Source organism: Strix aluco, chromosome 22, assembly GCF_031877795.1.
Source record: "Strix aluco isolate bStrAlu1 chromosome 22, bStrAlu1.hap1, whole genome shotgun sequence".
NCBI classification, from domain to species: Eukaryota; Metazoa; Chordata; class Aves; order Strigiformes; family Strigidae; genus Strix; species Strix aluco.
The window spans coordinates 8,987,030-9,047,977 of record NC_133952.1 but is presented as its reverse complement, the minus strand read 5'-3'; the positions used below and the strand labels follow the sequence as shown (position 1 = coordinate 9,047,977).

At 54.0% G+C, this 60,948-nt stretch overlaps 6 protein-coding genes across 12 annotated transcripts; 3 read left to right on the top strand and 3 right to left on the bottom strand.

Moving 5' to 3' along the window:
* Positions 1 to 919: 919 nt before the first annotated feature.
* Positions 920 to 4,623, bottom strand: C22H1orf50 (chromosome 22 C1orf50 homolog). Its single transcript, XM_074848154.1, has 4 exons — positions 4,471 to 4,623; positions 3,435 to 3,521; positions 2,109 to 2,240; positions 920 to 1,441 (listed from the first exon to the last, which is right to left on the bottom strand). Exons 1-4 carry the CDS (start codon positions 4,621 to 4,623, stop codon positions 1,259 to 1,261), a joined length of 555 nt encoding a protein of 184 aa, XP_074704255.1. The 3' UTR covers positions 920 to 1,258.
* A 173-nt stretch (positions 4,624 to 4,796) lies between these two features.
* P3H1 (prolyl 3-hydroxylase 1) lies at positions 4,797 to 12,550 on the top strand. Its single transcript, XM_074848152.1, has 15 exons — positions 4,797 to 5,275; positions 5,757 to 5,909; positions 6,139 to 6,328; positions 6,793 to 6,924; positions 8,450 to 8,589; positions 9,311 to 9,400; positions 9,510 to 9,562; positions 9,910 to 10,031; positions 10,203 to 10,330; positions 10,436 to 10,531; positions 10,659 to 10,809; positions 11,317 to 11,434; positions 11,646 to 11,721; positions 11,845 to 11,985; positions 12,066 to 12,550. The coding sequence occupies exons 1-15, from the start codon at positions 4,820 to 4,822 to the stop codon at positions 12,189 to 12,191; spliced, it is 2,172 nt and encodes a 723-aa protein (XP_074704253.1). The 5' UTR covers positions 4,797 to 4,819; the 3' UTR covers positions 12,192 to 12,550.
* Positions 12,551 to 14,923: 2,373 nt separating this feature from the next.
* On the top strand, positions 14,924 to 19,772 carry CLDN19 (claudin 19). Of its 3 annotated transcripts, XR_012626132.1 has the most exons (6): positions 14,924 to 15,146; positions 16,292 to 16,456; positions 17,388 to 17,475; positions 17,909 to 18,055; positions 18,926 to 19,045; positions 19,391 to 19,405. XR_012626132.1 is itself a non-coding variant. In XM_074848348.1 (5 exons), the coding sequence occupies exons 1-5, from the start codon at positions 14,924 to 14,926 to the stop codon at positions 19,440 to 19,442; spliced, it is 675 nt and encodes a 224-aa protein (XP_074704449.1). In that variant the 3' UTR covers positions 19,443 to 19,772. The 3 variants fall into 3 exon arrangements, 2 of the variants coding, with proteins under 2 accessions (XP_074704449.1, XP_074704450.1); XM_074848348.1 differs by lacking the exon at positions 18,926 to 19,045 and having other exon boundaries at positions 19,391 to 19,772; XM_074848349.1 differs by having other exon boundaries at positions 18,926 to 19,531.
* A 5,252-nt stretch (positions 19,773 to 25,024) lies between these two features.
* LOC141933562 (claudin-16-like) lies at positions 25,025 to 28,163 on the top strand. The gene is made up of 5 exons (XM_074848322.1): positions 25,025 to 25,138; positions 25,443 to 25,545; positions 27,012 to 27,176; positions 27,328 to 27,519; positions 28,072 to 28,163. Exons 1-5 carry the CDS (start codon positions 25,025 to 25,027, stop codon positions 28,161 to 28,163), a joined length of 666 nt encoding a protein of 221 aa, XP_074704423.1.
* A 2,567-nt stretch (positions 28,164 to 30,730) lies between these two features.
* Positions 30,731 to 40,690, bottom strand: YBX1 (Y-box binding protein 1). 2 transcript variants are annotated; one of them, XM_074847941.1, is made up of 8 exons: positions 40,380 to 40,690; positions 39,942 to 40,005; positions 36,307 to 36,340; positions 34,123 to 34,212; positions 33,598 to 33,900; positions 33,155 to 33,237; positions 32,783 to 33,060; positions 30,731 to 31,114 (listed from the first exon to the last, which is right to left on the bottom strand). In XM_074847941.1, the coding sequence occupies exons 1-7, from the start codon at positions 40,534 to 40,536 to the stop codon at positions 32,814 to 32,816; spliced, it is 978 nt and encodes a 325-aa protein (XP_074704042.1). In that variant the 5' UTR covers positions 40,537 to 40,690; the 3' UTR covers positions 30,731 to 31,114; positions 32,783 to 32,813. The 2 variants fall into 2 exon arrangements, with proteins under 2 accessions (XP_074704042.1, XP_074704043.1); XM_074847942.1 differs by having other exon boundaries at positions 32,783 to 33,048; positions 40,380 to 40,688.
* Positions 40,691 to 41,826: 1,136 nt separating this feature from the next.
* On the bottom strand, positions 41,827 to 58,695 carry LOC141933379 (peptidyl-prolyl cis-trans isomerase H). 4 transcript variants are annotated; one of them, XM_074847997.1, is made up of 10 exons: positions 57,496 to 57,823; positions 56,964 to 57,028; positions 55,459 to 55,482; positions 54,908 to 54,952; positions 54,427 to 54,469; positions 51,746 to 51,838; positions 50,099 to 50,186; positions 49,293 to 49,333; positions 47,219 to 47,307; positions 41,827 to 45,216 (listed from the first exon to the last, which is right to left on the bottom strand). In XM_074847997.1, exons 1-9 carry the CDS (start codon positions 57,733 to 57,735, stop codon positions 47,239 to 47,241), a joined length of 708 nt encoding a protein of 235 aa, XP_074704098.1. In that variant the 5' UTR covers positions 57,736 to 57,823; the 3' UTR covers positions 41,827 to 45,216; positions 47,219 to 47,238. The 4 variants fall into 4 exon arrangements, 3 of the variants coding, with proteins under 3 accessions (XP_074704098.1, XP_074704097.1, XP_074704096.1); XM_074847996.1 differs by having other exon boundaries at positions 41,827 to 45,213; XM_074847995.1 differs by lacking the exon at positions 41,827 to 45,216 and adding an exon at positions 45,425 to 45,626.
* Between the last annotated feature and the right edge of the window lie 2,253 nt (positions 58,696 to 60,948).

The window sequence follows — 60,948 nt, the reverse complement described above, 5'->3', positions numbered from 1 at the left end:
GCCAAAGGGATGCTTGCCATGCAGAGAGGACACGGGGCCTGTTCCGGAGGTAATTTGAGCTCAAAATGGATTTATTTTACTTTTTCCACTGCTCTGGCACAGAGGCATTCAGTGTGCCTGCACATTTCTGTCTCACCCTGGCAACTCATCTGCTCAAATCCAAGGGGAACACATGAGGACTGGGAAACACCTTCTGAAGAGCCCCTGAAGCCTGCATGGCACTTTGCACAGAATGACAGAATCATTCAGGTTGGAAAAGACCCTTGGGGTCATCAAGTCCAACCATCAGCCCTACTCTACAAAGTTCTCCCCTACACCACATCCCCCAACAGCTCATCCAAACGACCCTTAAACACACCCAGAGATGGGGACTCCACCCCTTCCCTGGGCAGCCTATTCCACTCTCTGACCACTCTTGCTGTGAAACATTTTTTCCTCATGTCCAGCCTGAACCTCCCCTGTTGCAGTTTAAAGCCGTTCCCTCTCGTTCTGTCACTAATCCCCTGTGAGAAGAGACCAGCACCAACCTCTCTACAACGTCCTTTCAGGGAGCTGTAGAGAGTGATGAGGTCTCCCCTCACCTTCTCCTCCTCACACTGAACAGTCCCAGCTCCTTCAATTGCTCCTCACATGATTTATTCTCCAGGCCCTTCCCCAGCTTCATTGCCCTCCTCTGCACTCGCTCCAGGATTTGAGGATGCTCTTCCCAGAGAAGAGAGCTCCGGGTCACCTCATGTGCCAGACTCAGGGGTTCGGACCAGCTGGGACAGAGACCAACAGACTCAGGTCACAACAGACCCTTCCACACACGGTTTCAACTGCTCTTCCCAGGCCACAGAGCTTCCTAAATATGTGCATTTTAACGAGGGGCAAAATCCAGCCCTGAAATCATTACCTGCCACAGGTAGTCACAGGGAGGTACACCAGAGCCGGACAGGTAGGATGTATTTTATGGCATTATCACATCTGCCCCAAGCATTTTTGCTTTTTGCCCCAAGCCCTATTGGAATTGATTCCACCTGATATTATCTGCCTCTCGCTACAGCTTGGCCTAAGTCAAAGAAATAAATTACTCAATTACTAGAAAATCCAGTAAGACTGAATGCAGAATAAGACTCGTTAAAGCACAGAGAAGTACTGGTGGCATGAGCATTTTTTGCTCCTTGGTCTCTTTCCTTGCCCTGCCTTTGGCAGCATGCAGGCTCTGTGTGTCCTCACGCAGGGACTCTGCGCAGGGGGTCCCATATAGTCACTCGTGTCACTTGGTCAGGCCCTGGAAGTTGGGCTCTGTACATGGAGGCAGTGCTGCCTGACGGCTCAGCAGCTTGTCCAGGATGTTTATTTCAGCATCTCGTCTCTCAATGTCCTCAAACGGAGTCCAGGACATGTCGTGCTGGAGCTTATAGGCACCGAGAAATTCATGAGGACTGGTACCCCATTCCTGGAGGAGAAAGGAGATATTCACATCACTGCTCAGCTTCCCTCGGAGCTGGGCTGTGCTGTCCCTCAGCCCAGCCCCTGCCCATGCTGGATAGCCCTACCACCTTTGAACTAGTCCCAGTTATGTGACCATCCCATTTTCTAACCTAAAAATAGCCTCATGCAAAGAGGCTTGGGGATACAAGATCTCCCTGACCTGCACAGAGCTCAGTGCTTTGCTCTGAAGCCTTCACCCTGCACTTAAGAACATGGGTGGCCTGGAAGAAGGATACCTCCAAGATCACCCCTACCAAGCTGTAGACAAACTCACTCCCTGGGCTGACACCCCTGAGAAAACCACACTGCCAGACAGCCACGCTGGACAGGGAAGGCCCAGGGCACATTTGCAGCTCTTTATTTCCAGAGAAAGAACTGCAGGGACTGAAAGGCAAAATTCGGGTCCACACACCAAAGGTTTTCTTGCCCAACATCCACCAAAATCCAAGAGAACTTCATCGTATGGCTCTTACACGAGCAGAGTAACTCAGACTAAGGACAAACACCAACTGAGCAGGGGCCAACAAATGTCCCCAGCAAGCTGGTGCTGTTGTCTGAGGTCCAGAAGTGCCCAAGCACCAGAAACGTGTTTTTTTGCCCTCCCTGCTCCCGTAAGGGCGGTAACCACTCACCTTAGGAGACAGGATGGAGAAGTATCGCTGGCCACTCTCCCGCCTGTACATGTAGTAAATGTTTCCTGGCTTCTTCACGAGGTTGCAGGCCACATGGTGCAGATCAGCATCTCTGTTAGCTTCATCCAAGACCTAAAACACAAATTTAAAATTTCCACACTTGAAATAAAATGACAACATGCTATTGCCTCTCAGCCAGAGATACATCGCTTGACACACCACTCACGAGGCCTTGTCCTCCTCGGTGCACATCTGGCTTCACACAGCACATCTTTACTCGCCCCAGGAAGGAGATGCTTTCCAAAGAAATAAAGTTTTCTCCAAGTTTCCCCTGTCAGCTGGACCTCAGAGCTCCTGCACCCCTCCACAGAGGTGGAGATACCTCCAAGCATCAAGGATCTCTTCACCACAGCCCCAGGTTCACCTCTGTGCCTGACCCCACCACGTGCTGGTCTCATTCCTTGTCTCTGTACACAGCTGCCGGACCCTGTGGGCTCCCCTGCTGCAGTCCCCGCGTGAAGGAACAGCAAACAAAGGGGAATTCATCTCCCCAGCTCCACCAGCTGACTGCTCCACAGCTCCAGCTCCACCAGTTAACGATTATATGACGTAGCGGCCTTGATGGCAGCGGGCCAGTCGCAGTGACTGGCAGATCCTTTCCCACTCAGGCTCTGAGATTTCACCCCCAAGGGTGGAGTCTGAACTGAAGACGACAGTCGAGCCCTGCTGGGCTTGCTGCCGTGGCCACCTGCTCCAGCAAATGAGCTGGGACAAACTGGAAAGTCAAGTCAGGTAACAGCTCGTCTCTCCCAGGGGCTCAGATCCAGCCAGAGCCACGTTGCACCCCGCTGCACCAAGTCCTCCCGGGAGCACAGCACACCCGCTACGGTGACAGGAGTCATCTGTCCCAAAATCAGCCATCTCTCTGTCCTTCCTGACACCTGAGCTGCTTTTCACTACCTGCCCTCGTTCCTCCGCCTTAAAAGAGGACTTGGGAACGCACCAAAAACAACCCTCCCCTGTCCCCAGATGATACCAGACAAAAAACCCTCCTTATTTTCCCACTGAATCTTCTCTGCTTGGCTCCTGGCCACGATTCACATACAGGCCACAGCTCTTCCCAAATGTCTGGCAGTTAGGAGAGATGCTAATCTCCCTCCCTCACAGAATCATTCAGGTTGGAAAAGCCCCTCGGGATCATCAAGTCCAACCCTCAGCCTGACTCTACAAAGTTCTCCCCTACACCACATCCCCCAACAGCTCATCCAAAGCATCCTCTGTAAGCACAAGGCAACAAGCCTGCCCACCTCACAGGTGCATCCTCACCTTCCGAGCCTGCTCCTGCAAGTACCGGATCTGCTCAGCAATGACGGTCAATTTATTGCAGGCGTTCGCTCGGATGAAGTCGTCCGCCTGTGAGGAAGAAGGAGGCTTGGTCAGGGCAGGGAAGAGCTGCGGCCCTTCGGACCTTGCCATGCTGGGTGTGTGCTGGAGAAGTGACGGTCGTGGCCTCGCTCAAGGCTTTAATGAGGCTGTGGGTGGTGCAGGAGCTGCCCCGTGTGCGGCCGTGGCATCCCCGGGCAGTGAGGTGACAGCCGTGGGACCGGGCCAGGCGCTGGGAGCTGCCTGCTCATGCTGGAAGGGAGGGGAAGGGAGCAGCAGGACATACTGGGAGGCACTAGTGGGTAGTGGGATACACTGGGAGCAGGCAGTAGGACTTCCAGGGAAGCGCTGAAGTGGACTGAGAAGCTCTGAGGGACACACACAACTAGGACGCATTACTGGAAGGCAGTGAGAAGTACTAGGAGGCACTGGGATGGACTAGGAAGGGCAGAAAGACGTATCAGGAGGAACTGGGGTGGACTGAGAGGCACTGGGATGGCCTGGGAGTGACTGAAAGGGGAATAGGACATATCAGGTGCTGGGATGGACTGGGAGCACGGGCAGTCGGACACACGGGGTGGGCTAAAGGCAGTGGGATGTATTGGGAGGCAGTAGAGCATACTGGGGTGGATTGGGAGCTTATTGGTGTGTTCTGGGAGTCACTGGAGGCAGCGAGGCACAGCGGGAGGCACTGAGGTGCCATGAGAGGTACTGGAGGCACAGTGTGGCGTACTGGGGAACACGCCGGGTACTGGGGCGTACTGGGAGGAGACAGTGGGATACGGCGGGAGGCACCACGGGACACACCGGGAGGCCGCCGGTGACACCGGAGAGCAGCGGGACGTACTAGGAGACACCAGGGCCACCGCCGCCGGCTGAGGAGGCCCTGGAGACGGCCGGGAGGGAGCGGGGCACCGGGTACCCGCGCGGGCCCGGCCCTGCCTCCGCCATCCCGCCGCCGCCGGGGCCCGGCCCTCACCTGCTCCACCTGCCGGGCCAGGGCCACCAGGTCCCCGGGGTCCCCGACACGGGCGGCGCGGCCTACGCTACCCTCCACCAGGGCGAGGCCCGCGCCGCCACCGCCGCCGCCGCCGCCGCCACCGCCGTGCTCCGCGCCGCCCTCCGCCGCCATTCCCGGCCCGCCCAGCCCCGCCCCTTCCGCCTCACGGCGCGGCGCTTCCGGCGCGGGGCTACCGGGTGGAGGGGGCGTGGCGAGGCGGAGGGGGCGTGGTCGGTCGGGGGCGTGGTCAGGCGGAGGGGGCGTGGCGCGGCGCTCCGGTGCCCGGTTGTGGGCGGGGCCTCGGCGGGCGCGGCCCCCAGGCTCGGCCATGGCGCTGCTGCTGCCGCCGCTGCTGGCGCTGCTGGCGCGGGCGGCCACGCCGCCAGAGCCGGGGCCGGGGTCGGTACCGGCCGAGTTCCCGCTGCCGGCCCAGCCCCCGGACGCTCTGTTCGCCGCCGGTGCCGAGGCGTACGCGCGGGGCGATTGGCCCGCCGTGGTGCTGCAGATGGAGCGGGCGCTGCGGGCCCGCGCGGCCGTGCGCTCCCGGTTAGCGCGGTGCCGCCTGCGCTGCGCCAACGCCACGGCCGGGCCGGCGGAGGGCGCCGAGCCCCAGCCCGACCCGGTGCTCCGCGACCTGCTCTTCTTCCGGGGGCTGCTGCGCCGCGCCGCCTGCCTGCGGGGCTGCGGGCCCGCCGCGCCCTCCCGGTACCGGCTGGGCGACGAGCTGGACCGCGAGTTCAGCAAGCGCAGCCCCTACAACTACCTCCAGGTCGCCTATTTCAAAGTACGGCACCGGCGGCGGGACCGGGAAGGGCGGGGGGCGAGTCTGGGGATGGCGGGACCGGCAGCGACCCCGGGAAGGGAAGGGGGTGTCCCGGTGCGGCGGGGTTCAGGCTGGGCGGGATGCCCGGAGGGGTCCCGGAATCGGGGGTATGGTGGGGTGGGACCAAAAGAACCGGGCGGGGGCGATCCTGGGCGGGGGGGGTTGTCCCGGGACCCGGGAGGGGTCCGGCTGTCTGCCCCGGCGGCGTGGGGGGTCTCAGACGGCGGCCCCGGGCCCTGCCCGTCCCTCCCCGGCCCCCCCCGCAGTGCCACGTCGGAGCTCGCTGGAGCCGCCCCCCCCCCCCCAGTCACCGCCCTCCATCCCGGCTGCGGGACCCCCCCGGGCCACCGTGCTTCCCCCGGGGGCGGGGGTCCCCTCCACACCCCACGGGGGGTCCGCAGCGGGGGGCGGCCGCTGTCTCACCCCATCGCACCCCTCCCAGATGAACCGGCCGGCGCAGGCGGCAGCGGCAGCGCACACCTTCTTCGTGGCCAACCCGGGGCACCAGGAGATGAGGCAGAACCTGGAGTATTACCAAGCCATGGCGGGTGTCCGCGAGGACGACTTCACTGACCTGGAGGCCAAACCCCACATGGTGAGACACCCCCCCACACACACACCTTAGGCAACCCCTCCCGGAACACCCATCCGCTGCTGGACCCGGGCAGATCGCTTGAGTCTGTTGGCTCAGCAAGCTCATGAGATGCCACCTTGGTGCTGTGAGGCTCTGCCCTGCGAGGACAAGGTGCCCCAGCTGCTCTGTCGCAGCAAAAGGGGCACTGAGCCCCGCCCCGCCCCCGCCATCATTTCTCATCCCTCCACAGAGCGAGTTCCGGCTGGGCGTCCGGTCTTACACGGAGGAGCAACCAGCTGCTGCCATCCTGCACCTGGAGAAGGCGCTGGAAGAGTATTTTGTGGCGGACGCGGAGTGCCGCGCGCTCTGCGAGGGACCCTACGACTACGAGGGCTACAACTACCTGGAGTACAACGCGGACCTTTTCCAGGCCATCACAGGTGGGAGCCGTGCGTGCTGCGTCTCATCTCAAGAGCTGGGGACAATCCCGGGGGGGGGGGGGGGTCCCCAAAGACATGGGGTGGGGGGGGGAGGGTCCCCCCAAAGAGGGCAAACCCCATCCTGGGTTTCACTAGGAGGAGTGTGCGTTTGCCTGTGCTCAGCACTGGGGGTGATGCCCAGGAATCCCCCAAATTCCAGAGGGATATGGCAAAACAGGAGAAGGGCCAGCAGAGGGTCACCAGGACACAAGGGTGGGAGGCTGAGGGTGGCCACTCTGTCTCCAGAGAGCAGCACAGCCCCACGCAGAGGTGGGCAACCACCATCCTTGAGGGTTTCCACCACCAAAAAGCTGGCAGCAGCCCCACTGCAAGCAGGAGGTTGGAGTGGAGACCCCTCAAGGTCCTGTCCACCAGCCCTTGGCTGACCACAAGCATGTTTTGGTTTGGTTTTTTTTTTCCACCAGATCACTACATGCAGGTGCTGAGCTGCAAGCAGGGCTGCGTTACGGAGTTGGCCTCCCAGCCTGGCCGGGAGAAGCCCGTGGAGGATTTCCTGCCCTCACACTTCAACTACCTGCAGTTTGCCTACTACAACAGTAAGCAGCTTGTTGCCCCGTCCTCCGTTGGCCGTCGGCACTGAACATCGTGCTCTGCACGGGCTGTTCTTCACAGACTCCCAGAATGGTGTGGGTTGGGAAGGGACCTTCAGAGATCATGTTGTCCAACCCAAAATGCAGGGACATCTTGCACAAGATCACGTTGCTCAAAGCCCCCTTTGACCTGACCTTGAACACTCCCAGTGACGGGGCATCCACAACTTCTCTGGGCAACCTGTGCCAGCGTCTCACCACCCTCATCATAAAAAATTTCCTTCTTATGGCCAGCCTAAACCTACGCTTTTTCAGCTTAAAACCATTGCCCCTTGTCCTGTCACTACAAGCCTTGGTAAAATGTTGTCTCCAGCTTTCTTATAAGCCCCCTGGCTGCAAGAATGTGTCCCTGGAGCCTCCTTGTCTCCACACTCAACAACCCCAACTGTCCCAGCATTTCTTCATAGAGGTGTTCAATCCCTCTGACCATTTCTGTGGCCTCCTCTGGACCTGCTCCAACAAGTCCATGTCCTTCTTGTGCTGTGGACCCCAGAGCTGGGCACAGCGCTGCAGGTGGGGTCTCCTGAGAGTGGAGTAGAGGGGGAACATCACCTCCCTGGACCTGCTGGCCACACTTCTCTTGATGCAGCCCAGGATACGGTTGGCTTTCTGGGCTGTGAGTGCATGTTGCCAGCTCATGTCCATTTTTTCATCCACCAGTATCTCCAAGTCCCTCTCCCCAGGGCTGCTCTAAACCCATCCAGTCCCATCTTTACTGATACTGGCAGAGGACCTTTCACTTGACCTTGGTGAGCTTCACAAGGTTCACACAAGCCAGCCTGAAATGTTCTGCAGCAGATCTGGATCTCGCTGCGCCTGGCTGCAGTAACCCTCCACGTCACTTTAGATGCTCGATTCCTGGGCAGCTTCTCTTTCCGAGTGAAATAACAGCCTAGAGAGGCATTTTTTTTTTTTCCTCCTGCCAGCTATCCACTTCTTGCTCCAAACCACAGAGGCACCCTCCCCCTCTAGAACAGTTAGTTATAACCCAGGCAAATATACCCAATTTTATTTTATTTTTTTATTCACCTCCTTAGAAAAATCTAAACTGTTTCTGCGCAAATTTCTCCAAAAGGAGGGAAAAAAAAAAATGTTCAAGAAAATTGAAAGGCTGCAATCCTGTAGATGAAAGTGGGTCAGGGTGCTTAAGTGGCTGAAAATTGCAGGTTAGCCTGGAAATGGTTGGGTCTTGCTGCCTGAAAATAGGCTTTGAGATGTTTTCCAAGCAAGAAAACTACCCAAGCAATGGCCCTGATTTCTGGTGAGGTGATTTCTGGAGGCAGGAAAGTGCCTTGGACTCTTAATTTTGCCTTTGTGGCAGGAGTAATCTTTGCTCCAGGGTATCATCTGCCCTACTTAGGAGACCTTTTGGAGAACAAGCCCTTTCTCTCTTGTTTCTTCCCCATATCTGTGTTTGTTCTGTCTCTGATGCTCTCGGACATGCCGTTAACAGCCCCGTTTCTCTTTGCAGATGGGAATTACGAAAAAGCCATTGAATGCACCAAAACCTATTTGCTGTTCTTCCCAAACGACGAGGTGATGAACCAGAATTTGGCCTATTACACCGCTGTCCTGGGAGAAAACCTGGCAGGACCCATCCAACCCCGAGAGGTGAGTGAGCCATTCCAGGGACATCTTCTCCCCTCCTTGGGGAACTTTGTGGAGGTTTTGGGGTCTGCTCTGGATGGGTTTTCTCTGGTCCAGCCACCCTTCCATGGCAAGGTGGAGAGGAATGAGTGGATGCAAGACCCAACAAGCTGGAAAATGGCTGAGAGACTGAAAAACATCCCTGGCAAAATATCTTTGGCCAAGTGAAGGCTTGATGGCTTGCGCAAACCGACCGACTCTTGTGGGAGAGGTCTGCGAGAGGCAGACAGACTCTTTAGGAGGATCTGAGCCTGCCTCTGCTACACACTTCCACAACTGAAGTGAAATTGCTTGAAAAGGAGAGGATTTGGCTTTAAAATAGCTGGATCTGGATGCTCGGGTGCTGCCTGGGAGGTGGTAGGCAGGGATGGAGGTCTCTGCCCCACATCAGCTGGAGCATGGAAGGGAATCTGCTTCTGAAGAGCTTCCTGCAGGAGGGACACACATGTGCCTGTGTCTCCCCCGTCCTCTCCTCAGGGCTCGTTCACACAGGACAGGGAAGTTCATGCAGGATGGGGAAAGCCACTTGCTTCCCGGCTGCCAGAGGGACCGGGAAACCAGGGCTGTGGGTCTGGAGCAAGGACCATGGGAATGATGTAAACCCTGCACCCTCCTGCCCTCGCTCGGGGTCTTTTCAGAGCCCTTGTGCCATGCCCTCACCTCTTCTCTCTGCCCCTCGCCACAGGAGATCCAGGCTTACCGCCAGCGAAGCCTGATGGAGAAGGAGCTGCTCTTCTTCAGTTACGATGTCTTCGGCATCCCCTTTGTGGACCCAGTGAGTGCTGCTGGACCAGGCTGGATGCAGCGGCCACATGGAAAGGGGATGAGGGGTCTGTGTCCCAGCCAGATCCTCACCCAGCTCCTGATGTTCTTCTTGGCTGCAGGACACATGGACACCCGAAGAGGTGATACCAAAAAGGCTGCGAGAGAAACAAAAGTGAGTGCTCTCCCAAGCCACTGGCCAAGCCTACCCAATACCAGTGGGACATACCCCTCTTCCTCCGTGGGGTTTGGACCAAAGGCCGTGGCCGTGGAGCTGTTGCCAGGGAGTTTTTTTTCACGTTGGGGCTGGGAGATGTTGCTGGAGAGCAGAAGTTTGCTCCATATCAGCCTTCGGGGTGATGGGGATGCGTACGTCATCCCAAGCAGCTCGAGGTGAGGGATGTGTTGAGATGAGACTCTCCAGCCTTGGGCTTTGTCACCATCCCCTGGAGACAACTGGTGCCTCTCGTTCCCAAGATGGGGACAGTGGGGCAGTGGAGTTGATGGCTGCTGTGTCCCCAGGGTGGAGCGGGAGACGGCAGCACGCATCTCGGAGGAGATTGGCAACCTCATGAAGGAGATCGAGACGCTGGTGGAGGAGAAGGCCAAGGAGTCTGCGGATATGAGCAAGTTCATCCGAGAAGGTGTGGAGGGCCAGGAGGGGAGGTGGGATGGGGACCTCCATGTCCCCTGCTGCCAGCTCATGGTCCCTCCGCGTGGGAGGTGGCAGGAGCAGGTGGCAGGATCACAGCTTTCCCCAGTGCCGTACCCCAGCGTTGGTGGCACCCATCTCTGTGTCCTCCTTTGTGCCACAGGTGGCCCTTTGGTGTATGAAGGAGCCAGTGTCACCATGAACTCCAAGACCCTGAACGGCTCCCAGCGTGTTGTGGTGGACGGAGTCCTTTCTGCCGAGGAGTGCCAGGAGCTTCAGAGACTCACCAACGTGAGCGTGGGGATGGGAGGAGCGGGCAGGGGTGGGGCAGGGGATGATGAAGAGTTCCATCCTGCAGCTCAGAAGTCAGACTGGTAACGCTGATTGGTTTTGCAGGCAGCTGCCTCGGCTGGAGATGGCTATCGTGGGAAGACATCTCCTCACACCCCCAGTGAGACCTTCTACGGCGTGACTGTCCTCAAGGCCCTCAAGGTTATGGTGCCTGTGGGGAGGGGGGAGAAACAGGCTGTGGAGATCAGGGAGGGAGGGTCTGAAGGCAGCTGCCTGTGCTTGCCCAAGCTGCCTGGGGCTGAGGCCGTGTCCTGTCCATCCCCTACAGCTGGGCCAGGAGGGCAAGGTGCCCCTGCAGAGCGCCTACCTCTACTACAACGTGACGGAGAAGGTGCGGCACATGATGGAGTCCTACTTCCGTCTGGAGGTCCCGCTCCACTTCTCCTACTCCCACCTGGTGTGCCGCACGGCCATCGACGGTGAGCGTGGCCTCGGAGGAGCACAGTCTGAGGAGAAGCAAGTCTCCTTCAGCCTCTTGTCCTGTCTGGGTCCTCTCCAACAGCTGGGGTGGTGTGGTCTTGGAGCTTTCTTTGAAGACCACTTTGCTGCTCCCTAACCTGCTCCTTTTCCCAAAAGGAAGGTGTGGGGAGCTTGTCCCTAAGGCTGGTTTGGGAAGATGAGCAGCTCTCTTGGTTGCCTCCAACGGGGCAGGTGGCTTCATGCCATACAAGATTTCAGCACTCAGAGGCTTTTGGGATCGGGTGCTGGGAGAGGCTGTGTCTGGAGGGCCATGGAGATGCCATGGGACAAGTCAACCGAGGCTTGCACCACCCAAATGGCCTCTCATGGTCCATACCCCAGCAAGTGGAAGGGCTTTAGGCTACAGGAGACTTTCTTGTCACCTCCAAGCATGTGACATATGGAGACAGACCCTGGTCCTGCAGGGTCAAAGGGGTCCTGACGTGCCAGGTCTCGTTCCACCCTAGAGAAGCAAGAAGGCCGGAGTGACAACAGTCACGAGGTGCACGTGGACAACTGCATCCTCAATGCGGAGGCCCTGGTGTGTGTGAAGGAACCTCCAGCCTACACCTTCCGGGATTACAGGTACGGGTGGTGTCTGTCAGCCAGAGCTTCCCCACCTGAGGGCACCATGGCTTGGTGGCACCTGGGTTGGGAGGAGTGTGGTGGGAGGACAACCCAACCTGGGCTCTCCTGCCTCTGGCTCTTGCCATGGTGTTGGGGGAGCTCCAGACTCGTCCACTTGCTGGAGCTCTGGTGATGGTTGTCACCTTTGCTTGTCCCTTGCTTACTTTAGTGCCATCCTCTACCTCAACGGGGACTTTGAAGGAGGAGCTTTCTACTTCACTGAGCTGGATGCCAAGACCGAGACTGTAAGTAGCTCAGCTCCTTGAGGAACTGTGTGCAGCACCAAACCCACCACCATCCCCTATGCCACCACGAGGGATGAGGTTGGGTTGGGGGGGACCAACTCATCGCCTCACCCACCATCACAGGCGGAGGTTCAGCCACAGTGTGGCCGTGCCGTGGGCTTCTCCTCCGGTTCCGAGAACCCCCACGGGGTGAAAGCTGTGACCAAGGGCCAACGCTGCGCCATCGCCCTCTGGTTCACGCTGGACCCTCGACACAGTGAGCGGGTAAGCTCCCTCCCCAGCATCGGGTGGGGTTTTTGGGGGGGGGTAATGGCCATGCTTATCCCCATGGGTCTGCCCCACAGGAGCGAGTGCAGGCAGATGACCTGGTGAAGATGCTTTTTGGGGCAGAAGATGGGGATTTGCTGCAGGAGATGGAGCCAGAGCAGGAACCACCGGCTGCTGTCGCAGTGGGGAAGGATGAGCTGTGATGTCCCACGGCGACCAGGATGTCCCTGCTGGGACCAGTGACGCCAGCGTTGTGGCTTCAGGCTGCTCAGCTGTGGGGCTGCCAGACAGGCCCCCCCTCTGCCCCAGCTGCCATGGGACGGGGAATTGGAGGAGGCCCTGCACCATCCCTGTGGTACCCAGTGTCCCCCCCTGCGGGGCTGACCTGGGGGTATCCCAGAGACTCTGGGGGGGTGATATGGGGGACGGGGGGGAATGCTCTTTTAGGGGTGAGGACCCGGTGCCATGGTAGCAGACACGTGCCTTTCCGCTCAGCTGAACCGGCGGCTGTTTAAGTGCCTTCTGCAGAAAATGGGTGAATAAAGACGTTTTGGTTTTTTTTTTAAGCTGTCGCTTACTGAGCAGGGGCCTGGAGGCTGCTGCACCCCCTGCCCTTAACTGTCATCCCGTGTCGGGACACATCCTTCCCTCCTTGCCAACATTCACCCGGAGGGTTTTGCAGCCCTGCAACCCCGGGAAGGTGTTCTCTGGGGACAAGGGGGACTTTTTGGGGGGCAAGCAGGTCCCGGGAGCACTACAACCTCTACGTAAGCTGCGTAGCATCCCCTGGACTGTGCTGCGGCGTGGGAAGGGACCAAGGCTTCCAGGGAGGAGGGAACCGTCCTTGAACAAGAAGGACATTGAGCACCGTGGCACCCCCCAAACAGGCCCTCGAATTGTTCCCGCGTGTGTCTGGCCCCGGTCATTACCATAACCATCTGGGGAATGTGAGTAAATAAATCCTGCCCCACGCCTCCGGAGCCAGAAACTCCCATAATATTTGGAGAGGGCGTAGGGCAGGTCCCGTTCAGCATCGGGGAGGGAGAGGGGGGGTCCTGGGCCATGGTTCCTCCAGGATGAAGGGATGGTCCCACTGGTGGTTGCCCACCATCCCGGTGTCCGACCCCGGCCGGCTGCGCGCGTGAGCAGACTGCTGATGAGGCCGGGGTGGTTAACGATTGCCAGGTCCTGGGGCTGCCGCTTGCTCCGTGTCACCGGGGTGGTGGCATGTGTCCCCCCTCCACCCTGTGTCCCCCTCCTGCGGGGGGAATGCCACCGTCAATGGTGGCTCTTGTTAACGCCGCAGGAGGTGCCTGGATTCCCCCCCCGCTGCCCCATGGAGAGGCGAGGGTCAGGCCTGGCGGCGTGGGGGGCACGATCAGCTTCCCTGCTCCCCTGCCAAATTCCTGGAGCCACCCCCGGGGCCTCTGTGGCTGGAGGCGGGGTCCTGGCCCCCAGCAGGGGTGCAAGGGGTCGGGGATGGGGTGGGGGTTCAACCTCTCCCAGTCCCCCCTTCCTGCCTCTCTTGGGGGCCCCCATTTTCCCCAGCTCCCTTCACTGTCATTGGAGGGGTCCCCATCTCCCTCATGACTGAAATGTCCCCCCTAGGACCCAAGTAGCCCCCACACCCCAAATCTTCTCCCCCCGACCCCCGCCCTGACCCCCGTCTTCCCCCAAGGACTCAGATCTCCCTCCCCAGCCCCAAATGCCCCACCCTCGGCCTCAAATCCCCCCCTCCAGGCTCCAAATCTCCCCCTTCCAGGACTCATATCTCCTCCTCCAGACCCAAATCCTGCCCCCCCCCCCCCAATCTTCCACCTTTGACCCAAATTTTGCCCCCAGGCCCCAAATCTCCACCTGAACCCAAATCTCGCCCCTACCCGTAGTACCCCAGTCCCCCCCAGGACCCAAATCTCCCTCCCAACCCAAATCTTCCCCCTCCCGGTACCCCAATTCCCAGGACCCAAATCTTGTCCCCCTCCCCCCCCCCCCCCCCCGTACCCAAATTCCCCCAGGACCCAAATCTCCCCCTGAACCAAAATCTCATCCCCCCAGGACCAAAATCTCCCTCCACCACCACCACCACTACCCTCATCTCCCCAGGCCCCAAATCTCCCCCTGAACCAAAATCTGCCCCCCCCCCCAGTATCCCAGTCCCCCCAGGACCCAAAGCTCCACCCCAACCAGTACCCCAGGCCCCAAATATCTCCCCCCCACAATATCTTGCCCCCCCCCCACTCCCCCCCAGGACCAAAATCTCTCCTCCAACTCAAATCTCCCCCCCCAGTACCCCAATCCCCCCCCAAGCCCCAGATGTCCCCCCACAGACCCCACTCTCCCCCTCCTGCACCCACTGTCCCCCCCCCCCCCGGCCGACTCCTCCACAGCCCCCTCCCCCCAGGACCCAGGTCTCCCCCCCCCAACCCGGATCTCCCCCCCCCCCCCCCAATCCCCCAATCCCCCCAGGACCCAAATCTCTCCCCCCACCCCAAGTTTCCCCCTCCCCCTCAGTATCCTGATCCCCCCAGGCCCAAATCTCCCCCTGAACGAAAATCTTATCCCCCCAGTACCCCAATCCCCAGGCCCCAAATCTCCCCCCAAACCAAAATCTCCCCACACAGTCTCCCCAGGCCCCAAATCTTCCCCCCCCAACCAATATCTCGCCCCCCCCACTCCCCTCCAGGACCAAAATCTCTCCCCCCACCCAAATCTCCCCCCCCAGTACCCCAATCCCCTCCCCCAAGCCCCAGGTATCCCCCCACAGACCCCACTCTCCCCCTGCTGCACCCACTCCCCTCCCCTCCACAGCCCCCTCAGCCCCCCCCCGCCCCATCTCCCCGGGGGCGTGTCCGGGGGCGTGGCCTCGACGGGGGGGCGTGGCCTCTGGGGGCGTGCCGGCGGCAGCGGCGGCGCGGGGCAGGGCGAGGCGGCGGCGATGGGCGGCGGGGCGCGGGAGCTGGCCGGGTACCTGGCGGCGCTGGGCGGGTGGGTGGCGGCGCTGGCGGCGGCCGCGCTGCCGCAGTGGAGGCAGAGCTCGTACGCCGGGGACGCCATCATCACGGCCGTGGGGCTGCACGAGGGGCTGTGGATGAGCTGCGCCGCGCAGAGCACCGGGCAGGTCCAGTGCCGCCTGCACGACTCGCTGCTCTCCCTCGACGGTGGGTACGGGGAAAGGGGGGGGGGGGCCGGGCCGGGCCGGGGCCCCGTGGGGATCAGCCCCGCTTCCCTCCGTGGGGCTGAGCTGCCCTTGCGCCCCTGCACGGCTGAGCCCCTCCGTGGGTTCGGACCCCCACCTCGATGGGGGGGACCCCTCTATGGGTTTGACCCTCCCCGTATGGGTCTGAGCCCCTCTATTGGTTTGACACCCCCCCCCCGTATGGGTCTGAGCCCCTCTGTGGGTTTGACCCCCCCCCCCCCCGTATGGGTCTGAGCCCCTCTATAGGTTTGACCCCCCCCCGTATGGGTCTGAGCCCCTCTGTGGGTTTGACCCCCCCCCTGTATGGGTCTGAGCCCCTCTATGGGTTTGCACCCCCCCCGTATGGGTCTGAGTCTCTGTGGATTCAAGCCCCCCCCCCCCCCCCCTCCTCAACAGGTCTGTACCCTCTGCCCCCCGAGTGTCCCCGTGGGTCTGAGCTCCCCTGGCCCCTCCAGTGCTCTGAGCCCTCGGCAGGTCTGAGACCTTCTTGCACACCCCCCCCCAGCCATGGCTCAGAGCCCCCCCTAATGCACCTGAGCCCCCCTCAAAGGGGTCTGAGCCCCCTTTACCCCTCCACTGATCTGAGCCACAATGCAGGTCTAAGCCTCCCCCCCCTCCACCCTGTGGGTCTGAGCCCCTCTTGCCACCTCCCAACCCCAGGTCTGAGCCCCTCTTGTCCCCATGGGTTTGCTCCCCTTCGTGTGTCTGAGACCCCCCCCCTCGGCCCCTGTGGGTTTGAGCTCCAGGGTGGGCATCACATCTGGGGACCGACAGTGCCCCATGGGGACATCATAACCCCTCGGGCTGTGCATCACCCTTGTGTGCCGCTGCGGACGAGGTGTTACCCAGCCCGGGAAATCACAGCGAGGATGACTGTGGCAGGGAGGAAGGTCAGGGAAGGCGCTGGGAGAGGTGCTCTGGGGTGAGCTGAGGTGTCCCCACCAGCTGTGTGGGGAAGGGGTGACACGGGAGACACGCAGCGAGGACAGGGTTAAGGGCAGGTTCATCCCCCGCGTGGGACAAGGTGACCTTGGTTTCAGAGATCTGCTGTGGCCGAAGGCACACGCTGGCAAGCGGCTTTTCTTCCCCCCCTCCCCGCCGTTACAGTTCACATCCAGACCTCCCGGGCTCTCATGGTGATTTCTCTCCTCCTGGGCTTCTTCGGCATCATTGTGAGCGTGGTGGGCATGAAATGCACCAAAGTTGGTGAAGAGGATCCCGTTACCAAGAGCCGCATTGCTGTTGCTGGAGGTGTCCTCTTCATCCTCTCCGGTAAGGCGGCTCCAGCCTTTGCACCTCTCTGATAGAGACCTCAAACACCTTTTAAAAGCTGTTTGATGGAGGAAGGGGAGAGGTTTGGTGATGGGCTGGGGGTTCAACGTCTGATGACTAGTTGAAGTTGTCCCTGCTCATTGCAGGGAGGTTGGACTAGACAACCTTTAAAGGTCCCTTCCAGTCACAGAATCACAGAATCATTCAGGTTGGAAAAGCCCCTCGGGATCATCGAGTCCAACCATCAGCCCGACTCTACAAAGTTCTCCCCTACACCACATCCCCCAACAGCTCATCCAAACGACCCTTAAACACACCCAGGGATGGGGACTCCACCCCCTCCCTGGGCAGCCTATTCCACTCTCTGACCACTCTCTGTGAAACATTTTTCCCTCATGTCCAGTCTGAACCTCCCCTGTTGCAGTTTAAAGCCGTTCCCTCTTGTTCTGTCACTAATCCCCTGGGAGAAGAGACCAGCACCAACCTCTCCACAACGTCCTTTCAGGGAGCTGTAGAGAGTGATGAGGTCTCCCCTCCCCTTCTCCTCCTCACACTGAACAGTCCCAGCTCCTTCAATCTCTCCTCACAGGATTTATTCTCCAGGCCCTTCCCCAGCCTCGTTGCCCTCCTCTGCCCTCGCTCCAGCCCCTCGAGATCTCTCTCGTATTGAGGTGCCCAAAACTGGACACAACCCTCCAGGTGTGGCCTCACCAGTGCAGAGCACAGGGGGACTGTCACCTCCCTGCTTCTGCTGGTCACACTATTTCTAATCCAAGCCAGGATGCCGTTGGCTTTCTTGGCCACCTGGGCACACTGCTGGCTGGTGTTCAGCTGCTTGTCAGTGAGAACCCCCAAACCATTTGGACCATGGTCCAAACCGTTCTATGATTCGATGTCCGTCTGTTCTATCATTCCATGATTTTATGTCCAGGTCTGTGCACATTGGCCGCCGTGTCCTTGTATGCAACACAGGTGACCTACGAGTTCTTCAGAGAGAGCACTGTTCCCATCAACGCCAGGTAAGAGCCCGGTGGTGGGAATGCTCTTTACCTGAATCCCACCTTGCCCCTGCACTTCCCATAGGATCTTCCCTTGCCGCCAAGGTTGCAGGCAGATGTTGCACCTGGGGTGGGCAACCACAGCTGCCACGTTGCAGAAGATCTCCCCGATGCTACAGCTTTAGTCACTACCTCTGCCAACTTCGTGCTGAGACAGAGTAAGAGCGCTCACGTGGAGTTTCAGCCCAAGGGAGGATTAAAGCATGGGGAAACCTCATAGCTGGATCCAACCAACATGAAAGATGGGGATGGCCAAGGAGAAGAAGAACCAACATCTGCCTTGACGTCGCCCATAGTCTCATCAGGGCTTCGAGCATCCTTGTGCCCATCTCAATTTGCCCCTCTGCCTTTTCTGCCACCCCCCCATGACACTCGCCTCTGTTTATTGCCGCAGGTACGAGTTCGGCTCGGCTCTCTTCATCGGCTGGGGGGCCGCCAGCCTCACCGTGCTGGGGGGCTCCCTCCTGTGCTGCTCCTGCCCTGCCAAGGAGCGCCGAGGACAGCAGTACTACCGGCAGTCGCAGCCTTCGACGGCTCGGGAGTACGTCTGACCCCTAACCCTGCCCTCCTGCCGCCCAGCACCTCCCTCCCCTCCCAAAAACAGGCAAGACCCCGGTGCTCCCACCCCGCGTGGTCTCTGGATGCCCCGTGAGAACTTTCTTCTCCTCTTCATCTTCCAGGTTTCAGAGCCATTTGCAGCACCATCCTCTGAAATAGGGGTTTTTTTGGGTCGTAGCTCCCACATCCATCCCTGCCAGGCTCCCCCCCCACCAGGCAGGTTGGCCCCCCCGGGGTGGCCGAGGCTGTGGGTGTCTGGACCGCGTCCGTCTGTCACGCAGATGCTCTGGAGCGACGGGGTGATGCCGGTCCCGTGGGGGCACGGTGTCAGTCCCGCGGGGGCGTGCTGCACAGAAGCGCTTTGTGCCGTGACACCCCCGCCTCTGCGTCCTGGTTTTGGGAGCAAAGCTGGCTCTTAGTTCTCCCGGGTCGAAGCTGCTGCCCACCCCCATCAGATCCAGCCCAACCTGGGGGACTCGAGCGTCCCCGCGCCTCGCTTTTGGCAGAGGGATGCTTTCAGGGTTGCAAGCATTCCCCTGCCTCATTGCTACCCAAAAGCAACATTTTTTTAAATGATTATTAATTCTTGACTTGAGCCTGGTGCTCCAGCTGAGCTCTGCCAGCTAAAATCTGCTCTGGGTTTATTTCTCACCAGGCACAAGTATGTGGCCTTGTTAAGCAGAAGAATAAATGGCGTTGGGCAAATTAAAGCAGGCAAAAAGGGGGCTTTGAACACAAAGCAGCGGTTTGTTTTTATTTTTGGTGCCCAGCACAGCTATTTCAGGTAGCAGATGGACAGACACGTGAATTTTGATGCCTCCCCTCTGTGTCCAAATCCCTCTTCCCCTGACAGGATCCCCCGGAGCGGGCAGTGAAGTCCTCAGACGCTGATGTGCTAATTGCCTCCACCTCCTTGTACCTCGTCTCGACCACTACTAACTGCTCTGCAAACGCCGTAGCTCCAATTTCACCTGTAAATCCCCCAAAACCCACCCAAACCCACCCATCCATCCATGTTGCATGTGCTATGTCACCTAACCTGCAGGAAAAAAACAGTGGAAATGATCCAAAGAGCTTGATTACATATTTTTTATTATTATTTTATTTTTTTAATCCCAATTAGCTGAAGTAGCTGATTTTTTTAAATTTTATTTTGCTCTGTTTTATTTTATTTTCCTCTATTTTTTTTTCCTCCTAGTGTATGCCCATGTGCTGCTTTGGGTCCTGGAGGGGAAGCAATGCTATTTTTGCCCTGGGGGGGGGTTACTTTCTCTCTCTCACGCAGGACTAACAGCCCTCTTTCTCTTTTAAATTGCAGACCCCCTGTAAAAATGTCTTCTTCACCCAGCAGGGGAGAGCAGTGCTTGTAGTCTGTCTTCACCCATCAGGTGCTTGGTTGGCTGAACCCAATTTACAGGGTTCCCTTCCAAAAATACACACCAAAAGCTACTGCAGTGAGGATTGAAAAGGAAACTCGTGCTTTAAAAAAAAAAAAATCAATCAAAAAGGCGTTTTTATATCAAGAGCACAGCGTTGTGTAGAAGAATGTTTTTATTCTTTTAATATAAATTTGCATTAACTTTTCTATGGGATGCATGGCCGTGGGAATGGGACTGGTTGGGATTTTTAAATGCATTTTTTTGCTGATTGTTTGTACTAAAATTTGTGACTCAGTGGTATTAAATATTTCCAATCATGGGCATCTTTCTACAACTGTCTCTTTGTTCTTCCCCCCCTTCAAAATCTGGGCCAGTCCCCTGCAAGTGACTCCTTTGCTGGGTCAGAGCAACTTCTGCCTCGTGGTCCAGGCAGGAGATGAATGTTTTTTGCCCTCCTGGGCAGGTGCTAGCTAAATATCTTGAGTCTTTTGCATGTGTTGCTCTCGAAGGAGGGGATACAGCCTCCAAAATTGTTCCATTTAAGGCCAAACCCACGGAAAAGCCCAGATGTCCCACGCAGCAGGGTTGCACCCACCATCTCGTGCTTGCAGCCACCACTTGGCCCCTCCACAGGGCTCTTCCCCAGGCTGAAATGCCACCAGCATCCTCCTCTTATTGCCCCTCTTATGGACCCTCAGAGCTGAGCTCTCCCTTATTTTCTCCCATTTTCTGTGAGTTCAGAGCTGGTTTGTGCCTAATTGGGCGCTTTGCTAATTTAAACCGATTTTTGCTTTCCCCCCTCTGCCCAGTGCTTGGTTTTCCTCAGGGAACAGTTTTTGCATGGCTGCTGTCTTGTCTCAGCATCCTCATCCTGCCCGCAGCACCTGGTCCATAAAAACATCCCATGTCACCTCAAAAGGCAGGGATTTGGAGTCCTTGGTGGCTCCTGTGACATCTCCACAGGTCACCCAAGGGCTCCGTGGGGATGGACGCCTGGGCTGGAAGCATATCAAAGCGGGGGGGTTGAGAAAATAGCTGAGCAGCAATAATGTGTTCGGGGGTATAAAGGCCCCCACTGTCCTCTGGACAATCCCTCGTGTGTTTTGCACAGGGCAAAGCGGGATAAAATATGGCAACGGGATGCCGGGCTCGCTGCAATACGTGGGATCTGCCTCCGTCCACATCGCATCCAGGCGAAAACATGGGGTTTTTTCCCCCCAACACACTTCTTTTATTAATAAACCCAGTACGATGAACAATATTTAGGCTTCTGGTCATACCTCTTGCTTGCATCCAAAACCCTGTGAAATAATACTCGTTTTAAATGGGTAGAAATGAGGGAAAAGGGAAAACTACTCCCCAGATGCCAAGATAGCAGCAAATCTCACCAAATTGCCACAGCACCAAAATTCCACAGAAATAATAGAAAAAAAACCCAACAGCTTTTTTCCTAAAAAACAAAAAAAAAAAAACCAAACAAAATTATTAAAATAATTAAAAAATCCATTTGAGTGCCCCTTGTTACATTTAGCATGAAGCTGTTTCTGTGGCAGCGCTGCCCTTGGCTGGGGCCCCGCAGCTGGTCCACACGCAGAGGGGCTTTTCTCACGCTCCTGAGCTGGGACTGGTTTAATTCAGTGGTGTTTTTATTCATTTTTATTCATTTTTATTCGTTTTTATTCGTTTTCCTGCCCCATCAGCATCTACCAAGCGCTCTCCACCTCTATGAGATGGTCCCATCAAATAAAACCTCTTCAGTTCTTTTCGTTCTCCCTTCCAGCCATAGCAGGTTTCCCCTGCACAACATGTTCTAAAACACAAAGATTTGGGTCTCCTGTGAGCATCATTTTTTTAACATAGGGGTTTTACAAACCTAGTGGGACATAAGATCTGATTTTCACCTTCATTAACCAGGGGAATGATCTTAATTATTCAACTACTGATAGAGCTGCCCCTCTGCTTACGCCTCTTCTGCCCCCCAAAAGGTTTCAGTTGAGAATTGACAAGGCAGATTATTTTGATATATAATAAACCAACTGTTTAGATAAGCAGAAAATAAAAATAAACCTATTTTATAGCTGTCACCAGGGCGTGCAGCTGCAGTTTTGTACTGCTTGGAGTGACACCGGAATTTCACGTCATGGATGTCCAAGTACCATAAATTCCTGAGATGTAAATGTTGGAAAATGAAGGTACACAAACCCTCCTGGATGTGTTCAGCACTAATTCACAGCTACATGCCAAAGAATTGGACCTGCCATGTGCCAAAATCCTGGGAAAGCAGGATAACCCAAAATAAAGCCACAGCAATTGCACACATCAAGCACCCGGGTGCCTCTGCGGGGCTGAAGCTCAAGGATTTGCCAAGACCCTGGTGCATTGCCAAAATCCCCACAGTTCAGTGCTGAAGAGGATTATCTAGAGGGGAAAAAAAAGCCTAAAAAAATATAATCCACCAAATGGAAATATGGATGTGTTTTCCATGGGTCTGGGAGATGAGGGTGTAGCAATGTCTGAGAGCCGTGGGGCACAGCTGATCCCGGGGATGCTCAGAGGATGCAGCAACACGATGCTTTGGGAGAAAACGAGAGCAAAAGCAATTTTTTTTCAAATAATAGGGGATCAGGGAACAAACCTGAAGTTTTTCGGGCAGCTCCAACTGCCAGGCAGCTGGGGTACCACTTTCCAGGGTCACGAAAACTTCTTTGGGGGGCTGACCAGACGCCTTAACTGAGCACTGCAGTGGTTATCACTTGCTTACCACTTAATGGGGGGATATTAAAAAAGGGTCTTAATTATTGGCTGCATGCCTGGCCAAGGGTTTTTAATTTTTTAATTATCCTTCTTGCATTTTAGCTTCTCTCTTCAGCCTCCTCCACACCTCTGACTCTCTTGCACCCATTCTGGGGACCTGACATATCTCAGGCCACTCACTCTTAGGCATTAATTAAAAGGTCTAATTAACAAGTGTGGGATATTCGCCCAGGACACAGAGTCCCCCACCTAGGGAGTGTTCCCAGCGGGCTCCCACAGGTTTCCCCACGTGATATTTTTTTGGGAGGCTCCATTTCCAACTTATTACCGTTTTAACGGCAGGGATGCCCATCACGCCATGGAGCACAAAGCCCACGTGACGTGCCTTGGAGAAACCTTAAATAGCCCAGCACAGGCTCTGGCAGGCGCTGCATTCCCCCAGCTCCATCAGGTGGGTCAGGATCGAATCCCACCAGCACTTGAAAGCCTTCAAGACCCACATCCCCAGCCCCAGGAGACAAAGAGCTTTTGCCATCGTCCCACCCCAGAAAGGATGAGCCTGTGGTGAAGGTAACGCTCCCCACCCCCAAGCCCCTTTTTATTGCTAACAGGGTTTCGAGCTGGTTTCCACTGGGATTAAGGATTTCTTTCTTTTCTTTTCTTTTTTCCTTTTTTTTTTTCTTTCTCATATAACTCAAATGGCTGAACAGATTTTCTTCAAAGGCTCCAAAACAGCCAGAGTCTAGTGGAAAAAAATAAGCTTATGGAGAGTTAGCTCAGAAGGGAGCCTGGGAAATTAAAAAAAAATATTGTAAATTGGGGTCTAAGAGCCTGACTCTTAATAAGATACACTCTCAGAGTGAAGCTGTTGAAAATTCTCAGAGAGACGGGGTGAGTGGTACCTCTGGTCCCCGCGATGTCCCAGGAGGAGATGTGGTGGGAGATGTTGCACTCTGGGTGTGGGGACCATGAGCCTCCTTCCCACCTCTGCCCCACGGGGAAGCCTGTGCCATGCCAGAGAGGGCAGCATCTGCCTGAAGGTCACAAACCTGGTGATGCTGAAGAGTCATCACCCTACAATAATCAACCCGTGCAGCTCAGAGACCCACCTGGTCTCATTAATTAACCCACTCATGGAAACACCTCTGCCCAAAGGGCTGTCACAGTGTTTGCAACTTCAGCTCCTGAAATATTTAGCATCTTGGGTTGAAAAGCATGGCAAAGCGGGATTCATGTCCAAGCTGTGGAGATCCGATGTCCTCTGCTCCATACCTTGGGCACAGCTCCCCTCTCTGCAAAGTCCATCTCTCTCTGGCAAGGATGGAAAACAGATGATCCCCCCTCTTTTGGTCTTTGGAAAGTCTTGGCAGCACTTAAGGTCACCGACATCAAGCCCCAGCAGCCCTCATCCACCTCTGTAATGGGAGATGCTTTCTCTGGGCTTGCCACTTGAGATTAGGACACCTCCATGGGACACTTGCTTGTGCTCCAACTGGGATGTTTCAACACTTCATTGCTTCTGTTGGAGAAAAAACAATCAAGAAAAGGCAGGTGATCTTCCCACCGAATCACATGGCTGCAGGGGTGGAAGTGTTTAAGGGTCGTTTGGATGAGCTGTTGGGGGATGTGGTGTAGGGGAGAACTTTGTAGAGTCGGGCTGAGGGTTGGACTCGATGATCCCGAGGGGCTTTTCCAGCCTGAATGATTCTGTCATTCTGTGATTCTGATCAAGAAAACCTCAGAAGGACTTGGGAGTATTAGAGGATGGAAAACTGACCATGAGCCAGCAATGTGCGTGTGCAGCCCAGAAAGCCAACCGCATCCCGGGCTGCATCAGGAAAAGTGTGGCCAGCAGGGCAAGGGGGGGGATTCTCCCTCTCTGTTCCACTCTGGTGAGACCCCCCCTGCAGTGCTGGGTCCAGCTCTGGGGGCACCAACATCAGAAGGACATGGACCTGCTCGAGTAGGGCTAGAGGAAGCCACAAAGATGCTCGGGGGGCTGGAGCACCCCGCTGTGAGGACAGGCTGAGAGAGTTGGGGGGGTTCAGCTGGAGAAGAGAAGGCTCCAGGGAGACCTTAGAGCGGCCTCCCAGGACTGAAAGGGGCTACAGGAAAGGGGGGAGGGACTCTTGATCTGGGGGTAGGGATAGGACCAGGGGTAATGGTTTTAAACTGAAAGAGGGGAGATTTAGGTTTGCTATAAGGAAGAAGTTCGTTAATGTGAGGGTGGTGAGGCCCTGGCACAGGTTGCCCAGAGAAGCTGTGGCTGCCCCCTCCCTGGAAGGGTTCAAGGCCAGGTTGGACGGGGCTTTGGGCAACCTGGGCTAGTGGAAGGTGCCCCTGCCCATGGCAGGGGGTGAGACTGGATGATCTTTAAGGTCCCTTCCAACCCAAACCAGTCTGTGATTCTACGGTCAGGACACACATGCTCAGATCACAAGTTTTGACAATAGTAGTCATTTGACAATGGTTTCCAGCAGTTCTTGATTCCCAAAGGGCAAGTACTAATGGTTGGCAACTTTGAATGGTCTGTTTGGAAGAGAGGACATCTAGATCGCAACCCGATGTGCGTTTGTCTCCATTGCAGAACGAATGTATCCCTGAAGGCCCTGTCTACACGCAAACCTGGTGGCCCAAACTCAGCTAAGGTTATCGGAACATTTTGGCAGCACTGAGGACCATAAGATGGGGCCCAGATGATTTATAGGTGTCCAGAGGACACCCTGGCCTAGGTGGCACTTTGTTCTTGGTGGGTCTGGTACCTGGGAAGTGGCCAGAGCAGAGGTGGCAGATGTCTCTGTGCCCTTGCAGGTAACCCCATGAGCACAGCCCTGCAGATGACGGCGTTTGGTCTTGCTCTTCTCTCAACCTTCTTCCTGCTCCTTGCCACATGCACCGACTGCTGGATGGTGAACGCTGATGACAGCCTGGAGGTGAGCAGAGAAACCATGTTCAAGTTTATCAGCTGAGCGCAAGGTGGGTGCCTTGATATCCATGGGGTTGCACCATGACTCCACGGGCTTGGAATGGGGACGTGGTGGGACAAACCCACTGCTTTCTGCATGAGTTAGAGGATTAGAAGATTAGAGAAATGTGGGGCAGAAGGAGGAGACAGGGAGCAAGGTGTGGGTAGAGAGTCACTGGGACATGTCCTGCTGTGGTGGTGAGAGCCTTAAGATCTTCTTGCTGGGGTGGGTTTTGGTGCTTTTTGCTTGAGTGTCTTTCTCCTACTTCCAGGTAAGTCACAAATGCCGGGGGCTTTGGAGGGAGTGTGTCACCAACATGCAGGACGGGGTCAGGACCTGTGACCAGTATGACTCCATTTTGGCTGACCATCCAGGTAAGCTGGCATGGCCTGGAGGCACTTTTAAAGTTCACAAGTTTTCCCTCTTCCCTTTTTGAGAAGATGATCCTCGTTGCAAAGGGTTGACCTTCATCAGTTAGCAATGCAGGCCCAGGGCTTCTCTTGGTCTCCTGCCCCATCAGCACAGCCTGGACAGCAACCCATGGTTCAGGCAGATCTGCTGTGGGGTCACCAAACAGGACGGAGGCTGTGAAGCTGTGCCACCTCACAACAAAAGTGTTTTGGCACGTAGAGCCCAAGCGCAGCTCCTGCCCCCTGTTGCATGGTGGGATTTGCAACCCCGTTGCATGCAGGGGTGAAGACCATTCCCACTGGCCAAGGACTTGTGTCACAGAATCACAGAATCGTCTAGGTAGGAAAAGACCTTGAAGATCATCCAGTCCAACCATGAACCTAACATTGACAGTTCTCAACTACACCATATCCCTAAGTGCTATGTCAACCCGCCTCTTGAACACCTCCAGGGATGGGGACTCCACCACCTCCCTGGGCAGCCCATTCCAACGCCTGACTACCCGTTCTGTAAAGAAATGCTTCCTAATATCCAGTCTAAACCTTCCCTGGTGCAACTTGAGGCCATTCCCTCTTGTCCTATCACTTATTACTTGGCTCAAGAGACTCATCCCCCCTCTCTGCACCCTCCTTTCAGGGAGTTGTAGAGGGCCATGAGGTCTCCCCTCAGCCTCCTCTTCTCCAGACTAAACCCCCCCAGTTCCCTCAGCCGCTCCTCGTATGAGATATGCTCCAGACCCTGCACCAGCTGTGTCCTCAGCTCATGGACAGTCATGTTGTGGTATGAAGACTTCTCTTGGCCTGCACAGGACACATCAAGCCCTGCACAGCAGAACCTTTGTCCTGTATAGGGTGATGACATGGGACAACACAGGTTCAGGCAGTGGAGACGGGAAGAAGAAGTCAACATGGACTATGTGGGGCTGCTGTGCTGCTCCAGGGAAAAAGCTGTGTAGGGAGAAGTCACATTGCACACAGCTGGTGATGTCAACCATGCCAACTGTCATATTTTTCACCGCTATGTTGACATTTGCTGTTCAAAACACCAGCTACGCAACTTGGAGGAAAAACCAGACAGTTTGGACAGCAGCACCTTCTGTCCAAGTCTGTGCAAGAAGGTCTTGAGTAGGTGACCACATTCCAGGTGCTGATTGGTGCACCATAAGTTGTTTGGTTTCATGAGCTGTTCTAATAACGGGCTTAGTAAGTCCTGTTGCAAGGTTTCGGGTGAGCCTGGTGAACACCTGGCCTATGGCAGATGGCAGGCATGCGGGTGGTGGGTGCAAAAGTAGGTATCTCTGATGATCATGCCCACTGGTGAGCTGGGTGACTCTAGCAGGGACACAGGCAGCAATCTGGAGTGGGGAGACCAGTTCCTCTGACCATTCCTCAGTCCCCTTTCTGTTTTGTTTTTTTTCTTCCCTGCCCAGTGAAGATCGTGGTGACGCGGACCCTGCTGATCACAGCAGACCTCCTGGCTGGCCTGGCTTTGGCTACATTGCTCCTTGGGCTCGACTGCATCAAGTTCCTGAAGGAAGATCCTCGTGTCAAACTGAAGATGTGCTACGGGGCTGGTGTCATCCTTGGCGTTGGGAGTGCGTGGCTAGGAGAGCTTGGGGGAAGATGGACTTCATGTCCCACGGGGAGCAGGGGGGTGCTGGGAGCTAAGGGCACCCCCTCAGAGGGGTCCTGGGGAACATTGTGGGGGTTGTATGGCTCTTTCTTAACCAGCCCCATTCCTCCTAGGCATCCTGGGACTTGTGGGCTCCGTGTGGTACGCGGTGGACGTCTATGTGGAGAGGGCCATGTTGGTGTCGCACAATATATTCCTGGGAGTCCACTACGACTTTGGGTGGTCGTGTTGGCTGGGGATGGCTGGCTCGATGGGCTGCGGCGTGGCATCGGTCCTGCTGACGTGCTGCCTCTACACCTGCACAGGTCAGTCTGCCCTGCCCCGCCCCACCGTAAGTAGCTTTTTGCCCTGCAGGGATGTACCGGGGGTGAAGGACGAGCTCAGAAGGTGCAGGCGCTTCTCGCAGGGTTCAGCCAAATCAAGGGGAGCCCCTTGGTGGGGGAGGTTGGGTCATGCCAGGCAGGACTGGGCTGAAGCGAGGACCCCGTAAGGGCATGGAGTGGGTGCAGAAATACCCCATCCACGTCTGTGGGACCTCGAGGTCCTGGTGAAGGTGTGTTGACATCTACTCAAAGCAGTGGCCATGCTGGAGCTGTATCACTGTGACCAGCCAAAGCTTGAGCCAGTGGCCGCAAGGCTGTGCCAGTGGCGATGTGGCCACCCCACCATCAGCGACGTGGGGTAGGTGACACCTCGGCAGACACCATCCCCGGCCTTTATGCCCCCTGGGTGGAAGTCGATCCCACAGCACCAGCTGTGTGGGTTCATTCCTCCTGCCCCGTCCCTGTGCCATGGCCCCCCCCCCGAGCCCCTCGGCTGTTACCGGCCATGACACAACCCCAACTCTTTCCTGGCAGACCCTAGCAGCCGCTGGCAACCCCCAAGGCTTCCCCAGCCCCGGGGCCGAACGGCCACCAGCAAGATGTACGCCATGGACTCACGTGTGTGACGGGCAGCAGCACCCCCCGCACCTGGCCCCGCTGTGAGACGCCCTCCCCTCCCCAGCCTGACCCATTAAAGCACCATTGCCTGTACTGGGACATCTCTGCCATCGCTTCAAGGCTCTGACTGCAGGGTCCACACAAGCTGGAGCTTCGGTGGCTGCAAAAAAGCAAGGGTGCTGGAGAAGTCACCTGTAGCAGAGGTTTTTTTCCCCACTTCCAGCCAGGTTTCACGAAAATAAACCCCAGAAAAGTGTTGCTTTAAGAAAAGATGCCCCCCAAGTCCCCTGGAGAAGCTGTTAGGACACTGAGGGCAAAGGAGCTGCTCTGACATTGCTCAGCTCTGACACTGCTCAGCGCTGCTTTGGAGGAATTTAGTGGAAAAACCTTTTCTGCACAGAGCAACACTGACACCACATGGCTGGTGGCCCTGATCACTCACACCCCAGCCCTGCTGGGAACCGCCCCTGCGCTCAGAAAAATTGGCAGCACAAGGTTTGTATTTACAAACTGGGTAAAGCCTGAAGCGTCCATTAACGTTGTCGTGGGGCGACGACTGGAGGAACTGTGTAGCCATAGGGGTCAGGCACGAGTTATCAAGTGATAGGACAAGAGGGAACGGCCTCAAGCTGCGCCAGGGCAGGGTCAGACTGGCTCTTAGGAAGGATTTCTTTGCAGAAGGGGTTGTTGGGCGTTGGAATGGGCTGCCCAGGGCAGGGGGGGAGTCCCCATCCCTGGAGGGGTTGAAGAGTCGGGTTGACCCAGCGCTGAGGGATCTGGTGGAGTTGGGAACGGTCAGGGTGAGGTTCATGGTTGGACTGGAGGAGCTTCAAGGGCTTTTCCAACCTCGATGATTCTGGGATTCTGTGAAGGTGAGCCCGTTTGAAGCCTAATGGAGGTGTTCTACCTGCAAAGTTGGGTTTTTAAATCCACACAGAAAGGGAATTCTGTTTTCCAGGTGAATTGTTATCCTTCTTGACTTGCAAACTGTCACAGAAACAAACCAGAATTCAAACCCACCAACAATCCCCCTGCAACTGCTGACTGCTTAGTCTCTGTACTGATCCCTGACTTCCCATCCAAGGTTAGCACATGGAAACCACGTCAGCGCAGGGAAGCTGGGCAAAAAGCTCCCCGAGAGGGGCTCTGTGACCCCCAACAGCAGCAAAACAAGCCCCCAGCCCGAGCAGACATCGCTGCAGGGCCACAGCCCGTCCCCGCAACGGGGAGGTGCAGAGCACGGGCAGCAGCACGGGCAAACACCCCCAAAGCAGAAGAGTTTGAAGGGTCCTCCCGAGCCGTTTGTCCCCAGGGAAGACGGGGACATCGTTTCCAACCTCACACGAAGCTGGGAGGCAGCAAACCTGTTGCTTTATGGCAGCTCCCTTCGGGTGCGAGGCAAACACCACCAGCCAACCGCCCCGTCCTGCAGCGCGGGAGCGAGTCTGCCCGGGGTATTAGCATAGGTTAAAGCAACGCCCCAGGGACCTGAAAAATGAAATCTGATCACTGTGTGACAGAAATACAGAGCAGGCCAGACGGTTTGCTGTTAAACAGCAGGACGGCTGTGGCCCAAAGGATGGACAGCTTACAGCTGGCACGCCTGGAGGGTTGGCAGCCTGTTAGAAGGTGTTAGAGAGCAAAACTTGACAGCTCTGTACGCTTAATGGCTGGCGCTTGAAAACAATTAAGGAGAGGAAGCGTCTGCATGATCCGAGGAAAGCTCTCAAAAGCACACACCCCTCCCAACCGGGTGCTCCTCGGCGGCAGCCGCATTCCTTACCGGTAATTTATAACCAGCGTGAGGAGCAGCCCCGGGAGCAGCAGCAGGAGCTCGGCCGCGGGTGGCTCTGCCCAGCGCAAGGTCTGAGCCCAGCAAGAGCTGGTTTTGCTGCCCAGTGCAGCTATTTCACTGCCCCGCGGCCCCGGCGTGGCAGCCAGGCGCCTGGCCGCTCACCACAGGGACACCAGCCATGGGTCACCACCCGAAAAGCCATCCAGGTCCTCCAAGAGGCAAAGCAGCCCCCACAGAGCCGAGCGCGGCCCTTAAACCAAACCCACACACGAGGCTGCTGGTGGAGGCTCTGGACTTCAAACCCAGCCAGGAACCTGCATTTCCACTGGTTTTGCCTCAATTTCCCTTCCCACACAGCAGGAGGACAGACACCAGCAACACTTGAGGCAATTGTAAAGACACACATCTGTGTTGTAGGAAGTCAAGAGCAGCTGTGCTCTGCGCATCTCCAGTAGCACATTTGGGGGGGTTTTGTGTTTTTTTTTTTTAAGCACCCCAGTTTTGTGACATATTCCAGGGGGACGCAGCTGAGCTGCTCTTGGGAATGCCCCCGCCTGGCACTAAGCACCTCCCCTCTTCACCCTTCAAGAGCCTTGCCACTCACTTGCAGTAGAGCTTAATCACTTTTGGATTTTTTAACATTTCCCCCCCCCCCCCCGCATTTTACACCAACAGCCTGTAAGGTAAAGAAATAAAGCAGTCATTTTTTTCCCCAAACCTTTTATGAACACTTAAACCCTTTCATACAGCAGTGGGTTTAAAACAACCAAGCACACAAGGTAATTCTTTAAGACCTTTATTAACAGATGCTTGCAGTTTGACTTGAAAAAATCAGGTGTATATTTCATACAAATTAAAAATGAGGTTCTTAAAAATCTCAACTTGACCAGATATGAAACAATTTAAAAACCTTTAAAGGTATATTGAGAAAAAACAGGCTTTTAAAAAACATTGTTTATCGTTTCCAAAAGGAGACTTCTTTAGATAAAAATAATAAAAACCCCATGCTGCATAGATAATGCAGATAGTTCTAGTAATCTGGTCAACAGCAAAAAGCAAGCACTTAAGGTCTTCAGTTCCAATTCTTTTGTTCATTTCTTATTGCTGGAATTTCATTTTCTTTTCTTCTTCTTCATTTCTTAAGTCTTTTCTTTGATGACTAAACTGAAAAAGAGAAAAAACACAGAAAGGACCATCAGGCAGGTGTAAGGCTCACACAGGTGTCTGGTCTGCCAAGATCCACCTGCAATTCCCCAGCTCTCCCTGAGCTGCCTTTCGCACACACACACACACACACACACACACAACACAATTCTTACCAACTACAGCTCTTCCATCAGCCCACCAGACCCCCACCATCAGCCCACTTTCAGCCACCAAAACTGCCACCTCCCACGCAAAACAAGCGCAGAGGACGCCAGAAAGAGAAGACGCTCTATTTAAACACCATCTCCACCCCTCCCCAGCCCGTTTTGGGACGGGGTCTGCAGACACACACAGCTCAGCGCTGCGGGACCGGCACTTGCCACGCAGCTGGAAGCCCCGAGCCACCCCCGGGGAAGGCACAAGGACAACTGAAGAGCTTCAGAAGCGGCCGAAGAGCAGAGTCCTACCTGCGCCTAACAGGCAGCCGGGCTTTGGTAAGCCACTGCCCAGACCACAGAAACCACAGTTTATATTCTCCGATACTATCCACAGACAGAAAGAGCAACCAAGTGTCCTCTTGGCGGTTCTTTGAAGCCCACGATATTGGGAATTCATCCAGCTTGTGTTAACCACCACGATGAACACCAGGATAAAACCAAGGCTCTCATCAAGCACAAAGCCCTGTATCAAATAATCCCTCTGCACAATGAAACCAGCAGCACCTGAGCCCTCAGAGGAGCCCCTGAGCTCTCACAGCTGGGAGCTGCTCCCCATGCCCAGCTCCCCCAGTCCCTGTTCATCCCCATAACGGGACCATTCGAGCCCAAATGCCTCCTCCCCTTTGCCCACCCTCCAGGCAAGGAGTGAGACGCTAAGGAATGGGATATAAACTCTGGTTGAGAGGAAATACAGAGAGAGAGAGAGTAAGGACAGACAAGGTGCCAGAAAAGAAGCAGAACAAGTAGAAAGAGTCCTAGCAACGAAAATATTTCCAAAGTAGCAAAACTGACCACCAAAAGACAGCACCAGACAGGTGCCACATCACAGCCAGTCTAACAAAAACATTTTAACATGGACCTTTACACAATCCTCCCAAGCAGCAAGTCACACCAGTATCGCAGTACTTCAAACACAGGCACTCTGGATGCTCCATAGAAAGGACCGTATCTACCAGTTTTTCCAGGACTTAGTTTAGATAAAAAGCTGCTACTGAGATACTCCTGTAAATTCTGCACCAACTTTCTAGAAACTAACGCCTAAAGGTCCTGATGCTGTTCACTTCCCCTTCAGGACTGAGCAATAAAAGCTCAGACACTTACAGAGCCCAGTAAATCCCAGTACCTGTTTCTCCTGGCTCCTCTCAAGGCACTATACCAGCGCCGCTGGAATTACTGTTTCTGGGTAGATGAAGACTGCTGTAAACCTGAACCACTAAGCACAGCCAAGACCAAGATTAATCGTATTTTAGGCAGTGACTTCGTCAATGAAAACTAAAGCCTGATAACCGAGTCCTCCCAATCAATCAGCATTTGTACAGCAAAGCCTCACAGTTCGGAACTGCAAGCGTGCTCCCAATGCACGAGCAAGAGCAGGCCAGACCTTGTAAGGCGAAAATTAAAGGAAAGCATCAAAAGACAATAAAAGTCAGTGATCAAATCCTATCCCCGAGAACGTCCAGACACGCACCCGGATGATGGTAGAGATGGTAAGCCGGTATTTACTCAGCCCCGCCCTGCTCGGCCTCGGGAGCGGACGTGTTCTCAGCTGGTGGTTCGGCTGTCTTCGTCTCTTTGCCATCTTGTGGTTTAGGGTTCTCTGGGCGTCTGCGTCGGTAGTTGAAGTTACGACGGTACCGACGTTGAGGTGGCTGCTGACTTTGGGTCTCATCCCCTTGGTTCTCTTTATCTTCTTCGTTCCCATCCTCTCTAGGCTGTCTTTGACGAGGAGGACCCCTGAAAGTTAAGCTAGGCTTTAACAATGCAGCATCTGACCATCGCCATGTTCTGTCTCTGTTGCTAAAAGGCAAGGTGAAAGAAAAAAAGTTGATCTGCGGCATACCTGCGAAATCGTGGTCTATAACCTCGATACATGTTCTGCCTGACTGGTCTGCCTTGTTCTCCTGCACCCTGGTTGTCAGCACCCTGGAAGACATTAGGCAACAAACCATCTCAGGCACATGCAAAAGCCTACTAATGCCACAAGCTCGCCAAGGCGTGGGGAAGAGAGCGTAAGGGGGCTGTCGGGTTCAGTCTGAGGAGCACAAGGGGGGCACAAGAGGACACACCACAGAGGATCCGTGTTTCTTCCCATTAAACATGTAGGTAGTTAACACAAATTCCAACATGCTGTTTTTTAAAAGCTGTAACATTAAGAACTTCAGCTTGTCAAAATCTGCTCCGATGTCTCTGGTAAGGTTTGGCAGCAAGACGAAACAACCCAAATATCTACAAAAAGCTGCATCCCATCACCCTGCTCCAAAGCAATCAAGCTTTTTTTGTTACCTCCACTATCTCTCCCTGCACGGGAGGGTTGGAATATTGTGGTCGACGCCCGTAGGGCCTACGCATATAGTAAGGTGGGTACCGCCGCCTGCGATAGGGACGGCGTTGCTGGGCTTGACCTTCTGGGATGTTCTCTGCTCCTTCGTTCTTTTCCCCACTCTCACTGTTCTGGTAGTTTTGCTGGTAGTTGCGTGGAGGACCCCTACGACGTGGATATCGTCTGTAATGGTTACGGTCTGCTGCGTATTTACTGCCTTGCACTGGAACTCCACCAGGACCTGTAACATTAGCTGCCTCCGCACCCTAAAAAGCAGGGATAGTGTTGAGTCAACAGTCAGCATCACATCAGTTAGAGCATAATATAATTTAGTACTGAGCAACAATTTACATCCCACATTGTAAAGCAATGAAAAACCATTCGTCTCCTCGGATGTCATCAGGCACCAACTCAAGCCACAGGCACCACACCAAAGCCTGCGGACCAAGTCTTCCGTGCACACTCCAACACCCAAGAGATGTGTTTACCTTTTCTCCCTCAACCACATCAAACTCCACGGTCTCTCCATCTCCTACGCTGCGGAGGTACTTCCTGGGGTTATTCTTCTTTATGGCAGTCTAACAAGATAACATGGCAGAATTACATTTACTGGCACAGCATAAGAATACTACTTAGCACATATGAAGACTTTTTTTTTTTTTTTTAAAGATTAAGGAATTTGAGTATTTATAATCTTAGGAGAAAGACCTGTACTCCCGAAAAAGCAGTTAAACCACTGTAGAAATCCAGGAGGCTATAAAATGTACCTGTATCACTAAAGTTCTGGCCTATCTGAAGCGTGCAACAGCTTCACCATTGACTGGAAACATCTGTTAACATGCTGTCTGTGAGCTGAAAAAGCAGTTTGAAAACAAAACAAAAAAACCAAACCCCACAATACACACTGGCCGTACTACTCGTAACCAGAGTTTAGCATTAAACACCCCCACAGTATTTATACGTTCCTCTGAAGTATACACACCAATATATAAGCCTTCCCAATCATACACTCAGAGTCCCACACCACCACAGTGTGCAGTAGCCTACATGTCCCAAGCTGTGGAAATACACTGATGGACAGAAACCAAAAGATTTCTTTCCCCAAGGCTTACAATACCATCACTTCAGCCACGGTATTTACCAATTAACAACAAATCTACTCCAGCTGTGTATTTTACACCAAGGATTAGGCCTTCCAAGATGTCAGCACCAGACAAACCTTTGCACCAGCATGTTAAATGACATTACTAGAAAACACTGAATTTTCTGTGCTATTCAGCAGTGGATTAAATTTTTGACAGATGAGTTAATGCTCAATATGCACCGCACTCAGCCACATTCTGCTTATCAAACACTTTAACCGAACAAGTTACACAAGTGTGTGGCTGAGTAACAGCTCTTCATGAGACCCAAGCTTGATAGTGGGGATGGGAAAAAGCACACACAGCCAGAACTCCTCAAACAAGCTCATTTCTTTCAGATTAGGCCCCTAAAATTGTTTTATCATGAAAATTACTACATCAAAACACATCACTGCCAAACTGTGCTTTCAGAAACATAGACAGTAGTTACATGACAAGTCCTGAAATCTGACTTGTCAGTCAAGGTCACCTACAGGTTACCCTACTAGCAAGTTGAGTAATAAAGTCTGAAAGTTTTCCTTCAGGGTATATATTCCTGTCTCAGTACACAGAAACACGGTAGAGCCACTTGGCCTTTCTCCACTGCCCATTACAGAATAACCTTTTATAAACAAATGCCTCTACATTTTAATAGCAGGTAATTCAGACACAGCACAAGGAAGAAGCTGAGCGCTGGCAAATCAAACTCAAGTCAAAACACTTCCCAGGGGTTACTTTTTCCTCCCTTTTATGTTTACAACACCAGCAGTATATCTCTAACTCGAAACAAAAGAACAATCCATGGACTCCTAAATGCCAGAAATAAACCATGCTCCACTAAGAACTCTTTGTGGGCTGCTCCACAAGAGATCCTAAGACAGAAAGGGTAAAAAGCACATTGCTGATCACAGCCTTACAAGTCAAAGGGCTAAACTAAGGTCAACCTGCTCCATGAAATAAGCCACAGGTGTGGTGGGCAGTCTCACCCTGGACTAGTTTCCAGAGGTTTACATGCTCACCATACATTATATCTAAGTGTACATATCTGTTAAATTGAGAAAGTACCTATTAAAATGTTTGCAGACTTTCATTGAAAGCCTGGAGCAATAAATTCTATAGAAGTTTGGCCTAAAAAAAAATATCCTCACTGGCACTTCATCCCTATTACAGCCCAATTAATTTCTGTCCCTGATGCACACTTTTCATTTAACTTTATTTCCATATGTTACTTAACAACTGCATGAATCCACAAAGCAACTTAACTGGACTTCAAACAGTTATTCCCCAAGCCAGTGCAATTTTCATCACCACAATTTTCATCAGCCTGCTCACCCCCCCATATCTCACACCCTCATGATGGATGTACGTGGACATACAAACCCCCAGCAGCAGGCAGGCTCTGTCTACCATCCAACAGCAAGAAACAGTTGTTTCTGTGCAAGTGACAGCTCTTGGAAAACGTGAGGCTCTCTCAGAACTTCAATCCTACCTACGTAGGTCATGCATAGCACATTTCAGAGGTAACACCTTTCAGCTTCAAAGAAATCTTACCTGATGGACAAACACATCTTCCTTGGTGTCATTCCTGCAAGACAACAGGAAATTGAAATTCATGTATGAAATGCACAGTAAATTAAAAATTCAGTTGTTTGGGGTGGGGACAAAACAGGGATCTGTCAAGACAACCAGCTTTCAGCATCAGCCTTGCCACTCAACCTGCTCTCAACTAGTCCCCTACTAGCTTACTGCTTAAAGTAGAGAGATTTTTCAGGTAGCCTATGCAAGGTTCAGAGCACACGCTGAAGTCGCACGTGAAAGCACTCTTCCTCCCTCCTGCGCACCCCACCGATGGAGATGTTTGAGAAGAACGAACACCTGACAGTGGCCGGTCAATCATTTCTGGGAGAGCTCTGTGTGGAAGATCAGCTACAGCAATCTCTGTGTTGGGCTGCAGGATCAGGACTTGAGCCTTGCATGACCTCTCCAGAGTTACATCCTTCACCTAGCTGACCCCTGAAGGCAGCAGGTTAGTCAAGCTGCATTTGTGAGCACAGAGAGGGAAGAACTTGGGTTCCTCCCCTCACAAAAATCAGAAAACAGCTGAATTCTGTACCTACCAGTACATCCTTCAGCACGATACAGCTTCCACAATTACCAGGCTGAGGCCAGACAACCACAATATGGTACCAACCTAAGTCAGAGAAGTTTCTGTTCTGCAGTGAAGTTACAGCTGGAACAGCCTCTGGGCTGGTTTGAGAGCTCTACGTGCAGTTTCCACCACTCATAACAAACTTAGGGCCATACATCCAAGCTCGCATCATACCAACTGAACGTCGCTATTTCGTTAGTCTGTGGAACGGTTTGAATCAAGAGCAAAGTGGCTTTTTTTTCCCCGAATGACTGGTTAAAGACATCGCAAAGCAAGCTGGTGTGAAAATGTGCTCAGAACTGGAGAGCTTACAGGTATGGGTAACAGAATAAAGAATTATTTTTTTTAAAAGATAAAGACAGGTGTTCCTCACTACTGGATTTAAAATGCAAGGATTACAATTAAGACTTTTCCAAAACCTCAATCCAAGCTATGGCTATTCTGTTAGCACCAGTAAAAATAAGTCACCTTGTTTCCTCACGGAATCGATGCCTACAAGCCTCAAAGGTTACTGGAAAAAGGTAATCAAAAGGCAACAAAGCAGAGCCAGTCTGATCATCACGAGGCAGTTTATCTCCAAGGCCCCATGATGCAGCATCCAGAAGCCCTTGCAAAGCCTGAGCCTAAACACTTTCTTCTTTGCAGTCTCTTATCAGATGCTCTCCAAAAGCTGAAAGCCTTCAGAAGAGCCCAGTAACAGGTTTTCAGCAAAAATGTTTAGCACCTTCCTTCACTCTCAACTGAAAAATGGTGGTAGGAAGCGCTCATGGTCTGTGCTCTGCAAGTGTGGACACTCCACGCTCTTGCCCAAGTCTGATTTGGGCAACCGTACCAGGTGCTTGTTTTCAAAGTCCTTTTGAAAATGCAGTTTCCATTTAAGAAGACATTGGAGGTTTGGATCAATGGATGACTCAGTTACACAGATGTAGCTCAAGGTGTATACACAGTTTGTTAAAAAATATACAGGTCAATTTTGAAGCCCAGTGCCTGCCACATGATTCCTGATGCTGTTTTCCAGCAAGCCCATCTAGAAGCAGCCAGCATACCGCTGCTTGGGTGGTGCAACAATAATAGTGGTCGCTTCCTCGAAGAAAACTTGAAATAGTACAAGAGAAACCCACATTCTGAAGGACTAACAAGCCATTTCACTTATCTTTGCACTAAATTACTCTCCCTTCAACATCTTTAATCCATAAAAATTAAAAAAAAGGTATCAGACAAGCAGATGGATTAAGAAAACAGCACTGTTAAGTCCAGCAGAGCACTAAATACAAAGTCAGATATCAATGTGCAGCTCCAATTATGGTAAGAGGACCAAGTCAGTGGCCTGCACATCCATTTATTATTTTGACAACTGTGAGAAACAATTGACAGATACTCAGGAATTCATACTAGTATTAAAGAACAGAAATGCATTTCTAACATTAAAAGAACACAGGAAATATTTGAAGTTAACGTGCACCCACACCTAAGCTAAATTTTAGTTCCAAAGCTAATTTTAGCTGCAAGCAGACCCGGCTGAAGCAAAGACAAGCAAGGGCGGGAGCTCCCGCAAAGTTTCCCTTGCAGCAAGCCAGAGAGATTCCAGACTTGAGGAAATGTCCTCCAGTTCGGTTCTCAGGCTGCAGCTCTCATCTCTTGATAACATGAGATCACGCTGGGTTTCTCATTAAAAATGGCAACCTCAGGGATTAAACAGCTGCCAAATTAATGACTGGGGAAGCCATTCGGATGTCTTAACTAGCTGCTGTTGCTTCCTTGCTTGACTCACATCACTGAGCATTTCCACTACTGAGGGAAGCAGGAAAAAAGCCTTCCCTAGAGGTAGTTTGTGGCCTATGACTTTATACGTGCTTACAAAAGCCAAAGATGCTAAAGTCTACAGCACCGACGACCACACGGCATTTAACATTAAAAACCTACATGAGGAATGCAAGCTGGGCAGACTCAAAGTCAAGTTTATAAAGTTGCAGATACAAAACCAATTAAGGAGCTTGGCAGACACTTAAGACCAGGTCATAAGGTACACAGACACTTAAAAAAAAAAAAGCTGTATTTAAAATAAACCTAAACAAAAGGCCCAATAAAAGCACTACTCTTGCTTCCCTAAAGAGGGATTCCCCAACTCTTCTGCCAAATTCTGAAGCTGTGGCTTTGCAGTACCAGGTGTTTAAGGGGGACAGTTCTTTGGAATATGGCCTCTGCAGAGTAACCCACAGGGACGCCCTCCAGAACTGAGGGGTACCAGAATTGCCCATTTTCCCAGAACTGGTTTGCAGAGCCATTCCAGGACTCCTCCACCAGTAGACAGCCTCATTGATAAACCTATTTTAAGTATTTACACAACTCTAAGTGTCCAAATTTTTCTTTCAACCAACTACAGCCAGAAAAAGAATCTTCTAGGCACTTGTTTCTTGAGGCCCCCTTATACGCTCCAGTCTTGCGATATAAAAGAAATCTGAATTTTGCTCATTTCCCCGTACACGTAGGGTTTCCTCAAGAGAGCGTGCTGTTAACTACCAAGCACTCAAAGCAATTTTTGCTTGTATTGAGGAGACCGAACTTCATGCAGAAGTTTAAACAGGCATTTTGCGTATGCTAACAGCTAGCAGCAGACTTTTATGCCCTTAAAATCAAAGGCCCAAACCACCATTAAAAAAAATAATCTTAACGTAAGAAATATCACCATGAAAATAAATCCACTAAGAGAGAGCAAGGCTGTTACTAAGACTGAAGTACTAAAAAGCCAACTCAATAAAAACCGAGGGGGTAGGAGACCCTAGGAGGGAGGTAGGGCCCATCTTATCGGTTTGTTTTGCCAAGTGTCACCAAGCAGGGTGACAGAGGTGACAAAGGCGTTGCCACCGCTGCCCCGGAGCCACCCGCCCCGCTCCCAGCAGCACGTGTCACCCAGGAGCGCTCTTGATCTCGGGTCCAACGTCTGCAAGGCCCGAGCACAAGCCACCCCCACCCCGAGCCCTCTCCCCGGTGCTCCCCGTGGCGGGGCGCGGAGCGGCCGCCGCCCCCAGGCCCTCACCTGTTGATGAAGCCGTAACCGTTCCTCACGTTGAACCATTTCACTGTTCCCAAAACCTTCGTTGCTGAGGGAAGGTGGGGAGGGGGGAGAGAGGGAGAGGAGAGAGGAGAGAGGCGGCGGCGTCAGGGCGGCACGTGGCGGGGCGGCGCACACAAAGGCCCCGCGTGGCGGACATTTTGAGCCGCCCCGCCCCCACCCGCCGACACGCGGGGCCCGGCGGCGCGCGGGAGGAGGAGGAGGAAGAGGAGGAGGAGGAGGGCGCCCAACGGCCGCGAGCGAGAGGGCGCGCGCGCCGGGAGGAGGAGGAGGAGGAGGAGGCGGCGGCGGCGGCGCGCGCCGCCCCTCAGCGATGGCGGCGGGGTTGGGGGGGGGGGGGGGGGGGGGGGTCGCGCCGCTGCCGAGGCCTCCCAACCGCCGCAGCCCCCTCCTTCCCCTCACCGATGACCTTCTTGTCCCCGCCGGCGGGAGGCGCCGCCGAGGCCAGGCCGCTGCCCCCGTTCCCGGTCCCGCCGTTAGGCTTAGAGTCGGCGGGGGCGGCGGGGGCCGCCGCGGGGACGGGGGCGGCGGGCGGCTGGGTCTCGGCCTCGCTGCTCATGGCGGCGGCTGTTCGGTGCGGACGGTGGTGGTGACTGGCTGTTTGCGCCGCCTCCCGCGGTGTGATGGTGACTGAGGCCGGCCGTGGGGGGGCTGCTCCCTGCTCCGGGCTCGCTGAGCTCCGCTCTCCGCTCCCGATACCGATCGAACTGGCCACAATGGCGGCCCGCACCGGCTAGCCACCCCGCGCGCCCCGCCCGCGCGCGACGCTATTGGCCGCTCGGCCCGCCCGTTAAGCAGTGAGCGAGCCCATTGGCTCGGCTTCTCCCGGTCACCGCCCGCCACCGAACACTTATTGGCGGCGGCACCTGCCTTTCCTCAAGAACCCGCGCCCATTGGCTGTTCCGGCCGCGGCTGCCAGGCTCTCTTTTCTTACCGGCCTACCCGGAGTCCCCGCCTCCGCACCCTGATTGGCCGCCGGCGCTGCTCCCGCCCCCAGCAGGCCCGACCGGGGAAGTGCGAGTGACCATGTGGTGGTTCCCGGGGCCGCTCCGTGCCCCCCGCCCTGGGAGCATCACCCCCCCCGCCGGTTCCTCCCGATCCGTTTTGCCCCGGTATTACCGGGGTTCGGCCCAACGGCCGCGCTGGCGGCGTTCCCCTCGCTTGAAAGACACGGGGCAGAGCGCTCGTGCGGGTGGCCCCGCTACAAGGGCTGGGCGCAGCCCCACCGCTCCCCCGGGGCCCGCGGCTCCCATTAAGAAAAATAATAATCAGAAAGAAGGAGCCCGGGAGCGTTAATTAACGGTGGGAAATGACGGATCTGGAGACATGGCGTAGCTGCTTAAAATATGTAATTACGTGCCGTGAAAGCGTTGTCATCAGCCTCCTGAGAAACGGCGTGCTGCGGGGAGCACTGCGCCGGCGGGTAACGGCTTGGCCCAACTGCCACGGTCGGGGCCTGAAGTGGGGTAGGGGCTGTAGTCTAACCCCCTCCAAGGGAGCAGGCAGCCCAGTCTGACCCCCCTCCAAGGGAGCAGGCAGCCCGGTCTAACCCCCCTCCAAGGGAGCAGGCAGCCCGGTCTAACCCCCCCTCTAAGGGACCAGGCAGCCCGGTCTAACCCCCTCCAAGGGAGCAGGCAGTCCGGTCTAACCCCCCTCCAAGGGAGCAGGCAGCCCGGTCTAACCCCCCTCCAAGGGAGCAGGCAGCCCGGTCTAACCCCCCCTCTAAGGGACCAGGCAGTCCGGTCTAACCCCCCTCCAAGGGACCAGGCAGCCCGGTCTAACCTCCCTCCACGGGAGCAGGCAGCCCGGTCTAAGCCCCCTCCAAGGGACCAGGCAGTCCGGTCTAACCCCCCTCCAAGGGACCAGGCAGCCCGGTCTAACCTCCCTCCACGGGAGCAGGCAGCCCGGTCTAAGCCCCCTCCAAGGGAGCAGGCAGCCCGGTCTAACCTCCCTCCAAGGGAGCAGGCAGCCCGGTCTAACTCCCCTCCAAGGGAGCAGGCAGTCCAGTCTAAACCCCCTCCAAGGGAGCAGGCAGTCCGGTCTAACCCCCCTCCAAGGGAGCAGGCAGTCCGGTCTAACCCCCCTCCAAGGGAGCAGGCAGCTTGGTCTAACCCCCCTCCAAGGGAGCAGGCAGTCCGGTCTAAACCCCCTCCAAGGGAGCAGGCAGTCCGGTCTAAACCCCCTCCAAGGGAGCAGGCAGTCCGGTCTAACCCCCCTCCAAGGGAGCAGGCAGTCCGGTCTAACCCCCCTCCAAGGGAGCAGGCAACTCGGTCTAACCCCCCTCCAAGGGAGCAGGCAGCCTGGTCTAACCCCCCTCCAAAGGAGCAAGCAGCACACAGAGGTCCTGAGCCCTGTGCCAGGCCTCCTGGTGAGGTGGGGAGAGGGTCTGGGCTTTGCCTACAGAAATATGGGATCTGGTTGAGGTGCTCCTCGACCCCCCCTCCATGCTGGAGACAGGCAGCGCGGCTGTGCCTCTGCCTTCTCTGCCTGTGTTTGCATTGCTCCCCAAGGAGCTCCTTTGATTGCACCTGCCTGAGTAGTGACTCAAGATAAATGCCTCCTAATTGAGCCATTTAAGAGCCAGGCTGTAGCCCCAGGTCAGAGGCCTCTTAAAAGTCTTGTCTTTAATTAGCCTTTTCCCAAGCATCCTGTCCTTCCCCTCCCCAGAGGAAGGGGGAGAGGCTGTGGGGCAGCTCCCCTTACCCTGACCCCTTCTTCCCACCCAGGCAGTAAGGAAAGCATCACTGATGGATTCTTTATCTTGACAAAGCCCTTCTCTAACGACCACCTTTCACCTCTTTGACTCCATTCCCTGTGTTTTCACCTTATAGCAGCTCAGAGAGATCCAAGATCTCTGCTGGATTCCCCAGAGCAAAGGTCCAGGGGAAACACAGTGTTCTTGTCCACCAAGTTATTTTTCCTTGGGCACTTGAAAAACGTGGATGTTGGCCACAGATTCATAGCCCTGTCCTTGGCTAGGTCATTCCTCCCACATAAGAGGAGGAAAAGGTCACCAGCAACCACGAAAAAGGTCTCTGGGAGCTGACCCATCACTCCACCATCTTTGCGACCAACGTGTATGCCCTTGGGATCAGCTCTTATGGCATCACCCACAAATTACTGCCAATTCCCCCATCCTAGTGCGAAAAATTGAAGCCAGGGACCTGGTTTCCCACATTACACCACGGTCAGGTGAGGGGCTCAGATGGGGCCAAGGTCGACACACCACAAGAACCAGTGTGGGTTTACAGACGTAGGTCTTGTCAAGCTTCCTGGTATCTTTTCTATGAGATCACCAACCACCTAATGAAGGAAAGAGCTTTAAAACAATAATACAATCCTGCAAGGGATCTGCATCAGGATTGTGACCTTAAAACCAGAATGGTATTAAAACTGGATGATGCTCAGTAAGTCCACTGAAAAATAAGTCTTAAAATATAATGGCAAATAAGGAATCCACCATGCAAGAGACCTCAGAGGGAGAAAACTGGGGAGAAAACTTCAAATCTCAGTGATGAAGCCTGTGAGGATGTCAGTCAGGGCCATGTACCTACAGAAGAAAACGTGGGCCACCCAACAGCTAACAGTGTCTTTGGGGTGGGTAACACTGCGGGCCCCAGAGGCTAATCTGATCCTCAGATGAATAAAGAGGCAATCAAACACTATCTCCAGTTGCAGCATTCACAGCTGGAGGAAGACACTGGAGCTCAGAGAAGATCCATCATCTGCTCTACAGCAGGAGATTCCAGGACTTGTTACACACAATGTAACTGAAGGGTTACTTCATCATGGGGGACTTAAACCCAAAAATGTGGTCTTTGAGAAAACTTTCAGCCAGCAGGTAAGGAACAGCAAGATACGCAAGGCAGAAAGCTGAAACTCTGCACATTCAGGGTCAAAGAGAAACATAACAGGATATAATTAGCCACTGAACAACTTTCAAAGAGGTTGTAATGGATTTACCGCTGTTAATTAATTTGGGGAAGCTCTGTGACCCCTGCTATGCAGGAAGTGTGACTAGCTGATCACGGTGACAGAAATACATCAGGCTGAGAAAATGCTGCTGAACCTGGACCCAGAAAGAAGCTGGCTACCCTGGTGAAAAAGTACAGTGGATTTGGGTACCCGCAGCCAGAACTGCAAACCTCAGCACTGCAGCTGGCAGACAGAGCTCCCTCAAGCTGCCCGGAGCCAAGCTCCTGCCTAAACCCCACAGGGAAGGGCCATCTGGACACGTTTCCTGAGCAGGACCAGCAGCTGAGTTTCTTTCTGGTCACCTCTCTCTCACAGCTGTCATCTGGCTCGTTTTCTCCTCCATATTGGGAATCTTCATCCCTCATCTCACAGGAAAGCCCTCTGCAAAGTCTTTTTGGGGCTGGAGAGGAAAGGGATGGTGTGCTTTGTGTTTCTTTCATCACCTGATGTTCTGCAGGTACAAGAAGGTGAGATGCCTTCAGCTGGAGAGAAGCAAACACAAGTGTCCTCACCAGCTGCACAAACCAGGAATGGAGACCTGGAAATCCCGACAGCCAGAGCTTCAAGAACTTTAAACAGTCACGAGATAAAAGAGCACACCAAAGCATGCCTGCAGGATCTGTCCTCCAGTAAACCAGCACTTGCTATCTAGCCCTGGGTAACGCACAAGCTAAGCATAGAGCACCCCCCCCCCCTCCTGCTGCCCAAGGAGCGATGGGATGTATCCGGATGGGAGGAAGCACCTGCACGTGACAGAACAGACTCTGTCCCAACTCCTTTACGTTTAATCTGCTGGATGAGAAAACTCACGCTGTAGCCCAGCCCCAACAAGTGCTTTCTTGTCCCCCAGCAGGTAGGTGAGCTTGCAATCTGATTCTGGGAGAAAAAAGTCAGTTTTGCCACTATCCTGCAGCTGTGCTCTCTGTAACCCTGCAGGATAAAGGAGACCCTATTTCTGCTGCTACAGCATAATAATTCCCTGCATCCCAGCCCAAAGTCCTGCTCTAACACCCTTGTAGCACCCGGGTAAATTCCTGCAGCACCCATGGCACGTAACACCCGTATGGCCTAGTGCTGCAATGTGTCAGGGGAGGTTTTACAAATGCTTGTTTACAGCATAACTCACCTCAGAGCCCAGCAAACTCACGGTGATGGAAACCTGTGCCATACCAATTCCTTGTGCTTCAGTAAGGCTGCATGTAGAAAGGTTCTGGAGATTCCCAAGATGCCAAACACCTCCCTGCCAGGCAGCCTTAGTTACCTGCTGAGGAAAGGAGCTGGTGGAGCACAGCACTGCCATGCTCCTTTCACCCTTTCTTCCCCATTTTGCAAATGCCCAGCAGCAATGACCCTCCATACCATGCACAGTAAATGTTCCTACTGAACCTGATAAGGCACGTTGCTGAAGATGCCATAGCCCTTCTTTCCTGAAGAATCTGTTCCCAAGCATGTTAACTCATGTGCACTGCACGCATATTTAACAAAATTCTTTATTTACATTTCAAAACGTTAAAAAAAACCCCAAACCCAAACATCGATGCCAATTATTAAATAATTTCAGGAGAATGTCAAAAGCACGGATCTGGCCTGCGGAGAGGACTAGGACAGTGGGGGAACTGGCTGGAGTTGGAACTGCATGGAGCCAGCACAAACCTAACCACCGGTGAAGGAACACTGAAACAAAGAAGAAACAGGTCCAAAATGCTGGACAGCCATTCCCAACTCATCCTGCCACAGCAAGACTGTGCAGTGACACTGGGTCCTGCGACAGTGATTTTCAAGTGAGTGCTACTTGCTGCATGCACTAGGTCACATCAACCCTGAGCTAGAGAACTCGGGAGTCCTCCTGGGTCTCCATGCCAGGCATCTGCATTTATCTCTGAACTTTCAATCAACAGTTCCCGTTTCTCCTGGATAATTTCAAAGGATCTTGACAAGTAACTGATTTAGCTGTCTGAAGGTGGAAAGACACCCTAAAGGGCAGCAGAGTGCAGAAAGGCACTTCCTAAGGCCTGGCTGGAAAGTAAGTGAAGTGACACCAGCCTCATACCTAGAAATGAAAAGCTTCCAGTCTCAAGTTGGATGTTGGCCAGAGATCAAGTACTCCAAACAGAAATCACCCATAAGTCTGGGCCTGAGGACAACCCTAAAGGGGAGCCCACCCATCAACATGGGTGTCTGCAAGAAAGCCTGTTAACAAGGTTGTGCCTATCTTCAAAAGCCTATAAATGCCACCAGAAGTACCAGGGAAATGAAACAATTACATTCCCTGTTGTCACTTCATCAAATAGGAGGAGCTCCCAAGAACCTGAAGCACTGCAGATCTGAAAGACTTTATTATGGAAGCAGGGACGCGTCTTCACGGATGTCTATGGAAATCATTTAATGGAAGGTCAAAAATTGTGGGGATTTGCTTTTGTCAGTGCCTGCCTGCCTGCTGAAATTTGAAAAATCAGCAACCAAAAGGCTAATACAGCAGATTTTTGACAAGCTGCATCCTGACACATTGAAATCTAGACAGATTTGTTTAAATGCTTGTGTTTTTTACGGTGAAGTGGGCAGACAAATGGAAACAGAATACTGTATGTTAGCCTGAGCGCTGCCTTGAGCCTACTGGTTTAACCAAAACGAAGCCTAAATAGTAGTACATGCTGGAAACATCTCCCTTCAGATGACAACAGTGGTTATTTTTTTGAGTTAAGGTAAGGCTATGTATGGTAATTCCTTGGCCCTTCAGTGGTGGCAGTCCTATGGCTGTACTGAGCAAAGAGGCTCAAATCCTTTCTTTCTCCTTTTCTTGATCCCTGCCTGCCCCACACACGGATGCTCTTGTTTCTGTAGCAATCAGAGAGTTCACCAACCTGCATGTCAAAGTAAAGCCCCCTACCCCGCAGACTGCCTGGGTACTAACAGCTGGAGCCCTGCTGCAGTTCCCTTGCACCCACTGGTTTCTAAAGCCGAGGCTTCAAGGCAGCCTAACCCCGTCCAAGACAGAGCTCCCACAACCCCGTCTTCCCCTTGATTGCAGCTGCAATATCTTATCCCTCTAGTGCTGCCTTTGGTGTTTGTGTAGCTCGGAGGGAAGCCAGTTCAGGGAGTTTTGCTGGCAAAAAACTATTCCTGTTAGAGAAGCATTTTCTGGTGTTTCACTGAGCTGAGTCAGCTCTCTGCAGACTCAAGTGAATGTGAAAATAAGGCGAGAGAAAAGCAAGGAGCACAGCAGCCCCGAGTTCAATTGCACTGGGTGCCTGTGAAGACAGACTTACCGCATTTCTGTTTCATTGCTTTACATTTCCCCACACTGAGAGATCACAACCGGCAGCTTGGGTTTGTTATTTGGACCCGTAGGCACATTCTAGGGACAAACAAATATATAACGTTAAACCTTAAAAAAGCACAGCAAATCCAGTGAGTGACAGGTACTTGAAGACTGGCTACGAGATGTCTGTACAACATCAGGAAAAGGGAAATATAGACACAGCTCTGAGTAACATAGAAGCACCGTTACGCATTTTGGCAACAGATCCGGCCATAAGCCGGTGAACTCCTTCTCTGCACAGAGGTCTGGGATACAGACCTGAGCCCGATCCTCTGAGTGGGAGGGAAGGAACAGAGCAAAAACTGGAGAGCTCCTCATGAGACACAGCAAGCACCACGTCACTTGAAGCTGCTTTGGCTTAAATCATTAAAGTTACTAATGACAGCTGCAACACGCAAAGCAAACTTGTATTTGTACAGAAGGGGAATCCAAATAAGCAACAGTAACAAAGCTGCCCTCTTTCTGAACCCCTCATTCTGCTGGACTTGGCTGCTCTCTCACCAGTCTCTCATTTCCTTTCATTTCACAGAATCACAGAATCGTCTAGGTTGGTTGGAAAAGACCTTGAAGATCCTCCAGTCCAACCATTGACCTAACACTGACCGTTCCCAACTCCACCAGATCCCTCAGCGCTGGGTCAACCCGACTCTTCAACCCCTCCAGGGATGGGGACTCCCCCCCTGCCCTGGGCAGCCCATTCCAACGCCCAACAGCCCCTTCTGCAAAGAAATCCTTCCTAAGAGCCAGTCTGACCCTGCCCTGGCGCAGCTTGAGGCCATTCCCTCTTGTCCTGGCGCTGGTTCCTTGGCTCAAGAGACTCATCCCCCCTCTCTGCACCCTCCTTTCCGACAGCTGTAGAGGGCCATGAGGTCTCCCCTCAGCCTCCTCTTCTCCACACTAAACCCCCCCAGTTCCCTCAGCCGCTCCCCATCAGACCTGTGCTCCAGACCCTGCACCAGCTCCGTTGCCCTTCTCTGGACACGCTCGAGTCATTCAATGGCCTTTTTGGAGTGAGGGGCCCAAAACTGAACCCACTCATCGAGGTGCAGCCTCACCAGTGCCGAGTACAGGGGCAAGATCCCTCCCCTGTCCCTGCTGGCCACACTATTTCTGATACAAGCCAGGATACCGTTGGCCTTCTTGGCCACCTGGGCACACTGCTGGCTCATGTTCAGCCAGCTGTCAATCAACCCCCCCAGGTCCCTCTCTGACTGACTGCCCCTCACTGTAGCGATGCACAAAGCCCGCACACCACAACCCTCCCAGCAGTGCTCCTGGCGAGGAGGGCTAGCAACACATGGGTTACACCACGCTGCGCAGCTCCTCGCACGTGGCCTTTTCTCAAGGCCTAACAGCTGTCAGCTCTGTGTTTGCCTCACTTTTTAGATGTAGATCAGAGGCCCTTGTGCACATTATCCCATGCATGTGCCATGAAGTTAGCATTGGCTGTCCTGAAGAACTCGCTGTTATTTCTTAAATCTACTCACTATCATGCCGTGACACCCAGTCACAACACTGGCAGCAACCACCACCCCTGAGCATATTCATCTTCAGCTTCTGGAAGCCCATCAGAAGATTAGTTTAATTTTTCTTATTAAACATGCTGATCACGGATCAGCAGAACTGATGATTTAGCATCCACTGAATAATCCCAGGCAATGGCACAGAAGTGATCTGCTTTACACTCTTGTCTGAGTTGCTGATGGAACAGCTTTTCACTTCAGCTTCCTGAACAAATGCAAAGCATTGCAAATAGAGCCACAAGAACACAATCCCCGCTCAAAGACTAACCAGCAACCACAAGAGCATAGCATTTCTAAAGTCAATCTATATGACAGCCTTTGCCTCAACAGATTTTCTGCTATTTTATAACGATGAACACCGATAATACCAGTTATCAACACTGGTATTCCCTGGTATCCTGTGAGCAGACAGCAGGAGAGAACAGAACAACCCTGGTTAACCCTCTACGGGACTTTCCAATGTGGACATTCACAGAGAAATAGGTGAATTCAACTTACTTCAATTTTTCTCATGACCAACAGCCCATCAACAATTTTACCTAGAATGAGAAAATTTATCCACTTCAGTATGGCCAGTTTTAACCTTTGCTCCCCCCCATCACAGGTACAGGTGGTTTTGTTCCTCCTAAAGAGTCTTGTGCAGTGTGTAGCTAGTGGGCACTTCAGGGTTTGTTACCAATCTCTAAAGTAATAAAGGAAACAATCCCTCTGAAAACATTTTCCACATTCAGATTTTTTTCCCATCGCATGTGTCGGAATCTACATTTTGAGATTCCAGCTGTGCTAAAATACAGCACCACCCACCTCTCCATCAACACCACCTTTGCAATGTGTTGTAAAACAGCAATGAATGATACCAGTGTTACTTAAGAATTGGAGGAAGTTATAAGTAGGACATCAGCTTAAAGGCTGGCCTTGAAGTCCTACAGCCCAAGTGACAGTACATGAAAAGTTAGCAGATGTGGTTTCATAGAATTACCATCTAAAAACTCTGCTGAAAGCTCAGTCCTCTCGGACAGTGGAGAAGAAAGGGATCCCTTCACCCACCTGGGCCTTCCGCACTGGCACAAGGACTTATGTAGTAACACAACACACCGATCAAGGACCTGACCTGGATTAAAGCTAACCTGGGAAAAATAAGTTTTGTTTCACCAGTGATCCATCTCAGTACTTGGCTGCACAGATACCTCCGCTAGTGCAAGCAAGGGAGGAAGAACAAGCAGTCCACAGCTGTTTATTTGAGCAGCTGCCAGCCCAGGGAGTGTCCGTGAGCTGGTACGCCAGCCTCTGCTGCAGGTACTCACCGAACACTACGTGTTTTCCATCCAACCAGTCACATTTAGAGCACGTAATGAAAAACTGACAGCCGTTGGTACTTGGACCACTGTTTGCCTGGGGGTTGAGAATGACAAAACACAAAAAGGGTACAATTTAAGACTTCCCCAAACTGAAGGCAGACGCGTCTCACGTAGGAAAGAGCTGCTGCTCTAGACCTAGCCTAGCTTATGTTTAGCTTATTGCTACACAAACCAAAGGAAGCACGATACACCTCTGCAGGAGAGCGGCCTGTGCTGGGACGTGGCACGTCAGTAAGTCTGGTCATGCTGGCATGCGCATGAGCCACGTCACCAACTTTTTATTATGCTTCTACATGTTCAGCACAAGACTCTGCTGACATCTGGGCTCTAGAACACACTCTTGAAAAAAGGCTGAACTTTTTGGTGATGAGTACTTACTGGGTGAACTACTGTCCTGGGGAAAACGAAAAGCCAGGAACCAGCAGGACAAAAAAAAAAAGCAGCTGATTTCATTATTTGGAAGGTGTTCTCAGAATAAAACCAAAAAACCCCCGTGTCCGTTCTGATGATCAAGATGAGAAAGGTAACAATCGTATCGGCACGGGGCTCACAGGAACCGTGTGATGCAGATGGGAAATTTAATTCACATCCGAGCGCAACACCCAGAGCATTTGCGCTCTGCTAAGAAAACCCCTCTGCCACACTTCAGTCCACTTCAATTCTTCAAAGCTCTGTTGACCATCAGGTAACACTAAAGCATCTTTCTGAACTGACAAGTGAACCGGGCAAGCTTTGCAGCTGCAGGACAGCATAGGGCATGGTCACAGTGGATTTTACTTACTGCCAGACAGAGCCAGCTTGGGAGGGATCCAGCTGGGACAGACATGGTTTGGCCCAGCAGGATGACGCCGGAGCCATGGCCCTTTAACACAAAGCTGGCAGTACGAGGGTGGATCCCTTCTCCCTCACCACGGTACACGGGTTGCTTAGTTGTGTCACGACACCTCGTCTGGGGCCGCGTTTTGAACTGGGTGAATAACTAATCCAAATGGTGAATGCTCTCAGCAAGTGGTTTTAAGGGCAGGGCAGCTGCAGGAGCTGGGCAAGAAGCAGCTGTGGAGAGGAACACTGAAGCACTGGCTCCACTTGCTTTCCATTGCAGAAGCCAGTGTATTGTCCCTACCAGACAACATGCAATGGTTGCAGTTTTTCCTACAATGTTGAACAGGAAGCCTATGTTCTAAAAGATGCCATGGTAACACTGCTATGGCTTTGAAACTCCCAAATCTCTTTGTTTCATCCTTGCTGAGGTCAGTGTTTGATAACACTATGAAGGAAGAAGAAAACACCACCGCTTGCCACTGTATGAAAACTGTTAAGAATCAAGCAACTCTCAAAGCTCATCAAACAAAGCCTGCCCCAGCACTTCAACAGGTAAAAAAGAAAGGATGCTGCAGGATCAGGACTTGTGTCACTCAACACATTGACCCATGAGGAGCCTTCTAGCCAGGAGTTACAAAGCAGGTCTTTTAGACCTTGGATCCAACGCTGGAGATTTCTGTCGTCTGGCAAATAATTTATAGGCTTCGGAAAAGGGCACAGAGAAAGTACCAAAAGCTTTTTAGTCTTAGAATATCTCTATTTTATACTCACCATAGAGAGCAGCCCAGGAGCAGAGTGTTTCAGTTTGAAGTTTTCATCTGCAAAAGGACCCCTGTATATACTGGCTACCCCAGTGCCGTCGCCCTGCGTGAGAGAGGTGCCCGGTCAGCCACAGCAACTGCTACGGAACAACTCAATTTAAAAATTAAATTTAAAACACCCAAGCAAAAGGACAGCGTTAAATCCAGCCCGAAACGGGTGCTGTACTGCCATTTGCACGCACCAGCAGTGAACATGTTCAATGTTTCATTTCTGAAGAGGATCAGCGACTGGTTTCTAACTCCACAGCACATCCTTTGCCATCCATATGTTGGCAGAAACCCATGGAGGTGGTAAGGATCAAGTTCAAGCCTCCCAGAGAGAGACAGAGGCTACAGATGGCTTGGGATGGACCCACCTGGCCTCAGCAGGGAAAGGGGAAGGGACATCAAAGTAGGGGCTGGTGTGACAAGGAAAGTGGTTGCGTGGAAAAAGTTGGCTGATGCTTCGTTATTTCACCTTATTTTCTGTGATTTTACAGGAAACAGGGAAGTGATCTTGCTGTTCAGCAAGGACAGTTTCTGAAATATGGAGCTTCTACCTTTTGCTGTACTTCTACCAAGTCGAGACATCCTGTACTTAACTACAAGTCCCAGCACTCAGACTTCAAGACACTTCTAAATTAAAGCAGCGTGGCCCCTAACAGCTGCACATTGCAAGCTTTGACTGCTCACAAATTTGTAATTTGCAGAAACCTGACGCATGGTTCACGCAAGACACGTAAGTCATGGCACGGCTGAAAGGCCGCCCTGCCCTTTGGTCTGGGGTTGCAGAGACACTCCTGTGTATGACACCAAAAGGACTCAGCAGGGACCCTTCAACAGAACGGCCTGACAGATGCTGCAGTGAGGAACCCTTCAGGGAAAGCTGAAGCAATGCAGCCTGGTATCTCTGGCACACTCAGTTACATCTCCTATTCCAACAGCCACTTCCCTGGGTTGATTTCACAGAATCACAGAATCATCGAGGTTGGAAAAGACCTTGAAGCTCCTCCAGTCCAACCCTGAACCTCACCCTGACCGTTCCCAACTCCACCAGATCCCTCAGCGCTAAGTCAACCCGACTCTTCAACCCCTCCAGGGATGGGGACTCCCCCCCTGCCCTGGGCAGCCCATTCCAACGCCCAACAACCCCTTCTGCAAAGAAATCCTTCCTAAGAGCCAGTCTGACCCTGCCCTGGTGCAGCTTGAGGCCATTCCCTCTTGTCCTGGCGCTGGTTCCTTGGCTCAAGAGACTCATCCCCCCTCTCTGCACCCTCCTTTCCGACAGCTGTAGAGGGCCATGAGGTCTCCCCTCAGCCTCCTCTTCTCCAGACTAAACCCCCCCAGTTCCCTCAGCCGCTCCCCATCAGACCTGTGCTCCAGACCCTGCATCAGCTCCGTTGCCCTTCTCTGGACACGCTCGAGTCATTCAATGGCCTTTTTGGAGTGAGGGGCCCAAAACTGAACCCAGTCATTGAAGGGCGGCCTCACCAGTGCCAAGTCCAGGGGTAAGAGCCCTTCCCTATGATCATTTCCCCTCCCTGTGTCACTTCAGCCCCATTTCTTCTGCCTTGCTGCAACCTGCCTCCCTTCCCTGCCTTTCTACTTAACATATACATTCTTTAGGAGACCAAACTTAACAGGAAAGTAAGATACCAGTAACATACCACGTGCAGCTCCACATCTTCTGCTCTGCTTGCCTAGCCCTTGCTTCTTTTCCCCCTATTCTCTGAGGTTTACTCTCAGCTCTGAGACAGGAACATATACCCATTTTTAGTGGTCAGTGTGACTGTCCTTGCTCCTCAAGTGCCACTCTAGTAAGTGTAATTCATAAATAACAAGTACTGGTGCAATCTGTAATGCTTGCTGAGCTTCAGTGGAAGTAATAAAGTCCACTGGGACAGTTGAGCAGCATCACAATTAGTGACTACCTAAAAGTCTGGTGTGGCTGAGCCACCCGCTCTGCAGTCAATTCTCTCGGTGACTTTCACACAACAAAGCATTATCAATTTTGTACCAAAAAAGCTTTATCATCCACCTCATGTTTTGTAACACTTCCACAAAGGAAATAATTTTACTGGGCCCTAGGACAGTGAAGAGACCCTGTGGTCCTCGAGGCTCCCCCATATACTCTGCTTATCCCTAAGTCAGAGCACGACCACCACTGCGGGCACAAAGTCTTTTCTATTTTGAGACAATTCACTAACAAACAGTTAATTTTTATTTAACTAGTTAGTTTTTATTTCACTATACTTTGCACTAGACACTTGGTTCTGTACCTAGGGTCTCTCTCCAAAGAGCTAACAGAAATTTGCATGGTTTCTTGTTTGGGGGGACAGGAGAAGGAGGAATGACAACACAGTACAAAAAAAATAAAACTCTTTCAAGTTTGAAAAGGCTCTAGCTGTACTGCCATGCTTTTTTTAGAGAGAAAAACTTTGGGAAGGAGAAGCTATGCTCACCCAAGATTTGGTTTCAAGTACGTTATAGTCTGTGGCAGTAAGACAGCAGCAATTGTAGGAGGAATCCTCCAGTGACTACTGAGTACCGCAAAAGAGAGCCAACAGATCCCACAGAGCAGCACGGACCCTTGGAAACAGCTGCTTAATGTACCACGTAGGAAAAGCACAAAAGGAATAGAGCAGTACTTACGTTTACAAAGTCACCTCCTTGGATCATGAAATCCTTTATTACCCTAAAGAAGTAAAACAATACTCAGTTCTCAGTAGACAAACGTCTCAAGAAGCTTCGCACGGGGCAAACAGGCGTTCTGCCTCGCTGCACAGCGACAGTTATCAGCCTCTGTGAATGCTACAGTCTAAAATCTGCAACAAAGCTTAACTACTCGTTGCTGTTGGGTAATTTGGGACCCATTGCTGCTCGAGCAGGGATAGTGATTAGAGGACAGATGCCAGAACGTGATCTCTGACCTGACACCCCAGGCACGGGGGATCCCTCCCAGTGACCCCAGCGTACACACCTGACAGACCCCCAAATGCCCCAGAGCTACGCAAGGACGGTATCAGCCAAGACCTACAGATGCCTCCCGGACCAATAATGCCCGAGGCAGCTCTCCAAACCACATCTAGCTCAGGCTGCTACTGCAGTGCCTAAACAAAAGCAGAGGAATTACCTGTGGAAAGTGCTTCCTTTATAACCTATAGGGACACCATCCTTCCTGCAAGGAAAGGAAAAGGAAAATCATTGCAACTTACTGCACATCCCAACACAAAACCCTCCCAGGAATTCAGAGTCCCAAAGGCTTGTCCTACACGTTACTACTGCCTTGATATACCACCCCGTGCTGCAGCCTGGCTCCCCGCTGCTGCTACCAGAGGCAAAGGCAAACCTCGAGTGGGCTCTGCCCGCTAAGTGACACGGTTCCCTACAACACCCACACCAGCACCTTTAGGGGATCCCACTGCCATCTGCAGCACGAGCAGGCGGGATTTGCAGACAGGGCTTTTCAGAGCACCCTGAGCACGAACAAAGTCATGCCCAAAGGGAACAATCTGCCACCCCTGCGACGCACCGAGCTCATCACAACTTCGTCAGAGCGGTTTTCTGCAACTCCTTCATGTTGTCCTGGCAGAGTAAGAAACACTTCCAAGTGAGCCTTCTTCCTGCTCACCCAGCCCTGTTTCTCTGAGTAGGCTACTTTAAAGGACCCCGTAACCCGCTTACCTGAATTCACCCGTACAAAACTGCCTGCAAGACAAAAAGGAGAGCAGAGCGTGAGGCACATCTGCCCCCGGAGGACACAGAGGGCTGCATTCAGCCAACATGCACTGACTGGTGTGCAGGAGTGCCCTCGCTGCACCGGGGATGACCCCAGTGCCACGGAACCGGCAGCAACTCCTCCCCACTGCCATTTTAAAACAGACTGCTCTGCTGCCTGCAGTTGAGGAGCGCAGATATTTAACACCGAGGCCGTGAGGGGCAGTGAACGTGGAGCAGACCCCGTGTTTCACAGAGAACAGGGTACATCCATCTCTGCCGTGTGAAGTGCTAGGGCTCGGACAACAGGCTCAAGCCAGAGTTGACCTATAGATGAATCCTGTATATTTTATAACTGATAACCATTGTGCTAGTAGGTATTGTACTAAGTTATAACAACCTATTTATGCTGGTGTAAAAAGTGCTAAAGCACTGGAATACTGCAGCCTGAACAACAGGCCCCAAGCTGAAGCTGCTAACTTAGCATGTAGTCATTAGTAAAATATGTAAACTCGCTCGTGAAAGACAAAATATAATCAGTAGAGAGGAGAGAATGTATCCAGCTTTCCTTTCGCAGCCTTGTTCAAGGCTGAGAACCCAAGTATTTGGCCTTGTTAGAAACTCCCTTGGTTTCCCCCGCCGAGCCCTGGCCAGGCTTTGGGTGGAATCCAACAGGAGAATGAAACCAGATATTTCCCGCTCAAAACAAAGGTGCCAGTTACTCTGGCTTGTCGATCTCTGGTATATAAGGCTGGGCCCGTTTGCAGCGACTTTGGGTGCCTCACCTATGGGTGGACGCACCGCGTAGGATTTCCCACTTGCCGGGACAGGCTCTCCAAATCCTCGCTGTAACCGGGGCTCCCCAGCGACTGCGGGTCTGGGTGATGATGATAATATATGCAAGGGGTGATGTATTTCTCTTAATTACTATTCTCTCTCTCTCTCGTGCAGTAATGATTTGATGCATTACCCTGTATTTTCCTGCTTGTTGCTTTAAGTGCACTGTTCTGCTTCTTCTCACTGCATGTTTTCTGTATTAGGCTGTTACATTACTTGGTTATCACCAGTAAAGTACGCCTACTCTTTTCACTCTGGTGTCCCAGTTTAATTGGTATCCTTAATCAGCAAAACACCGTGGCAGCGGGACGCCCGAGCGGCGCATCCTTCAGTCAGCGCCAAGAGACCTGCGTGGCCCTGCCGTTAAGGTGCGGCCTTTTCCAAGGGCACCGAGCGCTCGAGAAGCTCCGCAGAGGGAGCAGAGCGGGACCGCAGCCCTTCCCCTTCCAGCCAGGTGCCCTTCCCCAGGGGATCGGGGTGCTCACGGCCGCATCTCTCTGGGAACGCAGAGAGGAGCAAAGCAGTGCGGCGGCTCTGGGGGGACTGGCCACTCTGCCACCTGAGCCATTCCTGCGCCCAAAAGTCTTCACAGCCCCCACCCGGGCTGAGCTGCACAAACGCCGCCTGCTCCTCACCTGAAGTTCTCTGCTGTTTTGGGTACGACGTCGGCGAACAGCTCGATCTTCATGCGGCCGACCTCCTGGGGAGACGGGGCCGCATGAGCCCCCTGGGCCCCTCACACACACACACACACACACACACCCCCCCCAGCCTCCCCCCGCCGCACCCCCCACCCCCTGCCCTGCAGCCCTGCTGCCAGCCCTTCCCCCCGCGCCCCTGCAGCCCCACAGCCCCCGACTGCCCCGCACCTCCCTCCCGCTGCTCCCCTCCGAGCGCTTTCGGTCGCCCCCCGCCAACCCCACGACCAGCACTCGACCCCCCCCGCACCCCCCCACGTCGCTCCTACACCCCCAGGGAACCCCGGCACGTCCCCCCGCCCTGCACCCCGCCACCCCCCTCCCGGAGCCCCCCCGCGAGCCCCCCCGCTCCGGGCCCCCCCGGCTGCCCCCCGGCCCCTGCGAGCCCCGCACCCCCGCCCCCCCCAGCGAGCCCCCGCAGCCCCTCCCGCTGCCGCCCCCGGCCCCGCCGCGCAGCGCCCGAGCCCACCTGCCCGCCGATGGTGACATCGAAGAAGACCACGGGGTTGGTGGGGTTGGACGCCAGCACCGCCATGGCACGCGCCGCTCCCGGAAGCGGAAGTGCCGCCGGAAGCGGCGGCGGCAGCGGCTCCGGCCCCGGAAGTGCCGGCGGGGCCGGGCGGGGCTGAGGCCTCCCCTGGGCGCGGAGCCCGGCGCTGCCGCGGAGGGCGGGCGGCGGCAGCGGGCAGCGCGGCCCCTCGGCCGGCATCGCAGGGGGCTGGGGGCCCAGCAGCGCGTTCCCTGCGGGCCCAGGCGGCCCCGGAGCCGGCCCTGCGGCCGTTCCTGCCCCGAGGCGCCGGAGGCCGCCGGGAGGGTGTCGGGAGACGTGGCGGAGGGCTTGGAGCAGCGGGGTCCGCGGGCTGGGCCGGGCTGTCCTTCAGCCCTCGCGGGCAGCTCGAAGCTTCCCAGAAGCAAAGCCCTTCTTGGCAGGGCCCCCTCCGTCCCTTGGTGCCCGCCCCGCCGGGGAGAGCCCTGCCTGCGCCCGCCGGGACGGGTCCTGCCGCGGGGACTTGCCCGGGACGCTCGGCAGGGCCGGGCCTCAGCAGGGCCTGGTTCTCCAGCCCCGTGCTGGGCTGGGGCGGCCGCAGGGCGGTGCACGGAGGGCACAGAGGGGTCTCCAGTGCCCAGCGGGAGATGGCCGTGGGCTCTGGCAAGCGGCACCTGAGGAGGAGGTGTTGGCGTGCATCAGGGGGATGAGACAAGGAGACGAACAGGCAGAGTCCAACAGAACTGCTCAGCAGGAATTCTTGGATGAGCAGCGCTGGGGGCGCCCTGGGGATTCTCCGCCATACGGGCTCCCAGGAATTAGCGAGGGACAGCAGTTTACATCCACGCAAATCACACGCATGCATGGGATTTCCTGGAAAGGGGTTTCTCATGACAATGAGTTCCTGGAATTCATTTACATAGTCTGGGCACGCGTAGAGAAAACAGGGTGCGGGTCTTTGGTGGTCGAGGGAAGAAGTAAGCAGTCTTCTTCACGGCGTTCACTAGTTGACCTTCTTTCCAGCGCGTGCGCTGTGAAGTAAAGTCCAGGTGCCGCCTTCCTAAATCAGCAAAATCATTTTCCCTGTAACGGGGTCTCTGTGCGTCTTTGTTCGAGCTCCCCTTATCTCATTCTAGGGGTTGCCCAAGTGTCCGCTGAAGGCCTTGAGTCTGCTCTCGGGGATTTCCGTGGGGAGCCTGACGAGCGTTTCAATCTTACCTAAACAGGCAAAGGGACATCAGGAAAGAGTTGAGGACTCGGGAGTCCTTGAGAAAGAAATGAAGGAACACACATGCAAAGCTTGTAGACCAGCTGTATTGAGGGAATCCAGCTGTACTGAGGGAATCCAGCCTCCTCAGCCAGAAGACAGAGACTGGGAGAAGGACCCCCCCACAATCCGGGAGGAGACAGTCGGTGACCTACTGCATCACATGGACACACACAAGTCTGTGGGACCGGGCGGGATACACCCGAGGGTGCTGAAGGAGCTGGCTGGGTGCTCGCCAAGCCGCCTTCCATCATTTCCCAGCAGTCCTGGCTGAGCGGGGAGGTCCCGACAGATTGGAGATTGGCCAATGTGACGCCCATCTATAAGAAGGGTCGGAAGGATGATCCGGGAAATTACAGGCCTGTCAGCTTGACTTCAGTGCCCGGGAAGCTGACGGAGCAGCTCATCCTGAGTGCCATCACACAGCACGTGCGGGACAGCCAGATGATCAGGCCCAGTCAGCGGGTTTAGGAAAGGCAGGTCCTGCCTGACAAACCTGATCTCCTCCTACGACAGGGCGACCTGCTTATTGGGTGAGGGAAAGGCTGTGGGTGTTGTCTGCCTTGACTTTAGCGAGGCCTTTGACACCGTTTCCCACAGCATTCTCCTGGCAAAACTGGCTGCTCGCGGCTTGGATGGGCACACGCTGTGCTGGGTAAAAAACTGGCTGGATGGCCGGGCCCAAAGAGTGGTGGTGAACGGAGGTAAATCCAGTTGGCGGCCGGTCACGAGTGGTGTCCCCCAGGGCTGGGTTTTGGGGCCACTCCTGTTTAACATCTTTACTGATGCTCTAGACAAGGGGATCGAGTGCACCCTCAGTCAGTTTGCAGATGACACCCAGTTGGGTGGGAGTGTTGATCTGCTCGAGGGTAGGGAGGCTCTGCAGAGAGACCTGGCCAGGCTGGAGCGATGGGCTGAGGCCAACTGGGGGAGTTTCAATAAGGCCAAATGCCGGGTGCTGCCCTTGGGCCACAACAACCCCCAGCAGCGCTACAGGCTTGGGGAGGAGTGGCTGGAGAGCTGCCAGTCAGAGAGGGACCTGGGGGTGTTGATTGACAGCCGGCTGAACAGGAGCCAGCAGTGTGCCCAGGTGGCCAAGAAGGCCAATGGCATCCTGGCCTGTATCAGCAATAGCGTGGTCAGCAGGGACAGGGAAGGGATCTTACCCCTGTGCTCGGCACTGGTGAGGCCGCCCCTCAATGAGTGGGTTCAGTTTTGGGCCCCTCACTCCAAAAAGGCCATTGAATGACTCGAGCGTGTCCAGAGAAGGGCAACGGAGCTGGTGCAGGGTCTGGAGCACAGGTCTGATGGGGAGCGGCTGAGGGAACTGGGGGGGTTTAGTGTGGAGAAGAGGAGGCTGAGGGGAGACCTCATGGCCCTCTACAGCTGTCGGAAAGGAGGGTGCAGAGAGGGGGGATGAGTCTCTTGAGCCAAGGAACCAGCGCCAGGACAAGAGGGAATGGCCTCAAGCTGCGCCAGGGCAGGGTCAGACTGGCTCTTAGGAAGGATTTCTTTGCAGAAGGGGTTGTTGGGCATTGGAATGGGCTGCCCAGGGCAGGGGGGGAGTCCCCATCCCTGGAGGGGTTGAAGAGTTGGGTTGACCCAGCGCGGAGGGATCTGGTGGAGTTGGGAACGGTCAGTGTGAGGTTCATGGTTGGACTGGAGGATCTGTGGCCTTGTTCAGTTTTTCCTTGGGACTTGTGGCTGGGCCTGCCCTCCTGCTTCCAGAAAGCCACGCCTCAGGGCTGAGCTTGTCAGGGGTCTGTGGAAGGGTGCAGGGGTGGGTCACCAGAAAGGCACATCCAGGGCTCCGGAGATGCCCTGAAACACACACCCTGTGAGAATGGGACACCCTGAGGTGGGGCCGGACGGCCCCTCGGGTGCCACAGGGAGCCCGCGGTCCTTTCCTTCTGCCCGAGGGAGGGGAGACTGTGCACGGGGAACACCGGTGTATTCCCCCGGCCCTTGTGGTGCGGGGCCTCTCCTAGTCGGGGTTAACATCTGCTCCCTTCCAGCCGGCAGCTCCGTAGACCTAGAGAGCAGGAGGTACGGATTAAACATCCTGTCCCTGGGTGTCATTTCTAAAGAGGACGTATTTGTATCTATCTCCGTGCTCCCCCATTTAGTCATTTCTCCACATGTTCCAATTGCATATCTTGGCAGCTGGG

Bases quoted from the DNA above. Each gene is read 5' to 3' on its own strand.
- C22H1orf50 (XM_074848154.1), bottom strand. From the start codon at position 4,623: ATGGCGGCGGAGGGCGGCGCGGAGCACGGCGGTGGCGGCGGCGGCGGC. The intron at 3,522-4,470 runs GTGAGGGCCGGG...TCTTCCTCACAG, and splicing joins TGGCCCGGCAGGTGGAGCAG to GCGGACGACTTCATCCGAGC. The intron at 1,442-2,108 runs GTGAGTGGTTAC...TTTCTCCTCCAG, and splicing joins TCTCCATCCTGTCTCCTAAG to GAATGGGGTACCAGTCCTCA.
- P3H1 (XM_074848152.1), top strand. From the start codon at position 4,820: ATGGCGCTGCTGCTGCCGCCGCTGCTGGCGCTGCTGGCGCGGGCGGCC. The intron at 6,329-6,792 runs GTGGGAGCCGTG...TTTTTCCACCAG, and splicing joins CCTTTTCCAGGCCATCACAG to ATCACTACATGCAGGTGCTG. The intron at 11,435-11,645 runs GTACGGGTGGTG...TGCTTACTTTAG, and splicing joins TACACCTTCCGGGATTACAG to TGCCATCCTCTACCTCAACG.
- CLDN19 (XM_074848348.1), top strand. From the start codon at position 14,924: ATGGGCGGCGGGGCGCGGGAGCTGGCCGGGTACCTGGCGGCGCTGGGC. The intron at 16,457-17,387 runs GTAAGGCGGCTC...TTTTATGTCCAG, and splicing joins TGTCCTCTTCATCCTCTCCG to GTCTGTGCACATTGGCCGCC. The intron at 17,476-17,908 runs GTAAGAGCCCGG...TTATTGCCGCAG, and splicing joins ACTGTTCCCATCAACGCCAG to GTACGAGTTCGGCTCGGCTC.
- LOC141933562 (XM_074848322.1), top strand. From the start codon at position 25,025: ATGAGCACAGCCCTGCAGATGACGGCGTTTGGTCTTGCTCTTCTCTCA. The intron at 27,177-27,327 runs GTGCGTGGCTAG...CATTCCTCCTAG, and splicing joins TGTCATCCTTGGCGTTGGGA to GCATCCTGGGACTTGTGGGC. The intron at 27,520-28,071 runs GTCAGTCTGCCC...CTTTCCTGGCAG, and splicing joins CTGCCTCTACACCTGCACAG to ACCCTAGCAGCCGCTGGCAA.
- YBX1 (XM_074847941.1), bottom strand. From the start codon at position 40,536: ATGAGCAGCGAGGCCGAGACCCAGCCGCCCGCCGCCCCCGTCCCCGCG. The intron at 40,006-40,379 runs GTGAGGGGAAGG...ACCTTCCCTCAG, and splicing joins CGGGGACAAGAAGGTCATCG to CAACGAAGGTTTTGGGAACA. The intron at 34,213-36,306 runs GTAAGATTTCTT...TTATCTTGTTAG, and splicing joins AAGATGTGTTTGTCCATCAG to ACTGCCATAAAGAAGAATAA.
- LOC141933379 (XM_074847997.1), bottom strand. From the start codon at position 57,735: ATGCCGGCCGAGGGGCCGCGCTGCCCGCTGCCGCCGCCCGCCCTCCGC. The intron at 50,187-51,745 runs GTGAGTATAAAA...CTCAACCCCCAG, and splicing joins CTCCTGGGCTGCTCTCTATG to GCAAACAGTGGTCCAAGTAC. The intron at 49,334-50,098 runs GTGAGTACCTGC...TTCTCATTCTAG, and splicing joins TGGAAAACACGTAGTGTTCG to GTAAAATTGTTGATGGGCTG.